At 44.1% G+C, this 71372-nt stretch overlaps 4 protein-coding genes and 1 long non-coding RNA gene across 9 annotated transcripts; 2 read left to right on the forward strand and 3 right to left on the reverse strand.

Annotated features, from left to right (window-relative positions):
* Positions 1-17083: 17083 nt before the first annotated feature.
* LOC125519060 (F-box/LRR-repeat protein At3g26922-like) lies at positions 17084-21129 on the reverse strand. Its single transcript, XM_087535040.1, has 2 exons — positions 18298-21129; positions 17084-18198 (listed from the first exon to the last, which is right to left on the reverse strand). Exon 1 carries the CDS (start codon positions 21042-21044, stop codon positions 19980-19982), a length of 1065 nt encoding a protein of 354 aa, XP_087391166.1. The 5' UTR covers positions 21045-21129; the 3' UTR covers positions 17084-18198; positions 18298-19979.
* Positions 21130-26927: 5798 nt separating this feature from the next.
* LOC125518013 (uncharacterized) lies at positions 26928-32025 on the forward strand. 5 transcript variants are annotated; one of them, XR_007287934.2, is made up of 6 exons: positions 26928-27594; positions 28268-28467; positions 29013-29098; positions 29365-30579; positions 31136-31377; positions 31799-32025. It is a non-coding gene; the product is annotated as an uncharacterized LOC125518013 (long non-coding RNA). The 5 variants fall into 5 exon arrangements; XR_007287933.2 differs by having other exon boundaries at positions 29365-29590; positions 29680-31377; XR_007287930.2 differs by having other exon boundaries at positions 29365-31377.
* Positions 32026-35767: 3742 nt separating this feature from the next.
* On the forward strand, positions 35768-38477 carry LOC125518012 (putative cinnamyl alcohol dehydrogenase 5). The gene is made up of 4 exons (XM_048682975.2): positions 35768-35992; positions 37060-37687; positions 37775-37928; positions 38056-38477. The coding sequence occupies exons 1-4, from the start codon at positions 35886-35888 to the stop codon at positions 38271-38273; spliced, it is 1107 nt and encodes a 368-aa protein (XP_048538932.1). The 5' UTR covers positions 35768-35885; the 3' UTR covers positions 38274-38477.
* Positions 38478-38725: 248 nt separating this feature from the next.
* On the reverse strand, positions 38726-49876 carry LOC125520088 (uncharacterized). The gene is made up of 14 exons (XM_048684894.2): positions 49405-49876; positions 47607-48189; positions 45247-46201; positions 45052-45129; positions 43907-43978; positions 43714-43818; positions 43468-43617; positions 42686-42871; positions 42524-42603; positions 41995-42067; positions 41819-41920; positions 41275-41386; positions 40532-40616; positions 38726-40442 (listed from the first exon to the last, which is right to left on the reverse strand). The coding sequence occupies exons 1-14, from the start codon at positions 49721-49723 to the stop codon at positions 40259-40261; spliced, it is 3084 nt and encodes a 1027-aa protein (XP_048540851.2). The 5' UTR covers positions 49724-49876; the 3' UTR covers positions 38726-40258.
* A 1989-nt stretch (positions 49877-51865) lies between these two features.
* On the reverse strand, positions 51866-57329 carry LOC125525785 (110 kDa U5 small nuclear ribonucleoprotein component CLO). The gene is made up of 10 exons (XM_048690795.2): positions 56444-57329; positions 55149-55217; positions 53869-55062; positions 53692-53790; positions 53427-53585; positions 53256-53341; positions 52972-53170; positions 52756-52866; positions 52449-52655; positions 51866-52363 (listed from the first exon to the last, which is right to left on the reverse strand). Exons 1-10 carry the CDS (start codon positions 57206-57208, stop codon positions 52268-52270), a joined length of 2985 nt encoding a protein of 994 aa, XP_048546752.2. The 5' UTR covers positions 57209-57329; the 3' UTR covers positions 51866-52267.
* Positions 57330-71372: the final 14043 nt, after the last annotated feature.

Consider the following 71372-nt stretch of genomic DNA (forward strand, 5'->3'; position numbering starts at 1 on the left):
CCAACGCTCCTCCGACGTTCTCTCGCATGATGAATTTCATCTTCAACGCCTACACCAATGACTTCGTTTTGGTCTATCTCGATGACATTCTGGTTTTCTCCAAGAACAAGGAAGATCATGCCAAGCACTTGCGTTTGGTTCTTGACAAGCTCAGGGAACATCAGTTCTATGCCAAGTTCTCCAAGTGTGAATTTTGGCTCGATGAGGTTCTTTATCTTGGTAATATCATCTCTGCCAAGGGCATTTCCGTGAATCCCGAGAAGGTATCCGCAATTGTGAATTGGGAACCTCCTCAGAATGTGAAGCAACTCCGCAGTTTTCTCGGTCTCGCAAGCTATTGCCGAAGATTCGTTGAAAACTTTTCCAAGATCGCGAAGCCTCTCTCAAATCTTCTTTAGAAGCACGTCAAGTACGTTTGGTCTCCGGAGTGTGATATTGCTTTCAACACTTTGAAAGAGAAGTTGATCACTGCTCCAGTTCTGACTCCGCCTGATGAAACCAAGCCGTACGAGGTCTTTTGTGATGCCTCTCTCCAAGGTCTCGGTGCAGTTTTGATGCAAGAGAAGAAAGTTGTTGCTTATACCTCTCGCCAGTTGAAGCCTAATGAGAAGAACTACCCCACTCATGATCTCGAGTTGGCGGCAGTTGTGCATGCTCTTTTGACTTGGAGACATCTTCTATTGGGAAGGAAAGTGGACATTTTCACTGATCACAAGAGTCTCAAGTACATCTTCACCCAGCCTAATCTCAACCTAAGGCAAACTCGATGGGTCGAAATGATTCAAGAGTACAATCCGAGTATTGAGTATACTCCAGGCAAGGCTAATGTGATTGCTGACGCTTTGAGCAGAAAAGCATATTGCAACAGTCTGATTCTCAAGCCTTATCAACCCGAGCTTTGTGAAGCTTTCCGCAAACTTAATCTGCAAGTTGTTCCTCAAGGTTTGCTCGCCAACCTTCAAGTTTCTCCTACCTTGGAAGACCAGATTCGCCAAGCCCAACTTCTTGATGCGATGGTGAAAAAGGTGAAGATTGGTATTGCAAAGAGTCAGTCCAAGTACAAGTGTTACCGACTTGATGACAAGGACACTCTCTTCTTCGAGGATCGAATTGTTGTGCCCAAAGGTGAACTTCGTAAAGTGATCATGAACGAGGCTCACAACTCTCTCCTCTCCATCCACCCTGGTAGTACGAAGATGTATCAGGATCTCAAGCAAGCTTATTGGTGGACTCGAATGAAGCGCGAGATCGCTCAATTCGTGAATGAATGTGATGTCTGCAGAAGAGTGAAGGCAGAACACCAAAGGCCAGCTGGTCTCCTCCAACCTCTTGCCATTCCAGAATGGAAGTTTGACCACATTGAAATGGACTTCGTGACTGGGTTTCCAAAGTCCAAGCATGGCAATGATGCTATATTTGTTGTCATCGACAAGCTCACCAAAGTGGCTCATTTTCTGCCTATCAAAGAGTCGATCACTGCAGCTCAATTGGCGGAACTCTATACCTCTCGCATTGTCTCTCTGCACGGTATTCCTCAAGTGATATCTTCAGACCATGGTAGCATCTTTACCTCGAAGTTTTGGGATTCTTTCCAGAAGGCCATGGGCACCAACATCCGCTTCAGCACTGCTTTCCATCCTCAAACAAGCGGTCAAGTCGAGCGTGTCAACCAGATTCTTGAAGATATGCTCAGGGCTTGTGTGATCTCCTTCGGCATGAAGTGGGAGGATTGTCTTCCTTATGCTGAATTCTCATACAACAACAGTTTTCAAGCAAGTTCGGGCAAGGCCCCCTTTGAAATTCTGTATGGCAGGAAGTGTCGTACCCCTCTCAACTGGTCTGAAACCGGTGAACGTCAGCTGCTGGGTAATGACCTGATCACAGAGGCAGAAGAAATGTGCAAGGTCATTTGCGATAACCTCAAAGCAGCCCAATCCCGCCAGAAGAGCTACTATGACAGTAAGCACCATGATCTGGATTTCGAGATCGGAGATCACGTTTACCTCCGCGTCTCTCCTATGAAAGGCACTCGTCGCTTCGGTATCAAAGGGAAGCTTGCCCCCAGATATGTCGGGCCTTTCAAGATTGCTAGCAAGAGAGGCGACCTCGCCTATCAGCTCGAGCTTCCTTCAAACTTTGCCAATGTTCATGATGTGTTCCATGTCTCCCAACTCCGAAAGTGCTTCAAGACACCTGAACGCACCTTCAACTTCGAGGACATTGAGCTCCAAGAAGATCTCTCTTACCGTGAGCACCCAGTTGCCATTCTTGAAGAAACTGATCGCAGAACTCGCAACAAGTCAATCAAATTTCTCAAAGTCAAGTGGTCACACCATTCCGACCGTGAAGCTACCTGGGAACGCGAGGATCACCTCCGTTCTGAGTACCCGGAGTTCTTTCAGTCCTAGATCTCGGGACGAGATCTTTTCGTAGTGGTGGAGTGTTGTAACGCCCCGGATGTAACTTTCCCTATTTGTACTCCAACTCTTGCCGTTTCCGGCGTTAAGTTATGTTTATTTCCTCGGGTTCGGGTTTTGTCTCCGTGTGTTGTTTTCGTTTTCATGCATCTCATATCATGTCATCATGTGCATTGCATTTGCATACGTGTTCATCTCATGCATTGAGCATTTTCCCCGTTGTCCGTTTTGCATTCCGGCGCTTCGTTCTCCTCCGGTGGTCATTTCTAGCTTTCTTTCGTGTGTGGGGATTAAAAGTTTCCGGATTGGACCGAGACTTGCCAAGCGGCCTTGGTTTACTACCGGTAGACCGCCTGTCAAGTTTCGTACCATTTGGACTTCGTTTGATACTCCAACGGTTAACCGAGGGACCGAAAAGGCCTCGTGTGTGTTGCAGCCCAACACCCCTCCAATTTGGCCCAAAACCCACCAAACTCTGCTCCATGTCCTAGAGCGTTCGATCACGATCGCGTGGCCGAAAACCGCACCTCATTTGGAGTCTCCTAGCTCCCTCTATGCCTATATATAGCCCCCTCCAAATACGGATCTTCTTCCCCGTCCAAACCCTAGTTTAAAAAAAACATCCTCCGCCGCCGACGGACACGTCCGCCCAGCGCCGGACGCGTCCGCCGCCGCCCGCCTCCGCCAGCCATGACGCGCCACGTGGCAGGACCACTTCACCGCGGCCACCGGCCCGCAGGCCCACGCGGGGCCCTCCCCAGCCCACGACCGCGTCGCCGCCTCGCCTGCGTCTTCCCCGCGCCCGACTCCCTCCGCCGCGCCGCCACTCTGCCATCGCCGGCGACCAGCGCCGCCCCTCGTCGCCCGGCGACCGCAAGCCGCGCCCGCGCCGCCCGAGACCCCGGTCGCCGCGCCCGGGAGCCGCCACCTCCATCACCGCCCTCACCCTCGCCGTCCGACGAGCTCCGCCAGCCTCTACATCGTCTCCGGCCATCGCGGACCTCAACGCCGGCGAAGACTCCAGCGTCCTCGACTTCCGTGCCCCGGCGTGAACAGTGTCGCGCCCGATCCAGATCTGAATAGTAAACCCTAGGGTTGACTTTTCCATCTCCCCCCTAATCTTTTATGCATACTTTGACCGCTCGTAACTTTGCACCCGTAGCTCCGTTTTGGACATATAATATATCAAAATCTTCGAATCGACATGTACATCATTTCATTCCATTGCATCATTTGCATTTGAGTTCATCTTGGTGCCCAAAATTCTGTTAGAAGTAGGCTTCGTGAGTTAAATTGCAGATCCGTTAGTTCATCATGCACTTTTGTCATTTTTGCCATGTTTAATCCGTGCATGATATGCCTGTGCCCCTTTGGGATGAATTGTTAAGAATTTTGTCTTCTTTCCAGAGGTGCCACCCATGCATTTTTAGGATGTGTGTGTTGTCTTGTGCAAGCTTGCGAAGAGAGGTACCTGAGATTGCTGATTTCAGGGACTTAGTTGTTTTCACTAAGTCTGGGATATTTTAGTTCATGATGCCATATGTTCAGCTTGTTTCCTAATGATCCGTGCCTCTTTTGAGGATCGTCAGTAAGGGACTTTTGTTATTCATGTTATGCTATATCCATCCATGTCTTTGTTTGCATTTATGGAGCAACATAGATTGAGGCAATCGAGCTCTACTTTTGCCTCATGGTGAATCTGGGCAGATCGTCAACTTGTTTGCGATTTTGCCGATGTTATTGTAGTTGATCCGTGCATGCTATGCCATTGTTATTGCCATGTCTAGCTTGTATTTTGTGCCTTCTCAATGGATGTATGCTTGACTTGCTGTGACTTGCACCATGGTGAGTGCATCGAGCTCGTTTACATGCCTTCATGAGTTATATTTCAGCATGTCTCAGTTTTCACTAAGTCTGAAAACTGATTGTGTTTTAGCTATGTTCGTGTGCCCGTTAATATATTTTGTGAACCCTTTTGGCCCCAGGTCACTTTGGGTCTTTTGTTAAGATTGTTGAGTAGCTCCATGGCATGTTCTTACTTGTCATGTTCAGGTCATGTATAATATTGTTTTGCTGCTCCGAAGAGAGCATCGTGATCTGAAATTTCAGACAAGTGTTAATTTCACTAAGTCTGGAATCTGTTTTGCATTTGCATTTTTGCCATGCTTGTTTGAACCTCTTAATGGATGAATTGGCCGTGGCTCAGTGCTAGTATTTTGTTAAGCATATTGTGGGCATCCCTGCCATGTATTTTGTTGTCATGTTTGGTGGCTGTAGCATGTTCATTTCGTTGCGTTTAGATGCCTACTTGCTGTAAATCGCAGACCGGTGTCATCTTAAAACGCTTGCCATTTCCAAACCGTAACTCCGATTCCAATGATCTTTATATCGTTTTCAAGCGATTTCATCCCCTCTATCCAGTGGCACCCTTGGAATTCCAAGTTGAGGCCAGGTTCATGCATTTCCTGTCATATCTTGCATTTTGCATCCCGCATCGCATCCCGCATAGCATGTCATCATTTCATCATATTGCTTGGTCTTGCACGTGGTTGATTGTATCCTTGTTGCTTGTTTGTCTTGTTGGGTAGAGCCGGGAGACGAGTTCGCTACCGAGGATCCCGTTGAGTTTGCTTGTGAGGATCCAGTCAACTTTGACAACTGTGCAGGCAAGATGATCATACCCTCGAAATCACTACTATCTTTGCTATGCTAGTTTGCTCGCTCTTTTGCTTTGCCACTGCTACGATGCCTACCACTTGCTTGTCAGCCTCCCAATTGCATGATTGAACCTCTAACCTACCATTGTCCTAGCAAACCGTTGATTGGCTATGTTACCGCTTTGCTCAGCCCTTCTTATAGCGTTGTTAGTTGCAGGTGAAGATTGGAGCCGTTCCTTGTTGGAACATTTATTTACTTGTTGGGATATCATTATATTGCCATGTTATCTTAATGCATCTATATACTTGGTAAAGGGTGGAAGGCTCGGCCCCTCGCCTAGTGTTTTGTTCCACTCTTGCCGCCCTAGTTTCCGTCATATCGGTGTTATGTTCCCGGATTTGCGTTCCTTACGCGGTTGGGTTATAATGGGAACCCCTTGATAGTTCGCCTTGTTTAAAGCTTTTCCAGCAATGCCCAACATTGGTCTTACCGTTTGCCACCTAGCCTTTTCCTTTCCCTTGGGTTCTGCAGACTCAAGGGTCATCTTATTTTAACCCCCCCCCCCCCGGGCCAGTGCTCCTCTGAGTGTTGGTCCAAAATAGAGTCCTGTGCAGCGCCCCCTCGGGGAAACTCGAGGTTTGGTTTTAGTTGTATGGAGCGCTCATCTGAGTGTGCCCTGAGAAAGAGATATGTGCAGCTCCTATCGGGATTTGTCGGCACATTCGGGCGGTGTTGCTGGTCTTGTTTTAACCTGTCGAATTGTCTTGTTGTACCGGGTTACCGAGTCTGATCGGTGTGTCTCGGGTGGAGGTCTATTCCTTCGTTGACCGTGAGAGCTTGTCATGGGCTAAGTTGGGACTCCCCTGCAGGGATTGATCTTTCGAAAGCCGTGCCCGCGGTTATGGGCAGATGGGAATTTGTTAATGTCCGGTTGTAGATAACTTTAACTAAACTTAATTAAAATGAATCAAACGCGTGTGTTACCGTGATGGCCCCTTTCCGGCGGAGTCCGGGAAGCGGACACGGTGTTGGAGTAATGTTTGTGCAGGTTGTCCTTCTAGATTCTCGCTCGCGCCTTGCCTCCTCTTCTCGCTCTCTTTTGCGGATAAGTTAGCCACCACATATGCTAGTCGCTTGCTGCAGCTCCACATATACTTGCCTTATCCTTCCTATAAGCTTAAATAGTTTTGATCGCGAGGGTGCGAGATTGCTGAGTCCCTGTGGCTCACAGTTACTATAATTCCAGATGCAGGTCCAGGTGATTCCGCTCCAGGTGACGAGTACGAGCTCAAGTGGGAGTTCGACGAGGACTCTCAGCGTTATTATGTTTCCTTTCCCGATGATCAGTAGTGGTGCCTAGTTGGGGTTTGATTCAAGGCCTTGTCGCATGTTGGTTTCTTTTCCATTTTGGCGCCGTAGTCGGGCCATGAGTGATTGTTTGATGGATGTTATTTATGTACTCTGATGTGACGTGGCGAGTGTAAGCCAACTATGTTATCTCCCCCTTTTATTATGTATTACATGGGATGTTGTAATGATTGCCTGACTTGCGACATTGCTTTCAATGCGGTTATGTCTCTAAGTCGTGCCTCGACACGTGGGAGCTATAGCCGCATCGAGGGCGTTACACCCCTCTCCTGTACCGGTTGTCCTTGAGTCTATATGGCCCATCTGCATGCCCCTCAAGATTAGAATCTTCATGTGGCAATGGATCCGAGGTCGGCTCCCCTCTGGTGTGGAGGTGGTGAAACGCCAGGGTCCGGGTGATGGTATCTGCCCCCTATGTGGGACAGAAGAAACCTCGAATCACATCATCTTCTCGTGCGTGTCCGCCCAGTTTCTATGGGGCTGCCTCTGAGAGGCTGTCGGTGGCAACTGGTGTAACACCAACTTCCCTGATCTCCTCTCCGAGATTCAGGCCTCCCCCATGACAGGCTGCCACATTAGGTGGCTGCTCATTGGGGTGCTAGCGTGGACGCTCTGGACCGTACGAAATAAGCTTGTCATTCAATGGGTTCCTCTTCGACATGCTACTGATGCTGTGTTCAAAATGTGTGGATACTTGCAGCTCTAGCGGACGCTTAGCCGTCACCAGAACTGAGACGCCATCACCACCATCATCGCCGACCTTCGCTCGGTGGCTCTTCGCTTGGTGCCACCGCTCCCTCCGCCACCACTCGAGCCGGATTAGCTCCTTAGATGTTGCTGCTGTGGTTGACCCGCCTTCGCTTTTTCTTTTTTAGGGCTTGTTGAGTTGTGCTCTCAGCAGAACCCATTTGTACTCTATGTTGTGCGACTTTGTGTGTGTGTGTGTGGGTGAACCTTGTTGTACCATTTGCCTGTGGTGGTTTTCTTTATTTATAAAGCGGGGCGAAAGCCTTTTTCGGTATAACCACTAGTAGTGGGAGTTTCCTTGAGATTTGTTGTAGATGTTCTAGTTTGCTCCAAAATTATTTTATTTTAAGAAGAGAATGTTTAGATGTTAATTCAGCTGCCTAAATTAATGTCTGAAACAAAAAAAGCATCTGAACATTCTCTACCTCTAAAAATATCATCACTAAATCATTATACACACACACACTAGCTCGTATAAACTAAAAAAGTCCAGTAATACTCCACTAACTAAACATATACATTTTTCAACTTGCAAGTTTATGCTTTAGTACTGGGCAATTTTGTGTGACCATGATTTGCACAAATTCTAGCAACTGTAATTAATCATCCAAAAGATAAAGATATGAGAAGAAATGCCCTGTGAAATCGTAGCCGTGAGAAGAGACCCAAGAAGAGCATGGAGCAGGTGCCTCGGATTCCGCTGTCATGAGGTTTCCCTCACCTCTGTCGTTTTCTAGGTGGTGGTGAGAGGAAAGGGAACCTCGCGGCATGTTTGTGTGTGTGTGTGCTTAGTATCTGATACGTCTTCGTCATATCTATAATTTTTTATTGTTCCATGCCAATATTCCACAACTTTCATATACATTTGGCAACTTTTTCTACTATTTTTGGGACTAACATATTGATCCAGTGCCCAGTGTCAGTTCCTATTTGTTGCATGTTTTTTGCTTCACAGAAAATCCATATCAAACGGAGTCCAAACGGAATAAAAACTGACGGAGATTTTTTTTGGAATATATGTGATTTTTGGGAAGAAGAATCAACATGAGACGATGCCCGAGGGGGCCACGAGGTAGGGGGGCGCGCCCCAGGGGGTCAGGCGCGCCCTGGGCTCTCGTGGCCACCGTGTAAGGCGGTTGGTTCCCTTCTTTCGCCGCAAGAAAGCTAATATCCGGATAAAAATCATGTCCAAATTTCAGCCCGATCGGAGTTACGGATCTCCGGGAATTTAAGAAACAGTGAAGGGGCAGAATCTGGAATGCAGAAACAGAGAGAGACAGAGAGACAGATCCAATCTCGGAGGGGCTCTCGCCCCTCCGCCGCCATGGAGGCCATGGACCAGAGGGGAAACCCTTCTCCCATCTAGGGAGAAGGTCAAGGAAGAAGAAGAAGAAGGGGGGCTCTTTCCCCTCTCTCTCCCGGTGGCGCCGGAACGCCCCTGGGCCATCATCGCGACAACAATCTACACCAACAACTTCACCGCCATCATCACCAACACTTCCCCCCTCTATGCAGCGGTGTAACCTGCTACCTCTTGAGCACTGCGTTGGATTTCCCCGAAGAGGAAGGGATGATGCAGCAAAGTAGCGTAAGTATTTCCCTCAGTTTTTGAGAACCAAGGTATCAATCCAGTAGGAGGCTATGCTCGAGTCCCTCGTACCTACACAAAAACAATAGCTCAACGCAACCAATGCGCTTAGGGGTTGTCAATCCCTTCATGGTCACTTACGAAAGTGAGATCTGATAGAGAAGATAAATAATATTTTGGTATTTTTGATATAGAGATGCAAAGTAAAAAGTAAAAGCAAAGTAGAAGCAAAGCAATAATAAAGTAATGGAGATTGATATGATGAGAAAGAGACCCGGGGGCCATAGGTTTCACTAGTGGCTTCTCTCAAGAGCATAAGTATTCTACGGTGGGTGAACAAATTACTGCTGAGCAATTGACAGAATTGAGCATACTTATGAGAATATCTAGGTATGATCATGTATATAGGCATCACGTCCGATACAAGTAGACCGAAACGATTCTGCATCTACTACTATTACTCCACTCATCGACCGCTATCCAGCATGCATCTAGAGTATTAAGTTAAAAACAGAGTAACGCCTTAAGCAAGATGACATGATGTAGAGGGATAGTTTCATGCAATATGATAAAAAAAACCATCTTGTTATCCTCGATGGAAACAATACAATACGTGCCTTGCTGCCCCTTCTGTCACTGGGAAAGGACACCGCAAGATTGCACCCAAAGCTAAGCACTTCTCCCATGGCAAGAACAACCAATCTAGTAGGCCAAACCAAACTGATAATTCGAAGAGACTTGCAAAAATAACCAATCATACATAAAAGAAATCAGAGAAGATTCAAATATTATTCATAGATAGACTGGATCATAAACCCACAATTCATCAGTCTCAACAAACACACCGCAAAAAGAAGATTACATCGAATAGATCTCCACAAGAGAGGGGGAGAACATTGTATTGAGATCCAAAAAGAGAGAAGAAGCCATCTAGCTACTAGCTATGGACCCGTAGGTCTGAAGTAAACTACTCACACTTCATCAGAGGGGCTTGGATGATGATGTAGAAGCCCTCCGTGATCGATGCCCCCTCCGGCGGAGCTCCGGAATAGGCCCCAAGATGAGATCTCGTGGATACAGAAAGTTGCGGCGGTGGAATTAGGTTTTTGGCTCCTCTTCTGATAGTTTGGGGATACGTGGATATATATGGGAGGAAGAAGTACGTCGGTGGAGCTTCGAGGGGCCCACGAGGTAGGGGGCGCGCCCTCCACCCTCGTGAGCACCTCGTGGCTTTCTTGACGGAGGGTCCAAGTCTCCTGGATCTTATCTGATGAGAAAATCATGTTTCCGAAGGTTTCATTCCGTTTGGACTCCGTTTGATATTCCTTTTCTTTGAAACCCTAAAATAGGCAAAAAACAGCAATTCTGGGCTGGGCCTCCGGTTAATAGGTTAGTCCCAAAAATAATATAAAAGTGGATAATAAAGCCCAATAATGTCTAAAACGGTAGATAATATAGCATGGAGCAATCAAAAATTATAGATACGTTGGAGACATATCATAACCCCTCTTTTACCTGCTGTAATCTCTACTTAAACATGGTGCTCAACGCTATATATTATTTCCCAATGATGTATGGCTATCCTATGATGTTTGAGTAGATCCGCTTTGTCCTATGGGTTAATTGATGATCGTGATTGGTTTGAGTTGCATGTTTTATTATTGGTGTTGTCCTATGGTGCTCTCCACGTCGCGCAAGCGTGAGGGATCCCCGCTGTAGGGTTTGCAATATGTTCATGATTTGCTTATGGTGGGTGGCGTGAGTGATAGAAACACAGACCCGAGTAAGTAGGTTGTTTGTGTATGGGAATAAAGAGGACTTGATGCCTTATAATGCTATGGTTGGGTTTTACCTTAATGATCTTTAGTAGTTGCAGATACTTGCTAGAGTTCCAATCATAAGTGCATATGATCCAAGAAGAGAAAGTATGTTAGCTTATGCCTCTCCCTTAAATAAAATTGCAATAATGATTACCGGTCTAGTTATTGATTGCCTAGGGACAAATAACTTTCTTGTGTGACAACAAGCTCTCTACTAAAACTAACTTAGTTGTGTCTTTATCTAAACAACCCCTACTTTTTATTTATGCGCTCTTTATTATCTTGCAAACCTATCCAAAAACACCTACAAAGCACTTCTAGTTTCATACTTGTTCTAGGTAAAGCGAACGTTAAGCGTGCGTAGAGTTGTATCGGTGGTCGATAGAACTTGAGGGAATATTTGTTCTACCTTTAGCTCCTCGTTGGGTTCGACACTCTTACTTATCGAAAGAGGCTACAATTGATCCCCTGTACTTGTGGGTTATCAAGACCTTTTTCTGGCGCTGTTGCGGGGAGTTATAGCGTGGGGTGAATATTCTCGTGTGTGCTTGTTTGCTTTATCACTAAGTAATTTTTATTTTCGGTTCTAAGTTGTTCTCTATCTTTAGTTATGGATATGGAACACGAAATGCCAAAAAAATTAGGTTTACTTGCTACTCATGGAGATGGGGAACCTCCTAAAACCCTTGATGCTCATTTCGTGAAAGAGATTATGTACTACTTTGATAATCCTGAGAAAACCCCATTCAATTATGTTATGGGAGACATGTTGGATCAATGTGAATACTTTAGGGATTATCGCTTGACTCAAAAAGGGAAACTATTATGGGATCAAATTTATATGTCGTATTGGTATGCTAGGCAACTATGCTTGAGATATGATTATACTTGTTGCTCTAGGATGAAGGCTCCACACCTTCCCTTTCCATGCAAATTTAATGATGATAAAACCTTGGCTTCTTATGCTAATGGTATATATGATTACTATGATGTGGAGCAAATAGAAGAATTCGTTGCTTTTATGGGTGCTTATGAAATTGAATCTTTGTTTAAAGAGTGTGAAAATCTTGATGATGCTATTTACAGACCTGAAAATTTTGCTATACTTAAATATTGCTATGAGAATTATGAATTCAATTCCGATATTGATGAATTTATTGAGAGAGTCTCCGCTGTCCAGGAAGAGACTAATATTTTGCAGGAATTTATGGAAGAAGAAATTGATGAAACTGTGAGCTCATTGGATGAATAAGATGATGAGGAGAGCGAAGAACAAAAGGAGGAAGATCGGATTAGCTACCCGTGCCCACCTTCTAATGAGAGTAACTCTTCAACTCATACATTGTTTAATTTCCCTTCGTGCTTACCGAAGGATGAATGCTATGATGATTGTTATGATCCTGTTGATTCTTTTGAAATATCCCTTTTTGATGATGCTTGCTATGCTTGTGGCCAAGATGCCAATATGAATTATGCTTATGGAGATGAACTTGCTATAGTTCCTTATGTTAAAAATGAACTTGTTGCTATTGCACCCACACATGATAGTCCTATTATCTTTTTGAATTCTCCAAACTACACTATATCGGAGAAGTTTGCCCTTATTAAGGATTATATTGATGGGTTGTGTTTCACTACTACACATGATGATTTTGATAGATATAATATGCATGTGCTTGCTGCTCCTACTTGCAATTATTATGAGAGAGGAACTACATCTCCGTCTCTCCATGTTTCCAATATGATAAAATTGCAAGAAAATGTTTATACTATGCATTAGCCTTTACTATGTGTGCATGAATTGTTCTTTTATGACATGTCGATGCATAGGAAGAGAGTTAGACTTCGTTGTTGCATTATATATGTTACTTTGTGCTCACTACTAAATCACAAATCATTGTTAATTAAAATTGGCTTTGATATACCTTGGGATCCGGGTGGATTCATTACTTGAGCACTATATGCCTAGCTTAATGGCTTTAAAGAAAGCGCTGCCAGGGAGACAACCCAGAAGTTTTAGAGAGTCATTTATTTCTGTTGAGTTCTTTTATATAGTTTAAAAACAAATAAAATAAAGAGGAGAACCCAAAACTTTTCAGAAAGGAAAGTGAAAGTGAGAGAGACAAGCATTGTTGAAGTGGGGAGCTCCTTGAACTTTGTTCATGCTCACGGAAACTTTTTGAATCTTGATTACAGAAACTTTTCAACAAAAATAATTATCCCCTTGCACAATTCCATTTTATTATAAAAATAATGTGCCAAGATTTGCCTTTAGGATGTTTACATTGCTTGTTGGTTTGTGCGGTGCAGAACAGGAACTTTGGCTGTAGTGCGCGATTTTACATTTTTTTTACTGGAAGGTCAAATGGTTCTGAAACTTTTGCACTGTCTTTCTATACAAATTGTTTATTTTTCCTAATTATTTCAGAATTTTTGGAGTACCAGAAGTATGGTGAATGTTCATATTACTACAGACTATCCTGTTTAAGACAGATTCTGTTTTTGATGCATAGTTTGCTTGTTTTGATGAAACTATCAATTTCTATCAGTGGATTAAGCCATGGAAAAGTTATATTACAGTAGCTAAAATTCAAAAACAAAATATGAATTGGTTTGCAACAGTACTTAGAGTAGTGATTTGCTTTATTATACTAACGGATCTTACTGAACTTTCTGTTAAGTTTTGTGTGATTGAAGTTTTCAAGTTTTGGGAGAGATCACGATGGATGAAGGAATAAGGAGTGGCAAGAGCCCAAGCTTGGGGATGCCCGAGGCACCCCAAGTAAATATTCAAGGACTCCCAAGCAACCAAGCTTGGGGATGCCCCGGAAGGCATCCCCTCTTTCTTCTAACGATCATCGGTAATTTCACTTGGAGCTATATTTTTATTCGTCACATGATATGCGTAAATCTTGGAGCGTCTTTTGCATTTAGTTTTCTCTTTTCTTTGATGCACCATGCTGGTATGAGATAGTCCTTGGTTGATTTATAGAATGCTCATTGCACTTCACTTATATCTTTTGAGTATGGCTTTATAGAATGCTTCGTGTGCTTCACTTATATCTTTTGAAGTTTGTATTGCCTGTTTCTCTTCACATAGAAAACCGCCATTTGTGGAATGCTCTTTTGCTTCACTTATATTTGTTAGAGCATGGGCATATCTTTTTTAGAAAGAATTAAACTCTCTTGCTTCACTTATATCTATTTAGAGAGATGACAGAAATTGGTCATTCACATGGTTAGTCATAAAATCCTACACAAAACTTGTAGATAACTGAATATGATATGTTTGATTCCTTGCAATAGTTTTGCAATATAAAGGTGGTGATATTAGAGTCATGCTAGTGGGTAGTTGTGGATTGTAGAAATACTTGTGTTGAAGTTTGTGATTCCCGTAGCATGCATGTATGGTGAACCGTTATGTAATGAAGTTGGAGCATGAGGTATTTATTGATTGTCTTCCTTATGAGTGGCGGTCGGGGACAAGCGATGGTCTTTTCCTACCAATCTATCCCCCTAGGAGCATGCACGTAGTACTTTGTTTCGATGACTAATAGATTTTTGCAATAAGTATGCGAGTTCTTTATGACTAATGTTGAGTCCATGGATTATACACACTCTCACCCTTCCATCATTGCTAGCCTCTTCGGTACCGTGCATTGCCCTTTCTCACCTTGAGAGTCGGTGCAAACTTCGCCGGTGCATCTAAACCCCGTGATATGATATGCTCTATCGCACATAAGCCTCCTTATATCTTCCTCAAAATAGCCACCATACCTACCTATTATGGCATTTCCATAGCCATTCCGAGATATATTGCCATGCAAATTCCATCATCATCATATACATGACTTGAGCATTTATTGTCATATTGCTTTGCATAATCATAAGATAGCCAACATGATGTTTTCATGGCTTGTCCATTTTTTATGTCATTGCTACGCTAGATCATTGCACATCCGGGTACACCGCCGGAGGCATTCATGTAGAGTCATATCTTTGTTCTAGTATCGAGTTGTGATATTGAGTTGTAAGTAAATAAAAGTGTGATGATCATCATTATTAGAACATTGTCCCATGATCAAAATAAAAGTGGCCAAAGAAGCACCCCCCCCCCCAAAAAAAAGATAGAGGCCAAAGAAGCCTACAAAAAAAGAAAAAAGAGAAGGGACAAAGTTACTATCCTTTTACCACACTTGTGCTTCCGAGTAGCACCATGTTCTTCATATAGAGAGTCTCTTGAGTTATCACTTTCATATACTAGTGGGAATTTTCATTATATAACTTGGCTTGTATATTCCAACGATGGGCTTCCTCAAATGCCCTAGGTCTTCATGAGCAAGCAAGTTGGATGCACACCCACTTAGTTTCCAGTTTGAGCTTTCATACACTTATAGCTCTTAGTGCATCCGTTGCATGGCAATCCCTACTCCTCGCATTGACATCAATTGATGGGCATCTCCATAGCCCGTTGATTAGTCGCGTCGATGTGAGACTTTCTCCCTTTTTCGTCTTCTCCACACAACCTCCGTCATCATATTCTATTCCACCTATAGTGTTATATTCATGGCTCATGCTCATGTATTGCATGAAAGTTGAAAAGGTTTGAGAACATCAAAAGTATGAAACAATTTCTTGGCTTGTCATCGGGGTTGTGCATGATTTGAATATTTTGTGTGGTGAAGATGGAGCATTGCCAGACCATATGATTTTGTAGGGATAACTTTCTTTGGCCATGTTATTTTAAAAAGACATGATTGCTTTATTAGTATGCTTGAAGTATTATTGTCTTAATGTCAAATGATAGACTATTGCTTTGAATCACTCGTGTCTTAATATTCATGCCATGATTAGATTACATGATCAAGATTATGTTAGGTAGCATTCCACATCAAAAAAATTTATCATTTACCTACTTGAGGACGACCAGGAATTAAGCTTGGGGATGCTGATACGTCTCCGTCGTATCTATAATTTTTTATTGTTCCATGCCAATATTCTACAACTTTCATATACATTTGGCAACTTTTTATACTATTTTTGGGACTAACATATTGATCTAGTGCCCAATGCTAGTTCCTGTTTGTTGCATGTTTTTTGTTTCGCAGAAAATCCATACCAAATGGAGTCCAAACGGGATAAAAAGCGATGGAGATTTTTTTTGGAATATATGTGATTTTTGGGAAGAAGAATCAACGCAAGACGATGCCCGAGGGGGCCACGAGGCACGGGGGCGCGCCCTGGGCCCTCATGGCCACCCCGTAAGGCGGTTGGTGCCCTTCTTTCGTCGCAAGAAATCTAATATCCGGATAAAAATTGTGTCCAAATTTCAGCCCAATCGGAGTCACAGATCTCCGGGAATTTAAGAAATGGTGAAGGGGCAGAATCTGGAACGCAGAAACAGAGAGAGACAAAGAGACGGGTCCAATCTCGGAGGGGCTCTCGCCCCTCCGCCGCCATGGAGGCCATGGACCAGAGGGGAAACCCTTCTCCCATCTAGGGAGAAGGTCAAGGAAGAATAAGAAGAAGAAGGGGGCTCTTTTCCCCTCTCTCCCGGTGGCGCCGGAACGCCGCGGGGGCCATCATCGCGACAACGATCTACACCAACAACTTCACCACCGTCATCACCAACTCTCCCCCCCCTATGCAGCAGTGTAACCCCTCTTTTACTCGCTGTAATCTCTACTTAAACATAATGCTCAACGCTATATATTATTTCCCAATGATGTATGGCTATCCTATGATGTTTGAGTAGATCCGTTTTGTCCTATGGGTTAATTGATGATCGTGATTGGTTTGAGTTGCATGTTTTATTATTGGTGTTGTCCTATGGTGCTCTCCGTGTCGCGCAAGCGTGAGGGATCCCCGCTGTAGGGTTTGCAATATGTTCATGATTTGCTTATGGTGGGTGGCGTGAGTGATAGAAACACAGACCCGAGTAAGTAGGTTGTTTGCGTATGGGAATAAAGAGGACTTGATGCCTTATAATGCTATGGTTGGGTTTTACCTTAATGATCTTTAGTAGTTGCGGATGCTTGCTAGAGTTCCAATCATAAGTGCATATGATCCAAGAATAGAAAGTATGTTAGCTTATGCCTCTCCCTTAAATAAAATTGCAATAATGATTACCGGTCTAGTTATCGATTGCCTAGGGACAAATAACTTTCTTGTGTGACAACAAGCTCTCTACTAAAACTAACTTAGTTGTGTCTTTATCTAAACAGCCCCCTATTTTTTATTTACGTGCTCTTTATTATCTTGCAAACCTATCCAAAAACACCTACAAAGTACTTCTAGTTTCATACTTGTTCTAGGTAAAGCGAACGCTAAGCGTGCGTAGAGTTGTATCGGTGGTCGATAGAACTTGAGGGAATATTTGTTCTACCTTTAGCTCCTCGTTGGGTTTGACACTCTTACTTATCGAAAGAGGCTACAATTGATCCCCTGTACTTGTGGGTTATCAGTATCTAGGTGTCTTAGGTAGGTCTTTGGTTGCGCGTGGATTCTACTCTCGCGATGGTGGCAGCGAAACAGTACCCTCCATATCTCCCATCAGAAATGCTGGTTCTCTCGACTATTAGTGTATGATATGGGGGCGTGTCATTACTATCTCGGGTCCTTCTAATTTGGGGTGGGCGCCTTGTGTATCTTCGTGTTGATTTGTCAAGGTAATGCTTCTCTTATTTATTCCCTTTTCGGTGTTCATGTTGCAACCAACCAAAGGTTGAAGGCCGGCCATCGGGGTCATTTTTCCGGCAGCAACACGACCATGGCCTCTTCATTCTCTCCTTGGGTGCCTTCCTGACTAGACAGATTGCTCTCTGGCAGTCTGTGCTCCTTCTCCGTCATAACCGCAGTCTCCGCACAATCTTTCATTGTGGCAAAAGTTTCATTCACAAGATGGTTTGTCTATGTGATTTATGATCTACACAAGGCTTCTAGGATGGCGGCTCGTGCTAGAGATTGATATCATTTGGCTCTCTGAGTATCTAGTTATAATTTCCTTATTTTCTAGGTTGTTCTGTATATTTGAAAATCTTTTACTCATATAAACCCAAGGGTTTGTTCACAATATACTCATGGTAAGTTGAAACCTACCATATCTTAGGAGATCACACACCTTACAAACTAAACAACTTGACCTTGAAGTAGAGCAGTCAATGATTCCCAAATAAGCTGGGATCAGGAGAACACATAGCCAACCACTGGTTCACCAGCGAAAAGGGTCATGGACACCGAGAAAGGGTACTTTAGGAGAGATCAAAACATTGCGCACTCTAGGTGACTCCAACAACCCTCTAGCAGTCCATGGCTGAAATAGCGGACAGTCCAATTTCTTTGCCATCTCATTCACCTCTTCTGCCAGTGCCAAAGCAATTTTTTTGTCAGGTGACACGACCAGCAATGCTCGCAGCTCCCGCGCGTTCAAGGCCACGTACTTGAGGAATGCAAACTCGTTTTGATACCCTTGAAATTTGTGGATGAACAAGCTCCTGACATGTAATCTCAAGCTTTCGACTGGACTGGCCTCCTGCCAGAACCTAGCATGGTGCTCTCCGGTGGGTTCATGAGCGGCCACTGATGGATCATGCGGTACAGACTGTTGTTCATACCAATGAGTGCATCATTCAATTAGATACAAAACACGCTACTAATAAATGATTGTTGTAAGATTACTTGATGATCAATTCACGAGGACCTCGATGTGCAGCGTGCCAATGTTGGGAAGCATCTTAGAAAGCTGGCCAACATCTTCACCTCCCAAAAGACACCAAAGTTCACCTTCATGGCCAATATCTCAACGCTAGGAACCACGGTTCCTGGACTCGCCATTGTGTCAGGTTGCAGCACAGTGCACCAGAAGAACATGCATATTACTCCGTAACTTGTCACATAACAGTTCCATTTAAAGAGTGTTATTATAAGAGTATAGTATGCTGATGATACCCTTTTGTTCTTATAAAATGATGCCATTGTTGCTCTGAATCTGAAATGGATTCTAACTTGTTTTGAACAAATTTCGGGGATGCCAATTAACTAGCATAAGAGTGCTCTTATCCCTATTAACTTGACAGTTAATGATCTCAATCCCTTTGTGGACATTTTCCAATGCATAATTAGGGATTTCCCTATTAAGTATTTAGGAATTCCTTTGCATTTTGACAAGCTTAGCAGAGAAGATCTGCTAGCTTTGATTGATAAATTTTTAGCCAGAATAGCTGGTTGGAGAGTCAAACGTCTTTCTTATTTGGGAAAAAATACCCTGAATAGGTCCTCCCTAGCTAGCATCCCCTTCTATTTACTATATTTCTTTAAATCCCTCAGTGGGCCTTGAACCTGATCAATTCACACATGGCAAATTGTTTGTGTAGTGATAGTGAAGGGGCCAACAAAATTCATCTAGCCAATTGGTCTTCCATTTGTATGAAGAGGGGATATGGGGGATGGGGTATTAAACCTCCAAGATATGAACATTTGTTTAATAGGATCCTAGGTTAAGAGATACATAGCTGGTGAAGGTTCCTTATGGAAGAAGATAGTTGACAATAAGTATAATACCAGGAATCCCAACGTCCTTTGCTATCAGGACAGCCACACTTCTGAGTTCTGGAAAAGCTTTATGTGGGCTTTGTGGGCTTTTAAAATTGGGTATAAATGGTATGTTGGGAGTGGCAGACAAATTAAATTGGGAAGATATTTAGCATGGAAATGCTCCTTTAGCTACAACATATTGGGATATGTATTCTTTAGTTCAAGAGAAAAATAAGACTATTGTTGATTTGTGGGATGGTGGTAATCTAAGATGTACCTGTAGGGGAACTTTTTCAAATGAGCTAATGGTGCAATGGTTCAAACTAGTTAATATTGTTAGGCTTACACCTTTTAGAGATGAGGAAGATTCGTTGATTTGGCAATATGAATCTAAAGGGATGTACTCTTCTAAACCTCTATAGTTACATCTGCAATCTCCTGTGGGGGTTGTGGAACTTTAGAAACTCTATAATATTTAACAGAGTTTCATTGATCCCTCTGAAATAGGTGCTAGGCATGGTCTCCCGATATTTGAGAGACTAGACAAAACCGTTTCCGGAGCTGGAAGTAAGAGACTTAATGGATTTCCATAATCATCTCTGGGGGAGGCTGAAAGCTCCCTTTCTCTGGAGCCAGACTAGAACTTTACAGAGAAGCAAGTGAGACAATGTCATGGAAGGAAGCGATGGGAAACTATCCATGTGGTGTTCTCACGGCTCTGCTGAGCTTCTTCACTGGCATGCGTTCCTGACCTAGGTTTGATACCCATGTAAGAGTTTGAAAGTAGAATGTTTTGTTATTCTATTCGATTTTCCTTTACCAAGATTACTACAATGTGTCCTCCTAGTTCTAGTTTCCCTCCCGTTGGTTTGACGGGGTAGGCAAAAGTCTATTCAATATTTTTGGAGTGAGGTGCTTAGGCCTCCCTATGATCTTAGAGAGTTTGTAATAAATGGTACTCAAGCTGTATGGTTTCTTTCTTATGAATGGAGCCAGGGCGAGACCCCTTTTCATAAAAAAAGAATAGTTCCATTGAACCAGAGAGAGAAAGAAAGGCAAACGTACTTTGATGATGTTGTCACCGATTTGCAGCTTGTGAATTCTTGGCTCCAGGTAGCCGATCACCCGCAGCTTGGGTGCCGAGGCAATCCAGAACCTCACGCAATCGGTTCCACCATAAGGCGTCTTGAAGAAGATGATGCGCTCCAAGAGCGGGGCGTCCACCACGGTGAACTCCTCCACCTTGGACAGCCCAAGGAGCAAGCACCGGAGGCTTTGGCTGCAGACATGGACGCGCTCGGGCTTACCATCAAGCACGAGCCCAAGGTACTCCAGATCAGGGCAGGCAGCAAGCAAGCGGTGGATGTACTGGTCGCTTGTGTCGTTCCGTACCAAGCCGAGCTTCCGGAGATTGGGGAAGGCGTTGGCGGCGAGCGGGAGGTCACCGGGGATCTGCCAGAGGGCCAGGGAGAGGGACTGGAGCGAGCCGCAGCAGAGGATGTCAGCAGGGAGGGGCGACAAGGTGGTCTGGGGTTGGGTTTGCTTGTTCAGGAAGGAGAGGTTCTCGATGCGCTTGGTGGCGAGGAGGCGCGGCCACTCTGGGAGCTCGAGATCCAGGGAGGAGGCTATGCAGCCGAAGAGGCTCACGGTACGAAAGGGCCCCGGGTGGTCGGCGAGGGCCCGTGCGACGGTGGCGATGCGCGTGGCCTCAGAGAGGTGGGCGTCGGCATCACGCAGGACGAGCGGGGTGGAGCGCCAGATCTGGCGCCACTGGGAGGCAAAGGCGGCAGTGCGCGCAGCATCCGTAAAGGGAAGGCGGTTGATGATGTCGCCGAGGAGGTCGTTGCGGAGGGCGCTGATGCGGTCCTCGCCGTTGTAGCGCCGGGCGGGGTGGGAGGCGGCGCCGTCGCCCATGGTGGAGAGGTGTGTTTTGACCGGAGAGCGGATCTGCTAGTTGGGTAAACAAGTGTGAGAAGCGAGTGCCCTCAGCCCTCGGGCCCGAAAGCTTTGTAGTCTAGTGCACGCTGCTCAATAGCACACTGGCACTATCTGTCTCTGGAGTTGACTAACTAACACAGTTTTTTTATCTGATGAACTAATCAAACTCTAGATTAGTTGTTGGCTAGTAACCTTGGAGTCATTGAGAAAACCCTAACATAATGTTTTTTTGAGAATACACAAATTACGTATCATATTTTTGTAGAAGAAGAAGCAAAACAGTTGATTGAAACTGACGAACACTATTGTAAAAAACTTACGAACACTTCATGTTCTCTTTCTATATACCCTTCGTATGTTTCAACTAGTAAATATTAGTGTATTGTTGTGCATTACTGGTCACTTGGTAGTGATTGTATTATAAAGTATAGCTTTATTTTAGCAAACATGCTTTCGTTAGTCCAACGCCCACAGAAATTGCACAAGGCTTACATAGAGAAAATACAAAAGACCATCGCCCTTGATGAAGGTAAGAAAAAAAATCGAAGAGATGCGCCACGTGATGAACTGATTTCCCTCGGGATGCAACGCTATCCACTTGGCAGCACACTAAACAAATATACAAAGAAACACCGCCATTGATAAAGACGAGGCAAATCTCTTGAAGAAATGTGGCACGTGGTGAACTCTTTCGGTGGGGATGCCATGCTACCCTCTCGGTAGCACACGTGACCAGTGTGCGTCTTCGTCATCAAGTAAGGGTACATCAAAGACAAACACCGGACCTCTGATTGATCTCACAATAGGAGAACTTGAGGTTGAAGGAACTGGATATAAGCCCAGGATAACGGTTGTGTTTATGTTTCAACATCATCCAGAGACATCCAGAGAGAATCCATTTACTAGGCAGGTCTCTCCAAAAATAGGCCAAGCATTTGCACCAACAGAAACGAACATCTGCTTCCTTCCAAGACCACATGGCGGGCCTCCAAAGTAGAGATCAAAAAAGGAAGGAAACAACTTGTCAAAATATGTTTACACAATGAACAACTTTCCTCTATTGCATGAGATGGAAAGTAAAGATTGCATAACATTCACACCGTCCTACTCAAAACCTGCTAAGAAAATGATGAGTACATTTTGCATTAGTTTTTACCTTATTTCTTTTTGCATCTTAGTCATAGGATTTTTTGTGTTTTGCCGCGTTCGCATGCCCTTTTTGTCACATTTCACCAAGATTCCAAAGAAGTAGGAGATTTGAGCATTGGTGGGAGAACATATATTTTAGTGTAAAATACGATAATTGCACATCATAAAAGCCTTCCATATGGAGATGATCAAGTGGGGAGAAACCAAGCCACTTCTGGTTATTTAGAAGAAAAGACAGTGCATGGTAACTTCACCCTCTCGTACCAATGGTCGTATCATACGTTGCCACCTCCCCCTAGTCGGCTAATTCAACCCCATGGGATCAGATCTCAGATGTGATGAATAGAGAGACCCCAAACCATGAAACAGACGCAGAAAACCTCACCTACAAAAGGGATAAAGAGATGGAATTAGCAGAAGGGCAACATTGTCGAAGTTAAATCCGGCAGGTCTCGGGTAGGGGGTCGCGATCTGGTAGCCTTGCCACGATGGTAACAAAGACACGGGGACACATGTATTCACCCAGGTTCGGGCCCTCTCAAAGAGGTAAAACACAACGTCTTGCTTTGCTTATATTGATGTGGACGGGGTACAAAGTAGAGATGATTGATACGTCTCCAACGTATCTACTTTTCCAAACACTTTGCTCTTGTTTTGAACTCTAATTTGCAAATGGAACTAACCCGAATTAACACTCTAATTTGCAAATGGAACTAACCCGAATTAACATTCTTAGCAGAAGTACTTTGGTGTTGTTTTTTGTGCGGAAATAAAATTTCTTAGAATTGGCTGAAAGTTGGCGGAGATTTTTTATTCAATATACAAAAAATGCTTGTCAAATATCTGCTGCAGGGGGGCCACCACCTGCCCACAAGGCAGGGGGTGCGCCGAATTGCCTTGTGGAGCCCGCCGACCTCTGTCTGACCTAATTCCAACTCCATAAGTACCGTCTTCCTGAGAAAAAATAGGGAGAAAGTTTCATTGCATCTTACGATACGGTGCCGCTGCCACCTCCTGTTCTTCAACGGGGGGTCTAATCTGGAGTCCGTTCGGGGCTCCGGAGAGGGCAATTCGTCAGTGTTGTCATCATCAACCCTTCTTCATTAACAAGCTCATGATGCTCACACAGGGAGTGAGTAATTTCATCATAGGCATATTGGAGGTAGATGGAGATGGATGAGATACGTCATGTAATCAAGTCAATTTGTTAGCGCTTGATCCGTAGTATCAACTATGTACTAAGATTGATGTTAATATGCTTAATGCTTGTCACTAGGGCCTGAGTGCCTTGATTTCATATCTGAACCTATTATGTTTTCATGAATATATTTGAGTTCTTGATCCTATCTGCAAGATATATATATATATATGCACATGTTATTGTTTTGAACTGTAGACCCCAAGGTGACAGTAATTGGGATATGATAGGATCCTGTACCAGGGGTGGCTAACACCAAGGAACCCTGCCTCATCAACTACAAGGGGGCCCAACGGGCCCATGACATGGCGCTAACCCTAAGAGGCCAGACGACCTTCTTGACGCCCAAGACCATAGGACAGCGGCACCCCCAGACCGCATCTAGCATGTAAACCCTAGGCCTCTCATGTCTATATAAAGGGGGGTCTAGGGTTCCCCTTGTTCCATATATCCTCAGATAGGAGAACTCTTGGTAGCAACATCGTACACCATTGTAACCCCTCGCACAAGATATCCTATAAATAACCGGAACCATCATGACATAGGGTACTGATATCCGGAGGCCCGAACCTAAATAAACCCCTTGTGTGACCTTCGATCCATGACTTCCAGCTGCGCTTGGACCTCTACCGTGGGACCTGATGGCAATATGCTTCGTCAATTGGCTCGCCAAGCACGGCCGGCACCGGGTGGAGACCGATCATGGATCGGATCTTTCTCTGCTTCCTGTAGCCTACCGCCGGGAGAGAGCTTAACTTTTGTCTCCCTCATGTTCGTAGCGGATGAGGCGGGCCGGGTTGACACCAACCTACCATCTGACCTCGCCGTCTTGGGACCTCGCAAAAGACCTCATGGTGATCTCGTGCAGACTATGGAACGTACCACGCCATCAAACCTAGATGCGACCCGCGAGCTTCCTTTGAAACATCCATGGAGTGGAGGCCGCGCCGACAATCTAGCTAGTCGTGATGGTCTACGGGGCTTGTCACCTTAGCAAGGCATCCAGAGACTACCGTCACCATCCCAGGCAAGGACGAAGCCGCCGACGTGGCCAGTACAGCTTTGACCTCAGGCGACAAAAGAGACCACGCGCCAATCTCCCTCACCGATGAGGACGAGAAAGCGGGCCTCCAACTCTTCCGCGAGGTCACTTACTCCGACCTCTGGGGAAGGAAGGGTCGTCCACGGGCTCAGAGACTGATGCCTCTTCCAATCAAGGGACATCCCTGTCCGGGGCCCCATAGGCGATATCTTTCCACCAGGCCATGATGACGGAACCAACCACAAATGTGCTACGCACGATAGAGTCGATGGAGCTCGTGGCCTTGGTACCTCCAGCGGCAAGACTGATGTCACCCGCGACTCAACAACAAATAGACTCCATGTTGACGCCTCAACCACAAGTCAGCACATGCCTCCCCATGAGTTCACGATGGGTATCACCATGAAGAATGTGACCTTATGGGATTCCACGTCAACACTGCCATCGATAACGGGGTACACCCTGAACTATCTGACAACCCCCATCGACGCACTGACCCCGCATCAAGGATGCTGGAGGCCATACGGGTTTCCTAGCTTAACGTGCAGCTCGTGCTTCAGCAAAAGGCGCTGTAGGTCTTCGCCCATGAGGCCTGATGGAACGAGACACAGGAAAGACTGTGTCGCCCATGCCGCCAACCGCAGAACCTCCTCAACGACTTCGCCAATGGAGGCCGGGAGCAAGGAGTCGACTTCAACGAACCAACATCGGAGCCCGCAACGCTTCCGCCATCGACCCCGGCCCACGGCCTCCAGGCAGCGACCGCGTTGGCAGACCGGCAGCGAACCATGCCAGGAGATCCCAAACTCCTGGCCGACCTCACCCACGTGCTCCACGGGATAGTCGAACTTCTGTATAACATCTCACACTCCATGGAAAGGTTGGCAGGTACCGAGAGCGTCCTCTGCACCGCCAACCACCCAGCCCGAGAACAAGGACGGGGATCCATCCAGCGACCGGAGGCCGTGACGGCGGCCATGACAACGCATTTGTGACAACTGATATCGGTTGTCGCCCTGCAACAGTGTGTGGCCCTACCAGCAGTAAACCTCACGCCGGCCAGACAATGATCATTACATAGGCATAACATCATTAGTAGACCGACTCCTTCCTGCATCTACTACTATTACTCCACACATCGACCTCTACCCAGCATGCATCTAGAGTATTAAGTTCATAAAAAATGAAGTAACGACTTAAGCAAGTTAACATGATGTAGGCAAACTAAACTCAATTAATATGAATAAATCCCATCTTTTTATCCTTAATGGCAACGATACGAATACATGAACCATCCGTATTGTTCTAATTAATCGGATTCAAACATTTGTTGTAATTGAGATGATTATTGTATTGTATGGTGTTAAAACATTAAGGCCCTATTTGATAGCAAAGTATTATAAAAACCAAAGTATTGAAAACTACAGTAATTTAGTTTTTTTCTAATTGGAACACCTTGCATTCCAAAAATCACCGTGGACCAGCCAAATCAGCGGTCACCGCATCGGATACAACTCTAGGGAGGTTTACCGACCACACTTGGTAGCCAGCATTGACGTTCCACCTACCAATAGCCGCAAGTTCATGGGCAGGAACATTACACACGCGAGGACAGAAGGAAACATTCCACTCAATAAAACCAAGATGGAGGAGGTATTTGATCTCACGGAACAGGGCGCCCAGGGTGGACCGGTCAAGAGAAGTCGTCGTTGCAGCTTGCTGGATCCCGATGCAGTCTGTCTCAAAAACGACACGTCCCATACCATTCACTTCAGCCAGCTTAATTGCATGCATCAGGGCACACGCCTCCGTAATACCACAGTTTTGAAATAACAGAGTATTTTGAAGTATTCGTGATACAGAGGACCTGTTTGGTACAAAAACTAAAAATTAGCTGACTAGCAGTTAGCACTACAAACAAGCCTATTTTCTAGTTGTTTGTTAGTTGGCTAGCCATTGCATCCAGCAATAGACCGGCCTAAGAACAGCGCTGCTCTACCTGGCTGACCGTATCATGCATAAGAACGCAGAGATCCATGCATCTAGGTAGCTGCGATCCATTGCACCCCATGTGGAAACATGACATGCATGGCCTCCACAGGTAGCAGCGGCGAGCCATGCGACGCCTCCTACAATTTTGCCTCCGAGGGAGAACTCCAGAAACGACAAGGCGGTGGCAACGCGCGCATGGAAGCGAGGGGAATCGCGTAAGATACATACCGGGAGGAACCCAGCCTCCTCGTAGTTTAGCGCTTCCTGGCCATCGGATCTGGTCCTTGATGCATTCTCGTCCGTGTGATCATGAGATGGAGGGATCTGGGACGTCGGATCAAACCGTGAAATTGTAGATCGAAACAGTGTCGAAATCCTGTGCCACCATGTGTGATTCCAATGCCCCGCCGAGGGCAATTTCGTCATTTCACTCACAGGAGGATAAAAGGGCTGCTCCTGTGGAGATAACCCTGGCCGGCTCTTCTCCCTCTTGCTCCGCCTCCTCCTTCCCACTTGCGCCTCCCTCTCCTCCTTCCCCGCCACTGCCCGGCCTCCTTCCCACCCGCCGCCTCCCATCCTCCTCCCCACCCGCGTCTCCCTCTCCTCCTTCCCCGCCGCCACCCGGCCTCCTCCCCACCCGCGCCTCTCTCTCCTCCTTGCACCCCTCCGATCTGGCGCCGCCAAACCCTAACGCCCCGCCCCGGCCCCGGCCCCGGCTCCCACGGGAGGGAAGGAGGAATGGCGAGGCGAGGCAAAGGTGACGGCATATGGGACGCGGCGCGGGCGGCATGGCCCAGGGGGTCGGCCTCCTCCCCTACGCCTCTCTCCTCTGCTCCCAGCGCATAGTCGCGCCGCTCCTCTTCCTCTCCCACGTATGTCCCGACGGCGACGGCGACTCGCAAGCAATGGGCGAGTCCCTGTAGGGGGGAGAGAGAGGATGAGGGCCTCTCGCGCTCGCTTGTGACCCTCAGCCGTGGCTAGGGTTTCGGGCTGGGCATTGCCTTCGTTGTCGGCGCGGCTCTGGTGGACTCCGGCGGCTCCTCTTCGTCTCCTCCCTCGCCCCCACGCGAGGCAAAGAAGAAACGGAGCACCTCACCTGGCTCCTCAGAACTCAGGCACTTTCGGCAATCGGAACCACTTCTCTTGTAAGTAACTAGAGATACTTGAAGTAATTAGTAAGTTTGGTCCTTGCTTAGCCATATAATCATAGGACAAATACGTCGTGGTTGCAGTTGTTTGAATCCAGGTGATGTTTTTAGGTGCTTCGTGAAAATAGCTACAGTTTTCTGTTTGAGATGGGGATATTCGCTACATTAGCAAATGCACATTTGATTATGATGTTGTGTTGTGTTGTTAGCATGTAGGAATATTAGTATAAGCTCCGCAGAGAAGAAAAGCCACGAATTTGTAGGAGCTGGTTACATCATTTATTTGTGATGTTTATGGTTGTAGTGGTTGGCGGCGACTATGTTCTCAAGACAGGTTCCGATGATTTGTATCTTTGTTGGTTATCTGATAGAAAATGTGAAGGTTCTTCATGACCACAATGAGACATCAGTTTTGTTTACTTTTGAACATAATGAGTACATGTTGAAGGTTTGCCCGTCATGCTTCCTCTATAGCCTGTATGAGCTTTAGTCGGATCATAGCGTGTCGATGGTATATATATGTGGAACTACCTAAGGTCACAATCCTATATCATTTGTTGATTTTAAATAATATGGAAATGGCCTAAGAGATCATGAAGTGTTGTAGGATTATTTTTTATATGATATGTGCCTTCAATTGATCTTTGCTAACCACAATCTCTTGGGACAGATTGTTACATTGCCTGAGATATATGTATTTTGTCTTCAAGGCTTTAAGTGTGGTTAGCACAACATACAGAGACACTTTGGTAGTAGTGCAATGGGGGTCTGGCTGCGTCTTTCAAGAGTGGTGTCAATAACGAGAGGCTTCTATGACAATGGAGGCAGCGACAAGCACATATATACTCTAGCTTTGAGGCACTAAATTGTGTATGTTCTGAACTTACATTAGAGCTTCACACATCATTATATCGTGAGCCAGCAAAAAAATTGCATTGCAAAATTGTACGCTTTTCTTTCGACCGTTTGACATCTTAATCGTTTTAGGTTGGCATGGAAGTCTATGATTGGATTTTTGTTATTGTGTTGAGCCATGCTTTGATCTATTAATTGGCCAATATTTGATGTCATATTTTCTTTAGATGCATCACTTGTAGTTATCCTTTGATTTCTATTAGTTGGCCATTATTTTTTTTCTGGAGCCGTAATTCTGTTATAGCATTTCCCTGCCTTTTTTTCTTTGAAACACACCATTGATCAGAAACTAATTGTGCCAGCAGGATATTTAAGCATAGCTAGGATATTTATATTTTAGTTGGCAAATAGTTCTGCCAGTTTTTTTGATTTATCTGTTATTTATTTCTTTCACCTTTTAATACTTTGAATATATGAATATACTAGCACATATTGTTCGTTGCTTTGTAAAGTTAACTTTTGTAGGATGCTGATTTGCAAAGTTTAACTTTCTATAACAGTTTGGCGTGTTCCAACTAATCGATGCCCTGATGGTCCTCTTCGTGTCTCTGGCGGTAGTACCACTTGCCATCCAGCGGCCAATGAGGTACAATGGCACAACTGACATAATCTCTGTTTTTCCCTTACATTTAAAATTTTGTTAGCTGCCACGTACTTATGGTCATGTACTTACTAATGCTTTGACCTGAAACTATAACCACTGTAGTTGTACCGCCTCGATGTAAGGTGGCAGTAAAAGGCCTTTTGATTTTACCTTCAGCACTACAAGCAGCTAATAGATAGGCCCATTGCTTGCATGATGATAAGTTTTGACCACAAGAATGTTCTAACAAATCTTATCCTTGATTGCAGCTAAAAGAGAACTGACTAGGTCCCGGTCATCTCCGCCTCTGATGGTGCTCCTAGACGTGCTATACATCGCCTACTCGTCTCCTTGGCCGCTTTGGTGCCAGTGGCGTTCATGCTCGTAGGCGGGATGGTGCAAGGCGCAACTCCGACGTGGTTCCTCACCGGTTGGATGGCGTTTAGGCGCAACCCCGGCGCCCACTGAGTACTGCCTCGGCTACAACCTCCCTTGGTGAGCTCCATCATCCTCTGCTTCGGCTACTATACGGAACATGGCCGTGGCTATGTTGATATAGTGCTTGTCTGGTTGATGCTCTGTAGTTGTGGATCCATGCTTGAGCTCTCTCAGAGCTCAGGCACTCTCGGTCGTCGGATCTTTTTCCTGATGCGATCTGGGTCGTTGGATCTCACCCTCGGTTCACCTCGTCCGTCGGATCAAAACTGAGGCCGTTGCAATGAACAGCGTGCGCCCCGGGCGCACCGAATGATGCATAGCTTTGTGATTAACCAGTTTGTGGTTGTTGAATTGTTCTGTACTGGATGGACTTTCTGTTTTGGCGAGTCCGCTAGAGTTTCTCTTAACTTGCGCGGGCTACGATGATCGATTATGGCTGATATAAGCATGCTCTCGAGCAATTGAGGCACTTGTGGGTATTAAGTTGGACCCCCCCCCCTCGTTTCTTTGAGCCGTTTTGATCATGTGCTTATTTTAGTGGCTCTGTCCTTGGATGGTCATTTCTGATGAGTGATAACTAGGGCAGTTTCACCCTTGTAAGAACATATTGATCTGGTGATGGAGACACTAGGGGAAGGGTCATGATCGAGCAAAGGCGAATCTGAGCCCATTCAAATGCAGTTCTGGTCTCAAGCACGGTGTGCTATGTTTTTGCCGTTCTGTATTTGTATTTAACGCCTCTTTGGTTTGTACATTTCCACAATAATAGCTTCAAATCTCTTTTGCTATTTGAAACTGCAGTTTTTTAAGGGTCACACATACACATGATGTGTTCACATGTTAGTTGAAAACTTGGTGAATTAAATATATGTCTCAGCTACTATTGATAATCATGGCTAAAGCAAAATTTCTTCTTTAAGTTTGCTTCCCATGTACATGTGTTACTGCTTGTGAATCTCTACAGTTCATGAGAACTTGCTGCAGCTCACAGTAGAGCTGCCACAAAAAATTGTTGCTGAGCTGGCATTGATCCTTGGGAAACAGAGGTATGCCCATTCTATTGTGTTCTGTATGTTCCATTTGATGCATCTTGAATCTGCTTTTCCACACGTTCAGCTTCTAGCTCCAATACAGCACCTTCATATTACCTGCCAATTCGCAAGTGCATGTTCTGTATCAAATATAATTGTTCCCTCTGTCGAAACATAGATTCTGCATTGTATAGGATTCCAGCTCTTTAACCCTTTCTGCATGCTCTTACACATATGTGCTTTCATTAAGAAGAAAAATCTACCATGCTAGCTTAGTTGATCCAGGACTTAAGCTATATACCAAAATAACACCGAGAGGAGATCTGTGAGAAGTACCTTGAGCCTTTTTATTTTTATATTCTGTTTTGCACACTCATTTAATGCCACTTGGAATATGAAGTAGAAAATACCTTAAAGAGCTTGATGCCTTATAACATTACTTGGTATTTTATCGTTCTTATTACTCCATCATAGGCTTATATATGTTATTTTCAGTCATACACCACATCGAACATCCAAATATTGTGTGGCAAACCCTATCCTATGCTCAACCTGATATGCTCTTTTGTAGTGTTGATTGTGTGTGTTAGGAATATGGCCTTTTGTTTTGCAAGAAGAAACTTGATCGAAGCTTTGTGTGATCAAGTTTGTGTTGCTTGCTATGAGTGTCTCGAGCAAGAGGACCAAGTGTTGGCGGGTGGGCGTCAACAAGGTGGGCTGTCAGCACGGTGTTCGAGTTGGTCGGTGTTGGTGCACCTGCGCCATGAATGGATCAATACTCTAGGAGGTTCTGTCGAGGCCTAATCCATCCAGGTAGTTTGTTATACTACTGATATGAATACACATTATTTATCAAGAGCTTTTGTATATCATATTATCAAGGAAAAAAATCTGTGTATGCATTTCTTATGTTCATGTGCAGTTCAGAGCCATTGTTATCCATCCAGCACTTAATTTAACTAAAGCTTGTGAAAATATTTTTCCCATAGAAATAATCACTTCGGATTGGTAGTGTCAAAAGGATGCAAAATATTTGTACACATTTTTCCCATTTTCATGAGACTTCCACTCTGCTATTGCATTAGTAATTTTCATTGCCCTGTATTACATCATTGATTGTAATCAGAGTATACTTATATGCTTGCTTCATGGTGCTTTAGGTCAAGATGTTTGGTATATGCTCATCTTGTTGAGTTTAACTTTTAGCTAATAACCGAATTGTTTCCTTTTCCAGGATTCTTCTATGATGGAAGATGTTCTAATCATCTTACAGTCAAGGGTTAGGGCAGATAAACTCACAAAAATATTTATTTGGATCTTTCGGTTTGGAAGTGCCATGTTTTCTACTTGTACTCTGCAGGCAGTGTTACTGATCTGTTTTCAATCTCAGTATGCCATCTATTCGGATTTTGTATCGCTTGCATAGTGCCTAATATCATGAGCCAATTCTAATATTATTTATAGAGCTTTCATATTATCATTAGTATGATGGAGCCTGTCAAGTATTGTCCACTACTGATTGCATTAGCTTCACCTCAGAACGTGGAAAGAGGAAGTAGAGTTATCAATACTACTGTAGATATTGATGTTTCCGGAGCATCGTTTGCAATTGTCGGTTATCTCATTGTGTTTATGAGCAGATACATCTCCTGTGACACTTAGTCTTACACTTGCTGATATAAACTACTTGGCAATATTTATAGAATGTATGTCTTTATGTTTGTACTACTCGAGACAAATCAGTTGTCCTCGGCAAACATTGTGGCTTGCTTTTGGTACAAATTTTGCCTCTATGATCTGTAGTTTTGTGTTTATCCTGGGCAACAACTACACTTTGCTGGGCATCAACTACACTTTGCTTTTGTATATATTTAATCTATATGCCCTACATTAAACTCAGTTATCCTGGGCAACAACTATACCTTGCTCTTGATGCATCTTTGTAGTGTTTGTGATATATGCTGAACACATTATTATGGGTGGTTATTTAAATTTCTTTTGCATGTTCTAAATGCTTTGTGATATTAAAGTTTTAGTCGTTGGGTCACCGTGAGGCAACACTCGCAAGGCGCGCTTCTGATCTTATCATTAGACCAAAACGTTCGGACCGGCACCCTCGCGCCAAGGCGTGATCCCGATCTAGTTGTTGCGAATAGTGGGGGAAAGATAACGATGTGTCCCCTCGTTTCTTTACGGCTGCTCTGTTAAAAGAAAGGTCCAGAGGTTTTTTTTTATGCAGAGAAAAAACCACAGTTTCCTAAATACCGTAGTATTAAAACCGCAGTTTTTAGTGGCAACCAAACAGCTCGTTGTAACTAAAACTATGGTAATCTCAAAAACTGTAGTACTCTCATAATACTTAAAAAAATACTTTGCTATCAAACAGGGCCTAATAAGTTTTATTTATATTATTGTTCTATTATGATAGGATTATGTTGTTTAAAATCATGAATTTGCCTAAAACAAAGAAAACTGGTTAGTGGTACCGCGCGGGCTCGGGCGAAACGGATGCCCTAAATTTGTTTCGTCATGCGGTACCGCAAACCAGTTTTCGGGGGTACCAGAAAGGCGCAAACTGATTTTGTGGGACATGCTTTTTAGGATATGCTAGAGATGCTCTTATACAAAAAAAAAAAACTTCAGTGTGTATTACAACATTGATCGTTACATTAAGAAAATGCTGACAGTATATTACAAAAAGTTCATCGTGCATTATTAAAATGTTCATCGTATATTAAGAATTTGTTCAATGAATATTAAAAAGGTTCAAGATATATTTGAGTTTTGTTCAGCGTATATTACACAAACGTTCACTCTGTATTAAAAAGTTGATCAGCGTATATTACACAAATGTTCAATGCATATTCAAAAATTGGTCAACCTACATTACAAAATGTTCAATGCGTACTCAAAAATTGTTCAGAGTACATATTCACATTCTCAAAATGTTCTAAATAAAAACCGAGCAAAAAAGCGGGGCGCTACAGTGCCAGTTCTATGGGAGCCACTAGTTAACGAACGCTCCTTCGGGAGCCTCGCAACAATCAACGCCACTTGGCGCGCTCTTAGCCATTTGCCACGTGTCACGCTCTGGGCGCTCCCTTCGGATTTTATTTTATTTATTTATTTTTCCACACGCGTTTTTGGCTATTTAAACGGGTTTTTTTTACGTTTTGGTTTTTCACATGTCTTTCTTAGCTTTTTGACCAAAAAAAATTTGAACAAAAAAATTTTTTGCGCGAAAAAACGTGTTTTCTTTTTTTTCCCTTTCACGAGAGGCACGATTTTGCTTTCGCGAAAGTCACGGTCGTGCCTCTCGGAAACGGGAAAAAATATTTTTTTTCTTTTTTTTCTTTTACGAGAGTCACGGTTTTGCTTCCGTGAGAGGCATGGTTATGCTTTCGCGAGAGTCACGGCCGTGCCTCTCGAAAACAAAAAAAACGTGTTTTCTGTATTTTTTTTCCTTTCGCGAAAGTCATGGTTTTACCTCCGCGAGTGGCACGGTTGTGCTTTCGCGAGAGTCACAGCCGTGCCTCTCAAAAACGGATAAAATGCGTTTTTTTTTCTTTTGCGAGAGTCACGGTTTTGCTTTCGCGAGAGGCACGGGTGTGCTTTCGCGAGAGTCACGGCCGTGCCTCCTCGAAAACGAAAAAAACACGTTTTCTCTTTTTCTCCGCGAGTCACGGTTTTGCTTGCGCACGAGGCACGCTTGTGATTTCGTGAGAGGGACGGGCCTGCCTCTTTCGGAAAGGGAAAAAACTCGTGCTCCCGTTTCGGTTTTTTCGTCTTTTTCTTTCGGCCAGTTTTTTCGTGAAAAAAAATTCATCAAAACCTATCAACATGGGATCTAGTTTTGAAGATCTCGGCGCAAGGAATCCAACGGTGAAAACGGTTTGAGATTTGAAGGTTTGAGAGATAAAACATTTTGAATAATCGGATTTACGAAAAAAGGGAAAACTTACAGGTTGCGACTAAGGATGAAAATGGAGCGGAAACAGACGGAATTGAGTGCTAACATATTTGTTTTCATATATTTTTGCAGAAGCAAAAACGAATACAGAAACCCCGAAAATTAATACGTAAACAGATACAACCAAAAACGGACATGAAGCAAAAACAAAGCGGACACGAAAACAGAAGTGAGCATTGACCGGAACCGAAAAAATCCTTAAATCTCAAAAAAATCATCGAAATATATTCATATGAGATATAGCTTCGAAGATCTCGTCGCAGGGGATTTAATGATGAAAACGGATCTTCAATCGGATTTTTCTTTTAAAAGATAAAACATTTTAAAAACTAAAAATCTAAAAAAATTCCCACATGCATGCATGCGGTGACATGGCGCAGGTTTTATATTATAGGACGTGTGAACGGGTTTCACTCCCACCACACGTGTGGGCGTTAGCATTGTCCATAGAGAAAAGGAAAATAAACTTGGGAAAAGGAAATAAAAATGAAAGAAAATAAAAAAGAAAGATAAAGTAAAAAGAAACATAATAAGGAAGAACATAAAGAAAAATAAACAGAGAAATGAAAAAGAAGCAGGAAAAAAACAAAAATGAAATATAACGAGAAAAAGAAAAAAAAGCGGTTCAAGAATCTTCTAAAAGCTTCCTAAAGCTGGAAAAACCCCGATTATAAACCTCCAGAAGCTTCCCAAAACCAAGATCGCTGAAGCGATTAAATGGGTCGGCCCAGGCAAATTGGTCGCTCGATGTCCCTGCGCGAAACAACGACAGTTTGACGCAGCGAGCGTCCGTTAGGTAATTCCGACGATTTTCTACACACAAAAAGGAGTAGACGGGCGAACTAACCTCTAGTTGAATGGTTGGAGGGACTATGGTATCCCCAGCCCATCAGGTTCAAATCCTGATACTCGCATTTATTCCTAGATTTATTTTAGAATTTCCGGCGATGCGCATTCAGTGGGAGGGGACGTTTTCGTCGAAGACGAGACGCCTACGGTGACTTCGTAAATCTCAAGATGATATGTCGGCTCAGTCTTTCGAAGATGCTCATAGGGATAGGGTGTGTGTGCGTTTATAGGGATGAGTGTATACGCATGTATATGAACGCTTGTGTCTGTACTTATGATTAAAAAAAAGAATGGGCGCTGACGTCAGCGCCGACCACGGCCAGCGTTGGCCCACTTGGCGCGTCGAGACTTGCGGGCCTTCCATAAAAGGCGCCCCACCTCTCTTGTCGTCCTTGCCAGCAGACCTCTCTCTTATCGCACCACCTCCCTCAAAAAAAGGAAAAACTCGGTAGAAATTTCCGGGGTGTTGCTCTAGAGATTGCCGGCCGAGCCTCGCGTCAGGATGGCACCCACGGCGGCGGAGCAGAGCCAGCAGCACACGAGGAAGGCGGTGGGCCTGGCGGCGCGCGACGTCTCCGGCCACCTCGCCCCGCTCGCCATTACCCGAAGGTACGCAGGCCGCGCGTCTAGTTCGCGCGAGACGACGAGCCCGCGCCGCCGTGGCCCCCCGGGCACGGCGGCCGTGGCAGCGCTGCGCGCCGTTCGATCCGCTTGGCGTCGGGTTGTTTCCCCCCAATGCCATGATCCCTTTGTACAGTATACGTGCTACTACGTGGAAATGGGATGCATGGTTCCGTGCAATAATTTATTCTCGTTATTAAATCTGTCGTGTAGCCGACGACGATTGGCGGCTCATTGGATCTGGATTTCGCAACCCTCCAATGTTCTAAAGGTGGCGTCCGTGTGATTGCACAACTGCGCGCTATTATCTCGTATTCTCGTTTGTTTGTTGCAAATTCTCAAAAATGCCTCTGTGGCATGCCAATTTGTTTCCCTAGATCTGTAATGGTGGGTATTGGGTTGCTTTCCGTGATATCTTTTGCAGTTTTGGTAAAGCACATCTAGATGTGTTATAAATATTGCACATCTAAGTCTTATATCATTAATCTTACGCGAAAATTTGTGTGGATTTTTTTCTTCTCTTTTTCCTTTCTATGCTTACTTGTGTCACTTAGATGTACAATAACTAAGAGCCCTAGACAAAATCTTTTGTGAAATTTGGCCTTTGCAAAGGGGGCCTGAAATTAAGGGGTGACGTGACAGGTCAATGGCAGTGGCATACTTTGCACATGATGGAACAGTAAACTGCAGTTGGAACTGAATTTGTAGATGGCGCTAGCAGTTTTATGTCGCTATCATAGCCGCGCCAGTGTGCTACGAGCTGTACAAAGGTGGTTGATGGATGGCTGTAGGATTTGCGGTCTTAGAATTTGCTTCTGCAAAATATTTTCTAAAATCTCTATTTTCCAGAATAATTGTTGCTTGAATCATGACATTTGCTCTAACGGAAAATTGACTGTTTGCACGCATGACTGTTAGGCTAGAATGATTGCTTGAGTGACCACCGAATTGAGTAACCAATGATTTACTACTGAGATTATTATCTTGATTTACACACTCGCATGTAATGGCATTTCTTTTCAAGACGTTCATGTTTGTCGTAATTCTTCCTTCAGGAGCACTGGAGACGACGATGTCGTCATAAAGATCCTGTACTGCGGGATCTGTCACTCTGACCTGCACAGCATCAAGAACGACTGGAAGGACGCCACGTACCCGGTGATCCCCGGGCACGAGATCGCCGGCGAGATCACCGAGGCCGGCAAGAACGTGACCAGGTTCAAGGCCGGCGACCGTGTGGGCGTGGGGTGCATGGTGAACTCGTGCCAGTCCTGCGAGAGCTGCGACAAGGGCTTCGAGAACCACTGCCCGGGCATGATCTTCACCTACAACCGGGTCGACCGCGACGGAACCCTCACCTACGGCGGCTACTCCAGCATGGTGGTGGTGCACGAGCGCTTCGTGGTCCGGTTCCCGGACGCCATGCCGCTGGACAAGGGCGCGCCCCTGCTGTGCGCCGGCATCACCGTGTACACCCCCATGAAGTACCACGGGCTGAACGCTCCCGGGATGCACCTCGGCGTGCTGGGCCTGGGCGGGCTCGGCCACGTCGCCGTCAAGTTCGGCAAGGCCTTCGGGATGAAGGTGACGGTGATCAGCTCATCGCCGGGGAAGAAGCAGGAGGCCCTCGAGAGGCTAGGCGCCGACGGCTTCGTTGTCAGCAAGAACGCCGACGAGATGAAGGTATGCCGATCAATGTGTCCGATCACCAAACAAGACCATAGATGGGTCTTTCTCCGGTGGTGCTTAATTGATATGTTGCGTTTGCAGGCTGCGATGAGCACCATGGATGGCATCATAAACACGGTGTCTGCAAACATCCCCATGGCCCCTCTCTTCGGGCTACTCAAGCCCAACGGCAAGATGGTCATGGTCGGCCTCCCAGAGAAGCCTATCGAGGTCCCTCCCTTTGCTCTGGTTGCCAGTAAGTCCTCCCATCTCACAAGCCACCTAGATATCCTCTCCGATCTCCCCATTGGAAGAAACCATGTGACCACAGGCATTTTGTGCCGAACTGATGCACGTTGTGCGTGTGGCTGATGAATGGACAGAGAACAAGACCCTGGCCGGGAGCTTCATCGGCGGCATGAGGGACACCCAGGAGATGCTGGACCTCGCGGCGAAGCATGGAGTGACGGCAGACATCGAGGTGATCGGCGCCGAGTACGTGAACACGGCCATGGAGCGCCTTGCCAAGGCCGACGTCAGGTATCGGTTCGTCATCGACATCGGCAACACCCTCTACAAGGCCGCCGCGGCCGCCAAGTGACCGGCTGACTGCCAGACATAACTCAGCAATGCTCACGGTCTACTTTGGCCTCTGGTCCTCTGCTATTGTCAGTACTATTAACAATGAAGAATGTAAAATTCTTGTCTGTGATGTATGCTGCGAAAACTGCGTTGGAGGATGGATTAACAAGTTCGCTTCTTGCCGGGGTAATGGAGCTCCTTCCTACTGTTTCCTATTGTCTAAGTGCCTCTTTGATTTGAAGTACTGTCAAAGGAATTGGAGGACTCCCCTGGAAATTTTCATCCACTCCAACCCCCCGTGAAGAATCTTATGGTTTTCATGTGCACAATTAAACGTCCAAACATTCATGTAGTATTTGAGATGACATCATGTTGTATTCATGTGTTTTAGAATTCCTGCAAATCATCAAAGAGGTAGTAAACTGTCCAGCTATCGAGTCATTTGTGTGCGCTGAACTCTAGCCACAATAATTACTCCATCCATTTTATCCATTCCACTTCGAAATATAGCACATTTTGTTTTGTTAACACAGGAGTTACACCAGAATTAACAAAATATTTGAAGTGGGGGAATTATGTTTTAACACCCCAGAGTTAACGAAGAAACGACACAAGTAGAGGTGCAGTTTTTGAAACAGAATCTCAATAACCTAGTGCTCTTCAAAAGAATATTAACTGCGCTCCTTTTGGAAAAATTTCTACCACAGCTGCTAACAGACTGACAAAACAGGGTAAACAGAAAATGAAATGTGGAAACTTACCATCGAACTGCCGATCTGTTCAACAGCTCCTCTTACCAAAGATCCGACGGCGCGGTTGGGAGAAGCCTGGAGAGAGGGTTTGTGAGAGTGAATATTGACGCCGCGTTCAGTTTAGTTGCGGAATCTGGCGCTGCAGGAGCTGTGACCAAGATATGACAAAGGTATGTTCGTTGCAGCGAGCTCCTGCAGGATTGCGCATGTGGCGGGTGCGACTGCTTGATTCTTGCAGGCCAAACCGGGTGCAGCAAGTTAACCGTCAACAGCGACTGCATGGACGTTGTGGAGTGGAGACCATGAATGATGGAGGGCGCTCCAGTTCTCTTGTTGCTGCCATTTACGAGGATTGTATCTTTTTAGTTCATAACTTATCCTTTTTGTTCATTGCCCTATGGAGAGTAATGAGGTGGCACATGTGCTTGCATCCAAGGCGGAAGGAGACCTGTCCGTGATTTGGCAGGGCCATTCGCCAGATTTTATCATTGATGTACTTGCAAACGATGTAAGCATATTTGGGTCTTCATAAAGTGCCATGAAGGCACGAGATCGCGGGCATCGTTCAAAACTGGCTGGCCTGGCACAGAGAACTCGGAGGTGAGTCTGCCTCCAAGCTCGCCAGAGGAGAGCTCGGAGGAAGAAGACCGGACGATGGAGAAGGCGGCCGACAACGAACCCCCGAGCAGGCGATCACTGACAGGGTCAATGTGGAGAGCTCGGAAGACGAAGACCAGATGATGTGTCCAATGCCCTTACTAAATCTCAGTTGTTCATTAAGCCTTTTAATTAGCATTTCTAACCCTTTTTTAGAAAGACACTTCTAACCATGTTCTTAAAAAAATGCACCTCTAATCATTTCCATAACCAATCTACTCCTCACTTGTAGACACGAAATGCACTAATATTGTGCAAACTCACACACTTTTCAGACCGTAATTTCTGGCTAGTAGTTTGTATTTCTATGACCGAGATTCACGGGAATATTATATCTATCACGGCAGCTTTACTTGGCAGCGCGTCAGGTGCCATTCGTTCAGCATGCAAAGAAACTCCTACTCCATACAAGATGCTCGCACAACCAGGAGGATTAGGAGCACACTGGGCTACTCCATTTGCAGCACAATACCTACACAAGATCGTTCAGGAAGAGGGTCAGCTCCAAGGGCGGCATTTACACAAGGTGGTGGGTATCCCATCAGATGATCAGATCTCCTGCACAGCTTGCACTTGGCGGCCTGACAGGCAAAGGTCAGACAGGCAATGCGTTAACCAGGCGGGTCACCATCCGGCATAGCCTGAGGATCATCACACGCCCCGGCTGAAGGTCGTCCCTTATGGAGGCCATCAGCTTGTCCAGGTTTGGCTGCGACAGTGTTGTCTGAGCTTGCCACACCTTGATCGGCAGCTCCGATGGCTCAGAAGGGTACACCGCGCTGTTCCAGATTAAGCAGAGGTGCCATTGTAAGCAAATAGTGTAGGGATGCATAGATAGATATAGAAGCTCTGGTTTCGCTGGACCAACCGGCTCAGGTCTGTCATGTCAATGGTGAAAGCAACCCTCTTGGCGCTCTTGTAACCGATGAAGCGCAGACTGAAGATGAGTTGCCCTGCTTGACATGGTACAGATTTTGTAGTGACTACACAATTTTCAGGTTAACAGTGTAAACAGAGCTAGTAAAGAATTGAATCTTACATACTTAAATTAGTAAGGCCATCATGTGGTGCTCTCCCAGTAAACTCGGAGTTGTTAGCATGCCACTATCTTTTGGTCATATGCCCTTTTAGTTTTATCACATAAATACTTACACACATAGAATCCGTTGCTATCTATAATGAGCAGTTTTAACTCCATGTGGAAAAGGAGGTAAGAGGGACCATGTTAAAATTAGCCATCTATAATAAATCGTAACGGTTGTATGGGTCAAGTAAAGTAGTCTCCTCATTTCCAGATGTACCTTCAGCAAGCAACGCGTGGCAACATCTCCATATTTTTCCATTAGTTAACACTTGCCAGAAGTTCTGCTTACAGCCTAGCCTGTGCACTATCTGCTTACCTACTTTCCATAAAGCAAAATAACAATATACACACTGAGGATTTGTCTGAAAATAGTCGTGCATGTACCCGTTGTTCTGTTATGATTAGTAGGCATGAAACTTATTTCAGGAGTGTTGTAATATGTCAATAATATATGTTCATGAGTTAGTGCTTTATGATACAAGCAGTCACTGCATGAAAGTACAAAAGAGAATGGATAGAGAGGAAACCTGTCTGGGAGTCCACACTAAAATCTGCAGAGATCAGACTCAATAATTCCCCTTTAGCATCCTCGATTTCTTCTAGGACATCAATAAGATTACCGAGAAGCAAACTTGTTTCCTGCAAAAATATGTGGGGCTCGTTATACTGAATTTTGCTATGTAACTTCCGAGACATGACAGCTGTTGTGGTTGGCGCACACAGTTGTGAAGTCAAGCGCCGAGGGTTGGGTCTCACTTCTACCTTGATTTTAAAAGTGTAGGGGAACAAGTCTTACCCCTCAAATCTCGATTCTTTTTCCAAACCTAAAAGCTTAGGTGTCTTAATATTATTGTAGGCATAACATATCTCAAACTACAAATCAGTATGCAAATGTGGTCTAAAATATGTGTATGCCGTATGTGTACAAAGGTAGTGCTCCAATGTCTGCTTAAGGCACACAAATATATTTCATATGCGACTACATATTATAAGAATTACTTTAACTTCACTCACAAGAATTAGTCCAAATTGTCTCATATGTAAGAACTTTCAAAGTAAAGGCAAACTCACCATTGTCTTCTTCTGCAAGGATCGTAAGTCACTAAGTCTTTGATTCTCCTCAGCTTTGAAAACGAAACTGAATGCCACAGTTGCTTTCAAATTGGGAAATGCCTGACCAAGAGAACAGTACCATGAGTTTCGTACATGCAGACACAGAAGAAGAAATATCAGTTTCCTCATCTCACCTTTTCTATTTTGGTTCCCATCAGTGAGTTACTCACAAATATGGTTGACATATCACTAAGGTTTAAGATGATCCTGTAAAAGGCACAGTAACACAAGAAGTAAGACAAAGACACATGATAACAAGGTTGTCTTCCATTGCTGGCTTGTTGCTACCAATTGTTTTGCAAAACTGGCGGTCACAAGCAGGTACAAGATTGGCAAGATTATGTGCCCCAGGTTCAGGGTTAGATACCACCAAACATCCGATGTCGGGTTCATTTTACTAGCAAAAAGTTTTGGCTGGTTGAAGAAAGGTTTTACATTGAACATAGACATCCTTTCAAAATACAGTAAATAACTTGCCAAGTCCATGCAGATTCGTCAGGACTAGAGAAAAACAGTTTAAGGTTTAAAGTACATTGGGCCAGTTAAGGCCAGTAATTGGTTTCAACAAGTACCAAGACCTGGAAGTTTCCTGTTCCACAGTGGAGAGGGAAATCATGGTTGCTACACTATGCAAAAGGGAAGGTGAATACAAGGAGTCAGTACCTTTGTAAGAGCAAATTGCGATAGTTGAGAATGACATCACGCTTATTTTCCCTTTTAACAATGTCTTTCAACTCCCAGAGCTAAAAAACAAAAAGTAAATGTAAATGTAAATCACTGAAGGAAGAGAAGTATATACGGTAGACCTAAGGCATACACCAATACCGATGCTTGCTGGTTGATGATACGACACTGATTTCTCATCTTCAATTGCTCTTCAGCAACCCTGAGGACTTCACTAATATCACCTTTAATGTTGCAAAAATGTTCAAGCGAAATCTTGAGGTTCTCCACCTTCTGTTGAATCATGCTGAGTGCAAGCTTCTTTTCAGTTATCCTAGCATTTCCTTCCTGGGGAAACACATGATACGTTCCCCATAAAAATGTGTGAGTGAACACACAAATATTTGCACAAGTGCTATATTTTGGCAAATGCAAGTATGTAACGGGGATGATGGTAGAAGCAACTGAATTTATGGAAAAAGAAATAAACTAGAATAAGAACAAATGAGATAACTGGAAGTAAGAGCTGCATTAATGACAGTAGCACTATACTATTACAGCAAGAATCGTTGCTACTGATAGTTGATAGCCCAGAAGTAATACATCAGCTTCACGAAACATAACAGCAACCAAAGAAAAGAAAATATATTGCCGAATGTCAGATCATTTGCAGTTATTCAGTTAACAGACTCTTACAACTTTGGCAAATAAAACAATCATGGTCATTTGAAAGGAATGCCCGACAGTACGCCGAATGTCAGATCTTTTGCAGTTATTCAGTTAACAGACTCTTACAACCTTGGCAGATAAAACAATCATGGTCATTTGAAAGGAATGGCTGACAGTATGATATTTTGATATGCAACACAGAAAGAGCAGGAAAAAAGATATAATACTATGAATGACCATAATTATGCGAAGGACGGTAGTACACAGTGATGTACCAGTCTGTTGCAGGTATTAATCGAAGTTTCTGCATAAAGAGGACCTCCCTTCATCTGTGCAGCACCCACCGTAGGACGACGAAGCTGTGAAATCTTGGATTTCAAATAGCGGCATTCTTGAATTCCAACTTGACATAGTTGTGCTTTGTTCTGCACCAAAACAGAACGGGGGCAAGCTAATAGCTTACTGCACTTGTACCTTATAGGCTATCAAAAAAGCTGAAAGGAAGACAAAGAAATTCTTACTCGCAGTTTATCAAGTTTAACATGATTTATTTGCAGTTTTGCCTTTTCATATGAAAGCTTGCCATGGAGAGACATTGCCTCAGCTAGTCTGGAATCTTGAATCCTCTGCATTCAGAAAACGAACACAACAGATAAGTGGAAGTAATTTCCTAACAGAGACAGACAATATGACAACTAATTAATGATAGAATACCACAGCAGCAGGAAGCCTCTTATATGTTCTAGCCACATGAATCTTCCCCAGCATATCTCCTAACATATCAAGCTTCATTAAGAAAACAAGAAAAATATATAAGATACAACAAGCTCACGCTCCAACATTTCCACAAGATATTTTGAATGCTAGATCATTAGGTTGAACTACAGAATTGAACACATACAAGAATAAATCAAGTTGCAGCAAAAGGAAGTTCACAAAAGAGATATAGAGAACCATAGATTCTGAAGATCAATTGGTAACTGTACACAAGCTCCAAATAGGCAAGTGTGCCATATCAGATTGTCTCTAAAAAGTCTGCCAAACTTGTTGGGAGAGGAATTCACTCAGGACCGAAGATTCCAGATTTGCGAATAGAAACAGATATATTTGGAACAATCAAACGATGTTTGAAGGAATGGTGGTCAGAACTAATCCTAGATTACTTTTTCCAGCCAGCTTGTGTGTTTATTACGGAAGATAATGCTACCTCAAAACTCTTGAGAGTTAAAAGATGATTGCATTCCAAACAAAGTTACAAGGTCCTAAGAACTATGTGGAGCCAAAGTTTGATCCTAAAGACCACAATAATATATTTGCTCAGCTAAAATTGAAGGAATAATCAAGATCAAGGCTAACAACTTGAGTATGAGATAGTGATGCAAGAATCTATAGGACTAAAGAATTACTTTCACAGTGCAGTAGATATTTCATCTAAACAGTGTAAACGGTTTTATTCACTTGAAGAGTTAGCATAGTTCAAAAAAGGCGCGCCTAGGTAGGCGCTTAAGCACGCCTAGGCTCTAGGCGATAGCAAAACGCCTAGCGCTTAAGCATGCGCTTTGGCCATAAAAGTGCAAGGCGGCCATAAAAGTGCAAGGCGGTAACAAAATGCACAATTAACTCCTAGCACTTTTTTTTAACTTCGAGAGTTAGTGAGTTATACCTATGTTTGTAACTAGTTTTGAACAGAACCAGCAAAGAGAATAATTCGAGTAGAGTAATGTACTACTCCCTTCAGTATGAGCAATTACTGAAGCACATCAAAATAGAATAAGCAGTACTGCAAGGGTCTCTGAAGTATTCGAAGTGAATGAACAAGAAGACAGTAACTTAGACCGGTAACAGGGCAAAATGCATACCTGTTGTAGGTTAAGCTTACTAATAGATTCTGGGCGTATATGCATCTGCTTAATGGAATCAGATACGCTGAATACTACCTGCACGAGGGAAACGTTCAAGATTTTATACTGACTATTCACTCCAAAGTTCAAACATTTTGAAGACCAACAAACATGAACTTGGATACAGTTTAACCTGGCAACTTTCTGTCTTACCTTGTTCCAATCATCACTTAATGATTGTGCACTATCATGAGCCTCACTCTGATTTTCTTCTGCCATACGAGAAGACAATGATACACAAGGAAGTTGTTTTCGTGATGTTATTGGGCTTCTAGGTCCCTTTGCTCTTTTTTCAGGCAATGAATGTTCAGCACAGACATTTTCTTCAGAGCTCCTTTTTCTTCCAGTGCCATCCATATCCATATGAGAATTGCATTCATGATTTGCTAGGCTACCCAAAGCAGGGGCATCGCACAGAGTATCCTGAACCTCAGTGGCCTCACTCGGCTCCTGCCTTGGGGGAGCACCTAGAACAGAAGCCTGACCGGTTTTCTCTAGCTGTTGTGGTGTAACAGAAAAAGCTGACACAGTGCAGCCATGATCTTCAGCTTTGCTGAATGTGTTATGTGGTTCCTGAACAATCTCATTTCTCTCAACTAATGGTAATCGACGATTATGAGCTACAGGTGATTCATGAAGCTTGAACTTTAGTACATGATCGAGATCTGAAATTCTCTTTCCATGTTTCATAAACTCACTCCCCAAAGAAGATGCCTCATGGCTTACCACATTACCAGTGGAATGAACCACAGGACTGAAGATTTGCTGCCTTTTGGAGCGTAGGGAAGATACAGAACCTTGTGTAATTTGCAACGGCTGAACTTGCGTTTTCGGAGTATGTAAAACAGTTTCCGAATTCAAGATTTCACTTTGCTGGTGCAACTGCTCAGCATCCCTCATTGAAAAGGTAGGAACTGCACTTGCAGTTTGATTTGCTCCATGTGGTTCATCTTTTGACAATGATTGATCCAATACAGGAGGTTGCAAGTCAATATTACTCATGAAGGACCCATAAGGTGGAGGTGGAGAGAGCAACGAAGCAGTTTTTACAGTTCTATTGACATCAGGGTGAACGGCTATATGGTCATCACTGCAGTTCTCCTGCAAACTAAGCAATTCCAAAAACCAGGTAAGTTCCAAAAAGATGGATTGCCAGCAAGTCAACTAACTATTAGTTTCAGACCAAATCACAGTAAAGAAATTAAGAGAAATATGAGAAACAAAAAACTTGTAAATGATTTTAGCTTATATTCAACAGCCCTATGGTAGTATAAGTGCATAACTGTCTCCAACTATTGCTATGAAGAATGTTTACAGAGACAATGGCATGCTAGATAGCACACTAAGATGAACGATCAGTAAGGTCAAGTTCAGCCTTCAGGCTTCAGGTGCTTGACCCAATAGGTCACTAAGGAATCTCTGAGTACAAAACATCCATAAAAAGTTAGGGGGTGTTTGATTTGTGACTATGGTTGCCTTCGGTTGCCACGCCTAAGGTTAGGCGAGTTTGACCAACTTAGTGGGGTGTTTGGTTCAAGCCTCACCTTAGGCAAGATGTTTTTTGTCACACTAGGGCCCCACATCACATACACTCAAAAAGTGTGGCAAGATTCCCTTAGGCTTCCCAACTTGTGGCTTCCATTTTATTGAACTAAGCTTAGGCAAGTTTAGCAAAAGAATGTGTGGCAAAGTGTGGCATTGCAAGGCCTAGAGCCAAACAGCCCCTTATGATTTTCATGTTTGCTATCGAGAAGATTTGAAGTTTTTTATTACATAAAAAACAAAATGCCATCAGAAAACACTGATTGAAATGATAATTCCTAGGACATACCAATACTACGGACAGAAAACTGCCAAAAAACTTCTCAGTGATATATTAACCATGGTATTGACAGAGCGAGACTATTTGTGATTGAGGTGTTATGTGGCACACTGGGCTAACCGGTTATATTAGATATTTCTCGCTTTAAGCTATATATTATTGTTATATTTCTAGAAATTCAGTTAAATAGGGCTAAACCAAGTTCTCCAAAAAGACTGAATCCCAACCAGAACCTAAGTACACCAAAGGTTCTAAAGCTTGTACTGTTATTCACTCTAGGCAAGCAATTTACACATTGATTTAGCAGGTACCCACAGATGCTTATTGTACTCACGTCACTTAATACAACAGCTATAGGTAACAATAGCATGCCTTGTGCCGCAAGCCCGCAAATACTTCTTAACTGACAAGTAACCAAGCTGCAAGGAACATGCCCAATCACGTGCTATGAAATGCAATCATGATTTGTGTGCATTCACTCTTTTGCTACTTCTAACCAACAGATAGCTATATTGGCACAAGAAAATCTTTGAGACCGAATTAAACCAAAATTGGGAAGTAGGACAACCAAACAAGGTTTAGAGACTTTAGTAACATAATTTAATGTCATAGGTTCATGAACTGCAGTGATATCATGCATGGGCTGCTTTCTCAAAGAAAAAAAGGCAAATAAAAGAGAACTGTCAAATACCTGATCTGAGATTTATCATGAATATCAACTACCATTGCATTGTCTTCTTCGGTCGGATCAGAGCTACTAGTAATGTGCTCCTCAAGAGAACTAACGGAGACCAGCTCATCAGAAGACACACCATTGCCAATATATGATTTTTCTTGCCTGTGTTCTTTCTCAGATGCAGGCAGCGTCAAAGCATGCTTGGCAGTTATAAAGTCCGTTTCATCTTTAGGAGACGTTGGTTCCTGGACCTCTTGCAGTAAATTGTTCAATGTGAGTGACAAGTTAGTATAATCATAACGTTTAGGGTTTTCTGCACACAAACTCATGTCGGTCAACGCATCGCGGCCACCACTCGATTTTACAGACTCTGATCCCTTCAGTGCCTTTAGCGGTGTTGCAGATTCCAGACCGACTGTCCTCAGACTTCCAGCTGAGTGGAGTGAACAATCATCTGGAGGAATAACATTGTTGAAATGCAAAGAAAACGTGTGGGAATCTAAAGTTAAATCATGGCCATTGTCCTCCGACATTCCAGAATCTGATGGTCTCCCCGATTGAATAAAACTTGCTGACACGACCCCAAAGAAGTTGTCATCTGTCAAGACAAACAAGCATGCAATTAAGGAGATATAGCACCTGTACACAGAATAATCCAGCACACTAGCTAAGGAATAACTAAGAAAACAGAATGGCTAGTGTACAGTAGAGGAACGGATAATTTGCCATCGATGTAAACTACTCCCTCCGTTCCCAAATATAAGTCTTTATAGAGATTCTAACAAGTGACTACATACGGAGCAAAATGAGTGAATCTACACTCTAAAATATGTCTACATACATCCGTATATTGTAGTCCATTTGAAATGTCTAAAAATACTTATATTTAGGAACGGAGGGAGTATCATACATCATAGCAACATTTTAAGAGAAAGATATAGTGAAACTACTAACATGTAACCTCAAATGCATTAACAAGGTGTGGTCTGGAGATCTTAGTGAGCAGACAGTAACAATATCTGGTCCTTACTATAATTAAGCAATAAAATACCCAATATAATATGTATTTGCATGTACATTCAACAGTCTACCGGTCAACAGTCACTTTCTGTACAATCTGCATCGAACAGATCGAAGTGATATGGAAAATGATTTTGAAACCCAAATTGCTCAAGTTCTCACAACAAAGCATAAAGCCCAGCCTTAAGTGCTCACTGTGACACACTTCGCACAACAATCTGACAAAATAAAAACTATGGCATCATAAATGAATAATTTCCATCTTCAACCGTCTGTGGCCTCAGCTTTCTAAGGTAAATGCGTAGACAAGGACAAAAAGGGCATGACCCAAATCTTTGGTTCCAGCAAGAAAGTGAGCAAAAACAGAAAACCTGAAAGCACCTAAAATTAATGTTAGGGAGGATTTGGATTCAAATCCTATAGAATTTGAACCAAAAACGGAACCCTCCAAAAGATATCTAACTCATTCCAACGGCCCCTGAGACATAAGCAAATGAACATGGCTCAGCAACAAGTGAAACCGTTTGTCCATTGAAGACTGAAGGGTGAAGGCCAGCCTTAACATAAACCATTGACTCGAGCACTTAAAGTGAGGTGAGGAACCCCTGATAAACAAACATAAATAAACTAAAAATTGGCTTGATAGATGCAACATTCTGAGCCTCGAAATTAATTAATGCCCAAATTAACCAGTGTGCATCACCTGTAATGAGCTAAATGTGGGCTGGTAATGAAATGAAACAAGCTAATTCACAAGAAGAAAAATCTTAGACAAACGAAAGGAGGGGGCTACCTCCTTCGAACGAGGACATGGACCCGGCGGCGCTGCCGGGGGAGGCGGAACTGACACCCACATCCCCGAGCCAACCGAACGGTGACTCGTCCTCTCCCTCCGTCTCGTCGCCCTCCGCCGCGTCGCCCGCGAGGGGCCTCCCGGGGGACGGAGACGGGGAGGCGGGGCGCTCGTCCGGGGGCGTCTCAAAGTCCTCGTCGCGGTCGAACACGTGCACGGCGGTGGTGTCCGCGAAGCTCACGCGGCGGGAGCGCTTCCGCGCCATCGTCTCCTCCTCCGTCGCCGGCGACTGGAGGACGGCCCCGCCGCTGGTGTCCATGGGAGCGGGGGGCCTTTGGGTGACCTCGGGCTGGTGGAGCTAGGGTTCCGGCGTTCGAAACGGTGGGGAAAACGACGGGGTGTGCGGCCGTGCGGGGAGGGCTTTTGGAGGGAACTTTTTTTTGGTTGGCGAATTTCCGTGAACGGGAGGAACAGGTCGGGAAAGGTTGTTGGCCAATGGGGCTTCCGTTGCAACGTTTGGAAAGGGTAAAGTGTGCGCATATTTCGGTAGAATATTTGATTCTCAAAAAAAAAAACGGTTGAATATTTTTTTAAAGCTACTGTACTACTACTATTTCACTGTACTGTTCAGCAAAAAAATACAGCAAACGCCACAATGGGTGGCCATAGACATCCCGCCACCGGTGTGAAGAAAAAATACCATTGCGCAAAAAAAATATCAGTTCTATCTTGTGTACTTGCTAACACACTTTTTAGAGAGAAGAAAAAATGGTAGAGTATTCTCCTACTAAAATTTGAAAAAGGCACCCTAAAAGCATGGCAAAAATGACATCTGAAAGACAAAAACAAAAAAGGTTGTAAAAGATTCATGAAAATTTGTCCAACAAAAAAAAGACCTTTGTTCGGTAGAACTTCCAAAAAGAGGTTGCTCTAAATCTTCAAAAGGTTCAAAGAACATACGCAGATTACACTCAAACTCTCCGGGGAAAAAGGTTACACTAAAACTGAATTTACTTGCTCGCATGGGTTTGTTACCGTTTCGGGGGTCTTAGGTACACATTCAAACAAAAATCAACAAACACATGGGCTACTATACACAAGTGGTTGGCTGAAACCAAAGTGACATTGAAGTCCAAAGCCATGCAACTCTGGCAGTGAATATATACCAACAAACTAAGGGCAAACCATTACGCTTTTGTGTTATTGTTGGTTGAAACTAAATGGGAAATCAAAGTGAAAAAACCTCGTTGAGGAGCTCAAAGGCAACCCCGAGAAGATAAAGAAAAATGATGGCTCTAGCTCCCATCAATCTATTTGATTGGGTGACGAAGATCGAAGAGGAGCAAAATGGAGGAGCGAACGCACGAAACTACAAGTCACCGTGCCAAAAGAGGAGCCGACAAGTGGTGGGAAACAAGTGGGAGAAGGAGAGGGTCGCGCGTGATGGCGCGGCAAGCAAAATGTTCATCATATGGACGGGTATTTCTTTTCCTGCCAAGGAGTTGAAGAAGTAGAGGTACAGGCTCTTCATCATATGGACGGGTATTTTTTTCCCGCCAAGGAGTTGAAGAAGAAGTAGAGTTAGAGGCTCTTCGTAAATGTGCAAAGGAAGAGGATGGAGTACGGCCGAGAGAGGGTGAAAGACAAGTTGAACATTAAGAGAGAAAATAGATTTGCACATGCAAGAGAAATATGCAAAATGGTAGCTTTAGAAGGCGGCAACATTGAGAGAGTCAGGGATCATATTGTGGTACACTAGCCTCTTGGATTGGGAATACAAGAAGTGGTTGATCAACATGAAAAAGAGGATCAACAAGCGCAACCATGGAGGCATTTGATTCATTTGTGTATGGCCTATCTATGTATGAATTTTTTTTAAAAAAATTGTCATGTGTTGAATTATTGAATTATGATTTGTTTTGTTTTGTCAAATTGTTTAATTGATGATGAATTTGTGTATATGATGGACGTGCATGGATATGAAGGTTTTCCTTTGTGTAGGGTCTGGGTGGACAAATAATCATGTGACATAGCTAACTCCCATCTAGATTGGAATTAGCAAATCTGATGTTTGATACATATGATGAAAGTTAATCCAGAAAGGCCACATCATGGAAGGAAATAGATGGAAGTTCATTTCCGTTACCACTAAAACTACCAATCTCTAGCCAATCAGTGGACTTTTAATCTGTTTCGCCCTTAAGCTCCCATTCCCCCTCATTTAAACCAAATGGGCCCTTATGCATCATATGCCTTGCATGCCGGAAATGAAAGACTAGGCAATATGGAACGGACAGAGGGGGTAGTAACAGAAGACAAAATTCTCAAAAGAAAAAAACAGAATACAAACTTTGAAATATAGATAAAAGATTTAAGTCTGACACAGCATGACCATACCGATAGACATACACCACCTCACAGGAGTTTACCAGGAAGGCACATTACGTCCAGTAATCAATCCTGATAAAAACACAGATCAAATAGGCATGGCAAGAATCAAAACTATCCTCCAGAAACTTGGAAAGGTGCTCGGCGCTACAATGGTTGTAATTTGTGAAGAAAGGATCAAACAAGTAAAGGCATTATTGTCCCTGGAAATGCCATCGCCTATCAAAAATCAACCACAAGTCTCAGCTCTCTGTCGATGGTTACACTAACTGGTTAGACGACGTAGATGTTAGAGCGATAGTACATACATGACTACAGATGGTACTCAGTCTACAATGATCTGTTACAAATAATAATAATACCCAACCATCAAAACGCGGCGAATTGCGTCTCCTTGAAGATCGCGTCATGATAGCCCCATGAAAGTACTTGATATGTTCCCAGCGCACCAGGACAATGGACTTCCATCGTCAAACTACATCATCAGGTGGATATCTGCAGTCTGTTGCGCCAGCTCGTTCATCATGGCCTCGTCAAAGAACTTGTTGATGCTAACATCCTCGCTCATGCCCTGGAAAATGGGTGTGCATACGATTAATTCATGATCAGTTCAAAAGAGGTTGTATGTACGTTCAGTATCTAGATGTATGCCTCACCTTCCTTCGCCTGGTCTTTACCATGAACTCACGGGCAAGGTGTTGGATAGGTGCTGGTTCCAAAGGCCGGAGAACAATGCCCTTGTCAAGAGGATCGCCAGGAACAATAGCCCAGTGGTCAAACACTGACACACAAAATGCTTGTCCCTGTGTATGGTATCTGAGATCTGTCTCAAACCCAAAAGACTCTATGACAGGTAAAAATGCCTGGCAAATGTAGAAATTATACCATCAGCAAGAGTCATACAGGTCTTACGCAAGATAAAAAAATAAGGCTGGATCAGAAGAAATAGAGCACACTTCTTACCTTGACAACATATACTGGAGTGCCTGGCTTGGGTACATCGGCTGTCACATGGCCACGTCGCCGCGACAGGACCGTATATATAGCAGATACACAGTCAATTGGAGTTTGGATCTGCCAATGCCAAATGCACTCATTTGTCAGACCAGGTCATCAAATACACATGTTCTAGATAGTGATGATTAGTCTATGTACAAGAACCATGATTCCATGACTAACCTCAATGTAATAAACAGGCTCCATAAGTCGAGGATTAGCCATCAGAAATGCTGAGTAGACAACCCGGCGAGCTGTGGGGATTATTTGGCCGCCACCACGGTGCAATGGTTCTGGTGCGATATTTGCATTTAGGATCTTGAACTTCACATTCCTAATTGGTTCATCACACAAGGGGCCTTCTCTAGCACCCCACTGAAACCTGAGGTTAGGGTAGTAAATAAAATGGTTAAGGCACTGACAAATATTCCAAAGGAAATTTGAATTAACAGAACAGAGTGCCCTACCCTTGAACAATTGAATCTTTGACTGCATTCAGCAAGTTCTTATCCACCTCAACCGAAAGAGAGTCATCTAGTAGAATGTTAGGACCCTGCATGTCAAAGTAAGATACATTCAGTCCACAAAATGGAAATATCCTACACAATGACAGGTCAGTAAGCAGTTTGCCATCTTACCTGCTTGTCAGGTCCAAAAGCCCATATTGACCTTGCTGCAAGCACATCCCACTGGTAGCGTTGGCGAAAGAAGTCGGTGACTTCTTTCTGCCTTGAGTCAAGGCTGACAAGGCCATTCTCTATATCTTCTGCCAAGCCCTTCTCTAGTGGTTCAGCTAACTGCATGTTGTCACAGACAAAGAAAGCCGCAATTAGTTGACCATGTGTGTTTGTTTACCATGATGAAGAAGGATGGGCACAAGAAAAGCCAAAAACAAAATCTAACCATGGTAATTTTGTTCCTCTTGTTGGGTGTTTCAGCAAAACATTTCATAGAGGAAGTATCAACAACTGTTTCACAAAATGTCACAACTGGATCTGCAACCTGTGTACAAACAAGGCAGCAAAGTAAAAATCTGGTTCAAAAAAGAAGGAAAAATAAACCAAGTGCATTGCTTTATACCTTCACTTCTACCTCAGAGTAAAGCTCTCTGAGGTCCTTCATTATAGAATCTAGATATAGCTCACCAGTCCCAAGTATAGTGTGTTCGCCTGACTCTTCTACCTTAGTAATAGCAAGAGGGTAGCTCTTGCTAATTTTACGCAGACCTTCCACCATTTTAGGCAGCTCACTCGGGTTAAGAGGCTCGGCTGCTATCTTTACAACAGGTAAGGTATTGAAGCGTAGAGGCCTAAATATGTACACATCTTCATCCATGTTCATAGGACATATGGTTGCAGTTTTCATGATTGATGCATCCACGCCTTCAATAAGAACCCAAGAACCAGCAGGTGCCTTACTTATTGGAACACGGTACCGTGCCTGATAGACCCACAACTTGGTGACCTCTTTGACAGTCATATCCTCTTCATCATCAGGGGAATAGCCTTCTCCAAGCACCCGAACTGTCTGACCAGTCTGTATTGTGCCACTATAAACTCGTCCAAAGGCATCAAAGACACTACAGTCAGGCTTAGGATACAGTTTTGTAACATTGACCATAAGAGGACCATGGGAATCACATTTCTTCATTGCATCCACAATGGAGGAGTCTTGTTGACCAGTGTATATGTGTTCTATTTTCCTTGCAGCGCCATCCTTCACATTGGGGATGTTTTTCACTAACATGTCGGTAAAACCAGTAGCAGTGCCAAAAATTGAGCGGCAAGCAAGTCTCAGCAAAGGCCTAACATTAAGCTTATAAGCTGCATTGCTCAGTGTCACACCCAAGTCAGCGAGAGTTACTTCAAGAATTCTCTGTTGCTCTCCAACAACCTGACTATAGATTTTATACAGAGGCTCAAGGATGAACTCAATGAATGACCTATTAGCTCCTGCTGCTGGCGGCTTCTTTTTGAAGGTTCTAGAGTTATGGTCATAATACAAATCTCCCCATAGACGAGATGCAAATTTCTCATGGTCAAACTGAATCCCATGAATCTTCAAATAAAGATGTGCAAAAGATTGCAAGGTAAAAGACCAGCCAGCAGAACCACTCGCAAAGCAAACATTTCCAGCAGCTGGGTCTACCAGTTGAGTGCCACCTACTGTGGTAGAACAAGATGAGATTAGATCATTGATTGTGTCCAGTGTATGTCGTAGCTTAAAATACGCATCATTTGGGGGCAGCTTTAGCTCTGTTATCAGTCTGTCAACCTGTAAAACCACAACGTGAGAGCATACGTCAGCTTCAGCTTGGAATTGAATTGTATTAGAAATAAGTGGAACCAAGCAAAATGTACCTTGTTAATCACAACAACGATGGGAAGTCTTTCTTGGATCGCATGACGAATCGCCCTCTCAGTGTTTACCTACTCATCAACGGAGATAAAGAAATACAAATATATTTAGATACTCCAATAAAAAAGAAAATTAACTTAGCAATTTAATTCTGGGAATGCTGGCATGTACGCATACAGCCAAGCTACTCCTGTTATTGGCAAAAGGAAAAAACTCTACACCACCATCTTATATTCTGCTTCTAGTGCATGTTGCAGATTTGCAGTTTTTCATTTCAGTGAAAACAGTACTGGATGTCATTAACATGCAGCTTATAAGAATATAAGACCTTTTATATAAGCCCACTGCCCACCTAGTTTTAGCTAGTACAAGACGAACAAGCTGACAACAGATGTTTTGCTCGTCAGGCCTGTTACTATGTTCTAATTTATGATAATTTGTGCTCCATTTTTAAGACAACACAACAGAAACAAAACAATGCTGATAATTTCAAGAAAACAACACATTTTCAACATGCTGCCTAGTGTCAACTCTACTGATTTCTCAATGCCTTTGTCATCAGCAGGTGCAGCTGTTAGTGTCCCAAATGCAGCACCAACAAACCACTTATAAGTTCCAACTGAATAAAAGTTAAGCTCACATAAACCAAGTTAAACTAAAGCATTATCTATTTCCCTTCAGAACTGTTAGATGCAGGATAAATATCGTCTGTTTAAAACATGCAGATCTCCTGTTCTTATATAGTGCTAGCAATATTTGTAGCTTCAGGCGTTCAGTCTCCTGTTCTTAGGCGCCAGGCGACGGCCAAACCAGTAGCTGGTGGTTTACTCATTATCATGCCCAAAATTAGTGTCTATACGCCAAATACACCCCTGAGCGTCGCTTGGGCACTAGGCGAAGGCCAACAGCCTTGCATACGCCTAGCGCTACTTTGAACCAGTCATGTCATTCATTGTATTTTTTAGATGCTTGGGTAAGATGTGGTTGTTGTAATACTGATACACATACTGTTTTATCCACTTCCAACAGAAATAGGGAAATAACTCATTCTTGAAAAGAAATTCAATGAACTTGTGAAGCTGTAAAGATGTATCCCTAGCAAGTCTCTTGTTCAAATGAATTATGATGAACCCATATCTCACATTCAGACAAATGCAATTGTCATATCCTTATCTAACAATTAAAAAAAAAGACACAACACTAATTCCAGTTTAATACTTCCTACTCCGATATAGCAAACAGAGTTCAATCCATCAGTTGAGCAGAGATATATAAAGCAATAGGATCAGTGAATTACCATGACGCCCTCAGCAGCATCGACAACAAGCACAGCCCCATCCGCTAGCCTGAGCGCAGCAGTCATCTCGTCGGAAAAATTGACATGCCCAGGCGTATCCATGATGTTGCAGAGATAGGACTTGCCATTCCCTGACTCTAGCACGAGCGACATCGGCACAGCCTTGATGGAGACCCTGCGCTCCTGCTCGTCCACCCGGGTGTCTGTGAACCGGATGTGGCGCTCGCCCTCGGAGTCGAACGTGTCCACCTCGTGGGTCTGCTCCACGAGCATGTCCATGAACACCGTCTTCCCGTGCTGCAGGTGGCCCACGAGCGCCACATTGCGGACCAGCAGCGGGTTGGAGGCGAGGCCGAGGATGAAATCGGTGGAGGCGTAGGTGGAGGTCGCACCGGCGCGGGTGCCGACCTCGAACTTGACGACGCGGGGAGGCGCGACGATGGGCTTCTCGAGCGCCTGCTCGTCCTCGTCCATGACGAGCGCCTCGACGCCCGGGCCGTAGACCTCCTCGGCCGTGGGGTAGTACTTCTTGTCCTCGGCGAGGACGACGGCGTTCTGGGCCGCGTCGGCGTAGTCGTCGTCGTCGACGTCCATGAGGGCGGCGGGGCGGCGGGAGTTGGGGGAGCCGGACGGGGAGCGCGCCGGGGAGGGGGAGCGGGACTGCGAGGGGGACGGGGAGGCGGCGGCGTCCGAGTCATCGGCGTCGGAGTCGGCGAGCTCCGGGCCGATGTAGTTGCCGAACTCGTCGTAGAGGCTGTCGTCCATGGCGGCGGGATCGGCGGGGGGCGGGGGCGGGCTAGGGTTTTGGTGGCCGCCGGAAGGGGGGCGCGGAGGTTTGGGATTTGAGGTGGGAGGGAAGAGGAGGGAGGCGGTCCAGCACAGCGGGGCAAAGTGAGGTCGAAACCGGCATACGCGAGGGCGAGGGTCCGGTCGTCTTTTGGATCGGGATCCTGCCGCTCAGCTCAGGAGACAGGAGCAAAGGAGGCGGTGAAAACTGCGGTGATGAAAAAGAACTGGGTCATTGCCATGTGGATTATTATCTTTTCGACGAAGGTAAATTTTGGGGTAAAAGAAAAACGAAGGCACAGTAGATTTTATTAGTATAGCTTACAATTAAAACAAAGCATCCAAGAGGGATACAAATGCAATGAACACACACTCCGCCTCTATGTACACACAAAACAAAAACAACGGCAAAGAGGCGAGATTTGTTTCTGTGTGTCGTCGGCGTTTGTCGCCATTCGCGGCGGCGCTGGCGGCCAGGGTGAGACGGATGTTATGGAGCGAGGAGGTTGGTCCGATGGTGGTGGATCTTTCGTTCTTCCCCAACCTCGTCGATGGGATGCGGCGGATCTAGATTCAAGGTAGCACGGGGGCCTCCCTCGGTCGACGTGCCACAGCGACATGTGCCTCGTTCCTTGTAGCAATTCTGTTCATCGACTTAGGAAGCCTCGTTGGCGATGGTGCTTCTTTGGATCTGGTAATGGTGGAGGCTCATCGACTCCGTCGCACGTGCGCCTTGACGTCGCTGGAATTGGGTCGCGGTTGCTGGCTTCGCCGAGTGCAGGAAACCCAAGGGATAGTTTTGTATTTTTCTATCTCTTAGGGTTCTATATTCAAAGTTTTCAGGACAATCTTGTTTTCTTGGTTAGTCTTTTAGTTTTCACATGTGGTTGATTATGTAACTTGATTTTCTATTTGTGAAATGAAATAGGTGGTTGCTGTAAAAATAATAGTAAGAAAGAGCAAAATCATACAAGATAAATCTATGCATAAGCAAGAAAATATAAAAGACGAAGTCATCAAAACAGCTTGACAAATTATAACAACGACCATATCCGCACCAACTATATTTGATACCACAATGAGAACGAGAAAGGTCTTAAACAATAACGGCTTCAAGAAGGAAATGATGCTCAACCGTCGTTGTCACCGGATTCAATCACCAAAGGCCGGATTCAAGCTTTTTACCCTGAAGAACAAGTCCAGGCATATCCAAACAACGTCGTTAACAAGATAACAACGCAAAAACATCATCATTGTCGGTTATAACCAACTCAGGTCATACCTAGTGTTTGCACCCCAGAGTTCAAGACATGGTACTTAGGAAGCACACCAAATAAAAATTAGTCGTGCATTGTCGCCACCACTTTTCGTGATCCGAGCAGCTACATGTGTTGGGCTAGAAATCCCGCCATCGCCACTGCACAGTCATACCTCTGTGTTAACTCATCGTCCATAGATTGCATCTCACCATCAAGGCAAGCTTATCAGAGTGAGAGTTACCAAAACTAACAAAGGGGCCTTTCGGGTGCATCATGCAACCTCGCCAACACGAGCCGCCCGCGGCAGCCACATGATCTGTGGAGAGGAACCCTCACGAAGACGCTTCAGTGGCCACCAAAAAATGCAACTCGACTGGCTGACTTGTGCTGCCATGGCCAGGTCTAAAGGATAAATGCAATTGTCGAATGGTGTTAGACACATGGAGGGTGCCGCCACAAGCATAATCCAGGCAGTAGAGGCCTTATTCGACGCACAGTCGTTGCCTACTATTGCATGGACTAGCACCGACAGCGGAGCACATGTTGCAACTGCATCGGTGCTAGCCGCGTAGATCTGGACGAGACATGCTTGAGATAATTCCTTCGGTCGCTGATGTTTGCTTGAACTACGTCGGTATTTTCCCAAAGAGGAAGGGATGATGCCGCACAACAACGCTAGATATTTCCCTTAGTGATGAGACCAAGGTTATCGAACCAGTAGGAGAACCACGCAACACCACGTAAACAACTCTTGCACACAAAGAACAAATACTTGCAACCCGACGTAAGAGAGGGGTTGTCAATCCCTCACGGGCAAAAAGATAGGTAAATTGTAGTAGATTGGATAAATAGATCTCGTGGGAATGCAAGATAAAATAAATAAGAATAAATTGCAACAAGATATTTTTGTATTTTTGGTTTAATAGATCTGGAAATAAAAGCAAATAAAAATAGATCGCAAAGGTGATGTTTGCTTGAACTACGTCGGTATTTTCTCAAATAGGAAGGGATGATGCAGCACAACAACAGTAGGTATTTCCCTCAGTGATGAGACCAAGGTTATCGAACCAGTAGGAGAACCACGCAACACTACGTAAACGGCACCTGCACGCAAATAACAAAATACTCGCAACACGACATATTAAAGGGTTGTCAATCCCTTTCGGGCAACGGCGCCAGAAATTGGCAAAAAGACGGGATAAAAATATGATAGATTGGATAAATGAATCTCGCGGAAACGCGAGATAAAATAAATAAGAATAAATTACAACAAGGTATTTTTGTATTTTTAGTTTAATAGATCTGAAAATAAAAGCAAATAAAAGTAGATCACGAAGGCAAAAATAATAAAGAAGAAGCCCGAGGGCCGTAGATTTCACTAGTGGCTTATCTCGAGAAAAATAGCAAACGGTGGATAAACCAATTACTGTTGGGCAATTGATAAAACTTTAAATAATCATGACGATATCCAGACAATGATCATTATATAGGCATTACGTCCAAGATTAGTAGACCGACTCCTGCCTGCATCTACTACTATTACTCCACACATCGATTGCTATTCAGCATGCATCTAGTGTATTAAGTTCATGAAGAAACAGAGTAATGCAATAAGAACGATGACATGATGTAGACAAGATCTATTTATGTACAAATAGGCCCCATCTTGTTATCCTTAATAGCAACGATACACACGTGTGGTTTTCCCTTCTGTCACTGGGATCAAGCACCGTAAGATCGAACCCATCACAAGGCGCCTCTTTCCATTGCAAAACAAATAGATCAAGTTGGCCAAACAAAACCCAAATATCGGAGAAGAAATACGAGGCTATAAGTAATCATGCATATAAGAGATCAAAGAAGACTCAAATAACGTTCATGGATAAAAAGATAGATCTGATCATAAACTCAAAACTCATCGGATCCCAACAAACACACCGCAAAAAAGAGTTACATCATATGGATCTCCAAAAGACCATTGTATTGAGAATCAAAAGAGAGAAAGGAATGTTGGGGAACGTAGTAATTTCAAAAAATTTCCTACGCACACGCAAGATCATGGTGATGCATAGCAACGAGGGGAGAGTGTGATCTACGTACCCTTGTAGACCGACAGCGGAAGCGTTATATCAACGCGGTTGATGTAGTCGTACGTCTTCACGATCCGACCGATCCAAGCACCGAAACTACGGCACCTCTGAGTTTCAGCACATGTTCAGCTCGATGACGATCCCCGGACTTCGATCCAGCAAAGTGTCGGGGAAGAGTTCCGTCAGCACGACGGCGTGGTGACGATCTTGATATTCAACTGTCGCAGGGCTTTGTCTAAGCACCACTACAATATTATCAAGGATTATGGTGGAAGGGGGCACCGCACACGGCTAAGAAAACGATCACGTGGATTAACTTGTGTGTCTAGGGGTGCCCCCTGCCTCCGTATATAAAGAAGCCAAGGGGGGTGCGGCCGGCCCTAGTAGGAGGCGCGCAGGAGGAGTCCTACTCCTACCGGGAGTAGGACTCCCCTCCCTTTCCTTGTCCAAGTAGGAGAGGGGAAAGGAAGGGAGAGAGGAGAGGAAGGAAAGGGGGGGCGCCGCCCCTCCCTCCTTGTCCAATTCGGACTAGGGGGAGAGGGGGGGCGCGGCCTGCCCTGGCAGCCCCTCCTCTTCTCCACTTTAGGCCCATGAGGCCCATTAACCCCCCGGGGGGTTCCGGTAACCCCCCGGTACTCCGGTTTTATCCGAAACTTTCCCGGAACACTTCCGGTGTCCGAATATAGCCGTCCAATATATCAATCTTTATGTCTTGACCATTTTGAGACTCCTCGTTATGTCCGCGATCATATCCGGGACTCCGAACCAACTTCGGTACATCAAAACTCATAAACTCATAATATAACTGTCATCGAAACCTTAAGCGTGCGGACCCTACGGGTTCAAGAACAATGTAGACATGACCGAGACATGTCTCCGGTCAATAACCAATAGCGGAACCTGGATGCTCATATTGGCTCCCACATATTCTATGAAGATCTTTATCGGTCAGACCGCATAACAACATACGTTGTTCCCTTTGTCATCGGTATGTTACTTGCCCGAGATTCGATCGTCGGTATATCAATACCTAGTTCAATCTCGTTACCGGCAAGTCTCTTTACTCATTCCGTAATACATATCTCGCAACTAACTCATTTAGTTGCATTGCTTGCAAGGCTTAGGTGATGTGCATTACCGAGAGGGCCTAGAGATACCTCTCCGACAATCGGAGTGACAAATCCTAATCTCGAAATACGCCAACCCAACATGTACCTTTGGAGACACCTGTAGAGCTCCTTTATAATCACCTAGTTACGTTGTGACGTTTGGTAGCACACAAAGTGTTCCTCCGATAAACGGGAGTTGCATAATCTCATAGTCATAGGAACATGCATAAGTCATGAAGAAAGCAATAGCAACATACTAAACGATCGAGTGATAAGCTAACGGAATGGGTCAAGTCAATCACATCATTCTCCTAATGATGTGATCCCATTAATCAAATAACAACTCTTTGTCTATGGTTAGGAAACATAACCATCTTTGATTAACGAGCTAGTCAAGTAGAGGCATACTAGTGACACTCTGTTTGTCTATGTATTCACACATGTATTATGTTTCCGGTTAATACAATTCTAGCATGAATAATAAACATTTATCATGAAATAAGGAAATAAATAATAACTTTATTATTGCCTCTAGGGCATATTTCCTTCAGTCTCCCACTTGCACTAGAGTCAATAATCTAGATTACACAGTAATGATTCTAACACCCATGGAGCTTTGGTGCTGATCATGTTTTGCTCGTGGAAGAGGCTTAGTCAATGGGTCTGCAACATTCAGATCCGTATGTATCTTGCAAATCTCTATGTCTCCCACCTGGACTAGATCCCGGATGGAATTGAAGCGTCTCTTGATGTGCTTGGTTCTCTTGTGAAATCTGGATTCCTTTGCCAAGGCAATTGCACCAGTATTGTCACAAAAGATTTTCATTGGACCCGATGCACTAGGTATGACACCTAGATCAGATATGAACTTCTTCATCCAGACTCCTTCGTTTGCTGCTTCCGAAGCAGCTATGTACTCCGCTTCACATGTAGATCCCGCCACACCGCTTTGTTTAGAACTGCACCAACTGACAGCTCCACCGTTTAATGTAAATACGTATCCGGTTTGCGATTTAGAATCGTCCGGATCAGTGTCAAAGCTTGCATCAACGTAACCATTTACGATGAGCTCTTTTTCACCTCCATATATGAGAAACATATCCTTAGTCCTTTTCAGGTATTTCAGGATGTTCTTGACCGCTGTCCAGTGATCCACTCCTGGATTACTTTGGTACCTCCCTGCTAGACTTATAGCAAGACACACATCAGGTCTGGTACACAGCATTGCATACATGATAGAGCCTATGGCTGAAGCATAGGGAACATCTTTCATTTTCTCTCTATCTTTTGCATTGGTCGGGCATTGAGTCTTACTCAATTTCACACCTTGTAACACAGGAAAGAATCCTTTCTTTGCTTGATCCATTTTGAACTTTTTCAAAATTTTGTCAAGGTATGTGCTTTGTCAAAGTCCAATTAAGCGTCTTGATCTATCTCTATAGATCTTAATGCCTAATATGTAAGCAGCTTCACCGAGGTCTTTCATTGAAAAACCCTTATTCAAGTATCCCTTTATGCTATCCAGAAATTCTATATCATTTCCGATTAGTAATATGTCATCTACATATAATATCAGAAATGCTACAGAGCTCCCACTCACTTTCTTGTAAATACAGGCTTCTCCAAAAGTCTGTACAAAACCAAATGCTTTGATCACACTATCAAAGCGTTTATTCCAACTCCGAGAGGCTTGCACCAGTCCATAAATGGATCGCTGGAGCTTGCACACTTTATTAGCTCCCTTTGGATCGACAAAACCTTCCGGCTGCATCATACACAACTCTTCTTCCAGAAATCCATTCAGGAATGCAGTTTTGACATCCATCTACCAAATTTCATAATCATAAAATGCGGCAATTGCTAACATGATTCGGACAGACTTAAGCATCGCTACGGGTGAGAAGGTCTCATCGTAGTCAATCCCTTGAACTTGTCGAAAACCTTTTGCGACAAGTCGAGCTTTGTAGACAGTAACATTACCGTCAGCGTCAGTCTTCTTCTTGAAGATCCATTTATTCTCAATTGCTTGCCGATCATTGGGAAAGTCAACCAAAGTCCATACTTTGTTTTCATACATGGATCCCATCTCAGATTTCATGGCTTCGAGCCATTTTGTGGAATCTGGGCTCACCATCGCTTCTTCATAGTTCGTGGGTTCATCATGATCTAGTAGCATGACTTCCAGAACAGGATTACCGTACCACTCTGGTGTGGATCTTACTCTGGTTGATCTACGAGGTTCAGTAGTAACTTGTTCTGAAGTTTCATGATCATTATCATTAGCTTCCTCACTAATTGGTGTAGGTGTCACAGAAACCTGTTTCTGCGATGTACTACTTTCCAAAAAGGGAGCAGGTACAGTTACCACATCAAGTTCTACTTTCCTCCCACTCACTTCTTTCGAGAGAAACTCCTTCTCCAGAAAGGATCCATTCTTAGCGACAAATGTCTTGCCTTCGGATCTGTGATAGAAGGTGTACCCAACAGTCTCTTTTCGGTATCCTATGAAGACACATTTCTTCGATTTGGGTTCAAGCTTATCAGGTTGAACTTTCTTCACATAAGCATCGCAGCCCCAAACTTTTAGAAATGACAACTTTGGTTTCTTGCCAAACCACAGTTCATAAGGCATCGTCTCAACGGATTTTGATGGTGCCCTATTTAACGTGAATGCGGCTGTCTCTAGAGCATAACCCCAAAACGATAGCGATAAATCTGTAAGAGACATCATAGATCGCACCATATCAAGTAAAGTACGATTACGACATTCGGACACACCATTACGCTGTGGTGTTCCAGGTGGCGTGAGTTGCGAAACTATTCCGCATTGTTTCAAATGTAGACCAAACTCGTAACTCAAATATTCTCCTCCACGATCAGATCGTAGAAACTTTATTTTCTTGTTACGATGATTTTCAACTTCACTCTGAAATTCTTTGAACTTTTCAAATGTTTTAGGCTTATGTTTCATTAAGTAGATATACCCATATCTGCTTAAATCATCTGTGAAGGTGAGAAAATAACGATATCCGCCACGAGCTTCAACATTCATTGGACCACATACATCTGTATGTATGATTATATGATTTCCAACAAATCTGTTGCTCTCTCCATAGTACCAGAGAACGGTGTTTTTGTCATCTTGCCCATGAGGCACGGTTCGCAAGTACCAAGTGATTCATAATCAAGTGGTTCCAAAAGTCCATCAGTATGGAGTTTCTTCATGCGTTTTACACCGATATGACCCAAACGGCAGTGCCACAAATAAGTTGCACTATCATTATCAACTCTGCATCTTTTGGCTTCAACATTATGAATATGTGTATCACTACTATCGAGATTCATCAAAAATAGACCATTCTTCAAGGGTGCATGACCATAAAAGATATTACTCATATAAATAGAACAACCATTATTCTCTGATTTAAATGAATAACTGTCTCGCATCAAACAAGATCCAGATATAATGTTCATGCTCAACGCTGGCACCAAATAACAATTATTTAGGTCTAATACTAATCCTGATGGTAGATGTAGAGGTAGCGTGCCGACCGCGATCACATCGACTTTGGAACCATTTCCCACGCGCATCGTCACCTCGTCCTTCGCCAGTGTTCGCTTAATCCATAGTCCCTGTTTCGAGTTGTTAATATTAGCAACAGAACCAATATCAAATACCCAGGTGCTATTGTGAGCTCTAGTAAGGTACACATCAATAACATGTATATCACATATACCTTTGTTCACCTTGCCATCCTTCTTATCTGCCAAATACTTCGGGCAGTTCCGTTTCCAGTGACCAGTCTGCTTGCAGTAGAAGCACTCAGTTTCAGGCTTAGGTCCAGATTTGGGTTTCTTCTCTTGAGCAGCAACTTGCTTGCTGTTCTTTTTGAAGTTCCCCTTCTTCTTCCCTTTCCCCTTTTTCTTGAAACTAGTGGTCTTGTTGACCATCAACACTTGATGCTCCTTTTTGATTTCTACTTCCGCAGCTTTTAGCATTGCGAAGAGCTCGGGAATAGTCTTATTCATCCCTTGCATATTATAGTTCATCACGAAGCTCTTGTAGCTAGGTGGCAGTGATTGGAGAATTCTGTCAATGATGCAATCATCTGGAAGATTAACTCCTAATTGAATCAAGTGATTATTATACCCAGACATTTTGAGTATATGCTCACTGAAAGAACTGTTCTCCTCCATCTTGCAGCTATAGAACTTATTGGAGACTTCATATCTCTCAATCCGGGCATTTGCTTGAAATATTAACTTCAACTCCTGGAACATCTCATATGCTCCATGATGTTCAAAACATCGTTGAAGTCCTGATTCTAAGCCGTAAAGCATGGCACACTGAACTATCGAGTAGTCATCAGCTTTGCTTTGCCAGACGTTCATAACATCTGGTGTTGCTCCAGCAGCAGGCCTGGCACCCAGCGATGCTTCCAGGACGTAATTCTTCTGTGCAGCAATGAGGATAATCCTCAAGTTACGGACCCATTCCGTGTAATTGCTACCATCATATTTCAACTTTGCTTTCTCAAGGAACGCATTAAAATTCAACGGAACAACAGCACGGGCCATCTATCTACAATCAAACATAAACAAGCAAGATACTATCAGGTACTAAGTTCATGATAAATTTAAGTTCAATTAATCATATTACTTAAGAACTCCCACTTAGAAAGACATCACTCTAATCTTCTAAGTGATTACGTGATCCAAATCAACTAAACCATAACCGATCATCACGTGAAATGGAGTAGTTTTCAATGGTGAACATCGCTATGTTGATCATATCTACTATATGATTCACGCTCGACCTTTCGGTCTCAGTGTTCAGAGGCCATATCTGCATATGCTAGGCTCGTCAAGTTTAACCTAAGTATTCTGCGTGTGCAAAACTGGCTTGCACCCGTTGTAGATGGACGTAGAGCTTATCACACCCGATCATCACGTGGTGTCTGGGCACGACGAACTTTGGCAACGGTGCATACTCAGGGAGAACACTTTTATCTTGAAATTTAGTGAGAGATCATCTTATAATGCTACCGTCAAACAAAGCAAGATAAGCTGCATAAAAGATAAACATCACATGCAATCAATATAAGTGATATGATATGGCCATCATCTTCTTGTACTTGTGATCTCCATCTCCGAAGTACCGTCATGATCACCATCGTCACCGGCGTGACACCTTGATCACCATCGTAGCATCGTTGTCGTCTCGCCAATCTTATGCTTCCACGACTATCGCTACCGCTTAGTGATAAAGTAAAGCATTACAGCGCAGTTGCATTGCATACAATAAAGCGACAACCATATGGCTCCTGCCAGTTGCCGATAACTCGGTTACAAAACATGATCATCTCATACAATAAAATTTAGAATCATGTCTTGACCATATCACATCACAACATGCCCTGCAAAAACAAGTTAGACGTCCTCTACTTTGTTGTTGCAAGTTTTACGTGGCTGCTACGGGCTTAAGCAAGAACCAATCTTACCTACGCATCAAAACCACAACGATAGTTTGTCAAGTTGGTGTTGTTTTAACCTTCGCAAGGACCGGGCGTAGCCACACTCGGTTCAACTAAAGTTCGAGAAACTGACACCCACTAGCCACCTTTGTGCAAAGCACGTCGGGAGAACCGGTCTCGCGTAAGCGTACGCGTAATGTCGGTCCGAGCTGCTTCGTCCAACAATACCGCCGAACCAAAGTATGACATGCTGGTAAGCAGTATGACTTATATCGCCCACAACTCACTTGTGTTCTACTCGTGCATATAACATCAACACATAAAACCTAGGCTCGGATGCCACTGTTGGGGAACGTAGTAATTTCAAAAAAATTCCTACGCACACGCAAGATCATGGTGATGCATAGCAACGAGGGGAGAGTGTGATCTACGTACCCTTGTAGACCGACAACGGAAGCGTTATATCAACGCGGTTGATGTAGTTGTACGTCTTCATGATCCGATCGATCCAAGCACCGAAACTACGGCACCTCCGAGTTTCAGCACACGTTCAGCTCGATGATGATCCCCGGACTCCGATCCAGCAAAGTGTCGGGGAAGAGTTCCGTCAGCACGACGGCGTGGTGACGATCTTGATGTTCAACTGTCGCAGGGCTTCGCCTAAGCACCACTACAATATTATCGAGGATTATGGTGGAAGGGGGCACCGCACACGGCTAAGAAAACGATCACGTGGATCAACTTGTGTGTCTAGGGGTGCCACCTGCCTCTGTATATAAAAGAGCCAAGGAGGGTGCGGCCGGCCCTAGTAGGAGGCGCGCAGGAGGAGTCCTACTCCTACCGGGAGTAGGACTCCCCTCCCTTTCCTTGTCCAAGTAGGAGAGGGGGAAGGAAGGGAGAGAGGAGAGGAAGGAAAGGGGGGCGCCGCCCCTTCCTCCTTGTCCAATTCAGACTAGGGGGAGAGGGGGCGTGTGGCCTGCCCTGGCAGCCCCTCCTCTTCTCCACTTTAGGCCCATGAGGCCCATTAACCCCCCGGGGGGTTCCGGTAACCCCCGGTACTCCAGTTTTATCGAAACTTCCCCGGAACACTTCCGGTGTCCGAATATAGCCGTCTAATATATCAATCTTTATGTCTCGACCATTTTGAGACTCCTCGTTATGTCCGCGATCATATCCGGGACTCCAAACCAACTTCGGTACATCAAAACTCATAAACTCATATTATAACTATCATCGAAACCTTAAGCGTGCGGACCCTACGGGTTTGAGAACAATGTAGACATGACCGAGACATGTCTCCGGTCAATAACCAATAGCGGAACCTGGATGCTCATATTGGCTCCCACATATTCTACTAAGATCTTTATCGGTCAGACCGCATAACAACATACGTTGTTCCCTTTGTCATCGGTATGTTACTTGCCCGAGATTCGATCGTCGGTATATCAATACCTAGTTCAATCTCGTTACCGGCAAGTCTCTTTACTCGTTCCGTAATACATCATCTCGCAACTAACTCATTTAGTTGCATTGCTTGCAAGGCTTAGGTGATGTGCATTACCGAGAGGGCCTAGAGATACCTCTCCGACAATCGGAGTGACAAATCCTAATCTCGAAATACGCCAACCCAACATGTACCTTTGGAGACACATGTAGAGCTCCTTTATAATCACCCAGTTACGTTGTGACGTTTGGTAGCACACAAAGTGTTCCTCCGGTAAATGGGAGTTGCATAATCTCATAGTCATAGGAACATGTATAAGTCATGAAGAAAGCAATAGCAACATACTAAACGATCAAGTGCTAAGCTAACGGAATGGGTCAAGTCAATCACATCATTCTCCTAATGATGTGATCCCGTTAATCAAATAACAACTCTTTGTCTATGGTTAGGAAACATAACCATCTTTGATTAACGAGCTAGTCAAGTAGAGGCATACTAGTGACACTCTGTTTGTCTATGTATTCACACATGTATTATGTTTCCGGTTAATACAATTCTAGCATGAATAATAAACATTTATCATGAAATAAGGAAATAAATAATAACTTTATTATTGCCTCTAGGGCATATTTCCTTCAAGGAAGCCATCTAGCTACTAACTACGGACCCGTAGGTCTACAAAGAACTACTCACACATCATCAGAGAGGCACCAATGGGCATGATGAACCCCTCTGTGATGGTGTCTAGATTGGATCTGGTGGTTCTGGAACTTAATTGATTTTCGTCGACTCCTCTAGGGTTTCTGAAATATTGGGGTATTTATAGAGCAAAGAGGCAGTGCGGGAGGCCACCGAGGTGGGCACAACCCACCAGGGCGCGCCTGGGCCTCCAGGCGCGCCCTGGTGTCTTGTGCTCACCTCGGGCTCCCTCTTCGGTAATTCTTTGGCCCACTGGATGTCTTCTGGTCCAAAAAAACCCACAAAAAGTTTTGCTGCGTTTGGACTACGTTTGGTATTGATTTTCTGTGATGTAAAAAACATGCAGAAAACAACAACTTGCACTTGGCACTATGTCAATATATTAGTATCAAAAAATGATATAAAGTGACTATGAGATGATTGTAAAACATCCAACAATGATAATATAACAGCATGGAACAATCAAAAATTATAGATACGTTGGAGACGTATCATGGAGTCTGTTCCTGGAAGTCCGAGAAGGACTCTTACTTATGGGCAAAACCGACATTGAGGAGGCTCTTTCTCCAAGTTATGACCCCAGGGCTCAACATATAAATATAGGGGCAGGGCTAGCACGTGGAACACATCATGAATCACCAAGTCGTGTGCCGGCAACCCCATCCCCTCTAGTTTATCTTCTGTCATAGTTTCCGTTGTGCTTGGCGAAGCCCTGCAGAGATTGTTCTTCACCACCACTGTCACCACGTCGTCGTGCTGCGGGAAATCATCTACTACTTCGTCCGTCTTGCTGGATCAAGAAGGCGAGGACGTCATCGAGCTGAACGTGTGCTGAACGCGGAGGTGCCGTACGTTCGGTACTTGATCGGGACGGATCGTGAAGGTGTACTACTACATCAACCACGTTGATAAAACGCTTCCACTTTGCGATCTTCAAGGGTATGAAGATGCTCCCCCCCTCTCGTAGCTATGCATCTCCATGGATAGATCTTGCGTGTGCGTAGAAATTTTTTGTTTTCCATGCAACGTTGATGTCACTTGAAGCTACCTCGGTATTTCCCCAAAGAGGAAGAGATGATGCAGCACAACGGCGGTAGGTATTTCCCTCAGATACGAAACCAAGGTTATCGAACCAGTAGGAGAACCAAGCAACACAACGTAAACGACACCTGCACACAAATAACAACTTCTCGCAACCCGACATGTTAAAGGGGTTGTCAATCCCTTCCGGGGTACGACGCCTCAAGATAGCCAAACGAACGTGAGATAAATTTGTAGTAGATTGATAGATCAAACGCCAAATAAAATAAATAAGAATAAATTGTAGCAAGGTATTTTTGCATTTTTGGTTTAATAGATCTGAAAATAAAAGCAAGGAAAAATAGATCGCAAAGGCAAATAATCTGAGAAAGAGACCCGGGGGGGCGTAGGTTTCACTAGTGGCTTCTCTCGAGAAAAATAGCAAACGGTGGTGAACAAATTACTGTTGGGCAATTCACAAAACTTCAAATACTCATGACGATATCCAGGCAATGATCATTACATAGGCATCACGTCCAAGATTAGTAGACCGACGTCTGCCTCCATCTACTACTGTTACTCCACACATCGACCGCTATCCAGCATGCATCTAGTGTATTAAGTTCATGATGAAGAAACGAAGTAATGCAATAAGAACAATGACATGATGTAGACAAGATCTATCTATGTAGAGATAGACCCCATCATTTTATCCTTAGTAGCAACGATACATACGTGTCGGTTCCCTTTCTGTCACTGGGATCAAGCACCGTAAGATCGAACCCACTACAAAGCACCTCTTCCCATTGCAAGATAAATAGATCAAGTTGGCAAAACAAAATCCAAATATCGGAGAAGTAATACGAGGCTATAAGAGATCATGCATAAAAGAGATCAAAGAAACTCAAATACTTTCATGGATATAAAAAGATATATCTGATCATAAACTCAAAGTTCATCGATCCCAACAAACACACCGCAAAAAGTTACATCATATGGATCTCCAAGAGACCATTGTATTGAGAATCAAGAGATAGAGAGATGAAGC

The sequence above is a fragment of the Triticum urartu genome, chromosome 7A (genome assembly GCF_056163025.1).
Source record: "Triticum urartu cultivar PI428250 chromosome 7A, HENAU_Tu73, whole genome shotgun sequence".
NCBI classification, from domain to species: domain Eukaryota; kingdom Viridiplantae; phylum Streptophyta; class Magnoliopsida; order Poales; family Poaceae; genus Triticum; species Triticum urartu.

Coding starts and splice junctions, on each gene's coding strand:
- LOC125518012 (XM_048682975.2), top strand. CDS start 35,886: ATGGCACCCACGGCGGCGGAGCAGAGCCAGCAGCACACGAGGAAGGCG. Junction 35,993..37,059: donor CCGCTCGCCATTACCCGAAG/GTACGCAGGCCG, acceptor TTCTTCCTTCAG/GAGCACTGGAGACGACGATG. Junction 37,688..37,774: donor AGAACGCCGACGAGATGAAG/GTATGCCGATCA, acceptor TTGCGTTTGCAG/GCTGCGATGAGCACCATGGA.
- LOC125525785 (XM_048690795.2), bottom strand. CDS start 57,208: ATGGACGACAGCCTCTACGACGAGTTCGGCAACTACATCGGCCCGGAG. Junction 55,063..55,148: donor TCGTTGTTGTGATTAACAAG/GTACATTTTGCT, acceptor GTGGTTTTACAG/GTTGACAGACTGATAACAGA. Junction 53,791..53,868: donor ACTCTGAGGTAGAAGTGAAG/GTATAAAGCAAT, acceptor GTTTGTACACAG/GTTGCAGATCCAGTTGTGAC.
- LOC125519060 (XM_087535040.1), bottom strand. CDS start 21,044: ATGGGCGACGGCGCCGCCTCCCACCCCGCCCGGCGCTACAACGGCGAG.
- LOC125520088 (XM_048684894.2), bottom strand. CDS start 49,723: ATGGACACCAGCGGCGGGGCCGTCCTCCAGTCGCCGGCGACGGAGGAG. Junction 42,872..43,467: donor TTAATACCTGCAACAGACTG/GTACATCACTGT, acceptor GTGTTTCCCCAG/GAAGGAAATGCTAGGATAAC. Junction 42,068..42,523: donor CGCAATTTGCTCTTACAAAG/GTACTGACTCCT, acceptor TGCCTTTTACAG/GATCATCTTAAACCTTAGTG.